Source organism: Sceloporus undulatus, chromosome 2, assembly GCF_019175285.1.
Source record: "Sceloporus undulatus isolate JIND9_A2432 ecotype Alabama chromosome 2, SceUnd_v1.1, whole genome shotgun sequence".
In the NCBI taxonomy this organism is placed as follows: Eukaryota; Metazoa; Chordata; class Lepidosauria; order Squamata; family Phrynosomatidae; genus Sceloporus; species Sceloporus undulatus.
Window position 1 is genome coordinate 83,280,335 of NC_056523.1, and position 67,453 is coordinate 83,347,787.

At 42.3% G+C, this 67,453-nt stretch overlaps 3 protein-coding genes across 3 annotated transcripts; all 3 read left to right on the plus strand.

The window, feature by feature from the left end:
* Window positions 1-18,085: 18,085 nt before the first annotated feature.
* On the plus strand, window positions 18,086-30,387 carry LOC121920210 (ovomucoid-like). Its single transcript, XM_042447279.1, has 4 exons — window positions 18,086-18,191; window positions 20,503-20,527; window positions 22,774-22,883; window positions 30,200-30,387. The coding sequence occupies exons 1-4, from the start codon at window positions 18,139-18,141 to the stop codon at window positions 30,267-30,269; spliced, it is 258 nt and encodes an 85-aa protein (XP_042303213.1). The 5' UTR covers window positions 18,086-18,138; the 3' UTR covers window positions 30,270-30,387.
* A 7,366-nt stretch (window positions 30,388-37,753) lies between these two features.
* Window positions 37,754-40,755, plus strand: LOC121920208 (ovomucoid-like). Its single transcript, XM_042447277.1, has 4 exons — window positions 37,754-37,944; window positions 39,022-39,050; window positions 39,666-39,775; window positions 40,517-40,755. Exons 1-4 carry the CDS (start codon window positions 37,887-37,889, stop codon window positions 40,584-40,586), a joined length of 267 nt encoding a protein of 88 aa, XP_042303211.1. The 5' UTR covers window positions 37,754-37,886; the 3' UTR covers window positions 40,587-40,755.
* Window positions 40,756-49,319: 8,564 nt separating this feature from the next.
* LOC121920209 (ovomucoid-like) lies at window positions 49,320-53,718 on the plus strand. The gene is made up of 4 exons (XM_042447278.1): window positions 49,320-49,424; window positions 51,155-51,183; window positions 52,511-52,620; window positions 53,523-53,718. The coding sequence occupies exons 1-4, from the start codon at window positions 49,370-49,372 to the stop codon at window positions 53,566-53,568; spliced, it is 240 nt and encodes a 79-aa protein (XP_042303212.1). The 5' UTR covers window positions 49,320-49,369; the 3' UTR covers window positions 53,569-53,718.
* Window positions 53,719-67,453: the final 13,735 nt, after the last annotated feature.

Consider the following 67,453-nt stretch of genomic DNA (forward strand, 5'->3'; position numbering starts at 1 on the left):
ACCTTTATTTATGAAGCGCTGTAAATTCAAACTATTCAAACTATTGCATCAGCCAATTCTTGCCACAATCTTGGAGGCTGAAATGGGGCCTAAATACTCTAATGTCACCACAGATCCCCTCAAATCTTGGAAGCTAAGCAAGGTCAGTGCTAGTTACTACTTGATAGGACACTACCAACCAATACCAGGTGCTATAGGCTATATTTCAGATTAAGGAAATGACAAAACCATCTCTGAGTATTCCTTACCCAACAAAACCCTTTGAAATCCATGGGGCTGCCATAAGTTGACAGGCAACTTGAAGGCACAGTAAGCAGAAACAACTGTGCAGTTTCATCTCTTTAAAAGGATGAAAATATGATCTCACAAACAGGCAACTGATGGACTATATAAAATTATTTCACACAGACACACACAAACAGATGGAAACTAAAAATGGGATGAACATTGCTATAGTGAAATGGATGAATGTTTATAACAAACTACTGAACACACACTAAAAATACACTACTCCTCTGCTTATTTTGTGACTGGGGACTGAAGCTGAATTTAACAGAAAAATTGAGACAGAACTGTCTGATTCTATGTGTGCAGGATTTCTGCAAGGAATTCTCCCCAAATATCCCAATGTGCACCATGAATTATATCCCTCATTGTGGTTCTGATGGCAATACATATGACAACAAGTGTTTCTTCTGCATTGAGGCCCTGTAAGTATATAGTGATGTGTAACTTGTTCTAAGTAACTCAAGTAATATTAACATGATACAAAGAAAAGATGAACTCAGTACCTATGGGAATATCCTCGTCCATTTCCATTGTATATTGATATATTTCTGTTAAGATAAGAAATGAGAACTGAAATCCAAGTACAGATCCAAACAGGTTGATGCAGTTTCATATGTTTAAAAGGATGAAAATGTGGTTTCACAAAAAGACTACTGATGGACTATATAAAATTATTTCTTTATTTATGATGTTTCACAAAACATGGACTACATGTAAATCAGGGGTGGGAAGCTGTAGAGGGTCCAGGGGCTATACTCAGTTACATTTATGAAAGTGATGCTTTAATGACTACCAATACAAGAGACAAAATAGTGATTAACTGGAGAATCATACCTGCTACAAATATGATGCTCCTTTTTAACAAAGAAAGCTAGCCAATGAGGAAATTTTGAGGTGGGTTAAAATGCTCTCAAGATTAAATGCAGACTGCAATTCACACAGTTTCCATTGTGTGTGTGACTTCAAGTTTCTTGTTGATTTAAGGCAATCCCATGAATTTCATAGGGTTTTCTTAGGCAAGAAATCCTCAGATGTAAATAATGTATAGATGTACTAAGCCCCTCATCGCCTCATATAAACGAGGGACTAGAATTGTCCAGCCTTGCACATGTTGTTGAACTGCAGCTCCCACCATTCCTCCCCACTGACTCTGCTGCCTAAGGCTGATGGGAGTTACAATCTGACAGCATCTGGAGGACCGCATGATATAACTATGAAGTCAATTTCTACTCTGTTCTATGCTAATTAAACTCAAGTGTTTTCAGTAACCTGAAACCCTTCACATTACACTATTACAGCACTGAAATTACACTTCATTGCCATGGCTCTATCCTTTGGGATTCTGGTACTTGCTGCTAAGGGAGGAGTACTTATATTTCTCCACATGAGAGCTTTAGTGCATCTGACCAAAGTACAAACCCTAGGGTTCCATAGGATGCAACCATGGCAATTTAAGTGCTATAATTGTGCAGTATGAAAAACAAGCAAACAGCTCTTTCCAGTAAATTTATGTTGTGAAAGTAGTCTGGCAAAATAGCTACCAAATTCATTTCTTACAAAGAGGAAATAAGTTCTAGGGCCCATTATAGCACTATTTTACAAAATAAGTAATGCACATTTTTAAAAACAGGATATCTAAGGCCTGGTACATGCTTGACTTGATGTTCAGAGTGGCAGTGGCTTTTTTTCTTTTGGAGAGAAGCCGTAGCCACCAAACCACGCGGCTTCCCTGAGGAGGAAAAAGAACTTGAGAAAAGTGGGTTCTTTTAAAGCCACAGGGATGGCGTAACGAGTGCGCCAGTGGCGCACTCTTTATGTAAGTGCCATGTGGCAACATGTGGATAACGTGTGACGCTTACATAACAATGGTGGCGCCCGTGTACACAGGGAGCCGCCATTGTTACGGTACCATGCCGTACCAGGGTTACGGACCATCTGGTTGCTGTGCGGTCCCCTAACCCTAGTACAGCACCAGCATGGCACTTTTGCACCATCTGTACTGTGCCTATATTTCATGACTCCAGATACATGTGATCATACTTTTGTTATGTTTTATTTTTCTAGGAACAGTGCTGAGCCTTTGTTGCTCAGTCATATGGGCAAATGTGAGAAACCTGAATGATCAAGACTTCTTTACTTTATTTGCTAACTGTAGTACTGGAGTTGTAATTTGGTATTAAAACATTTTAGCTCACAACTGTGTTGTGTGTTGCGTTTTGATTTTTTTCCTGTTAGATTTCATTTCATACCGTAGCATATATTGCTGTTTTTCTTTTTCTGTTACAATGTGTTCTGTCTAGAATGGGTTTTTTAACCTTAAGTAAACGGCACTATGGTTGTCTGCTTTCTCCATTGTCATATAAATGCTCCACCACATGGCCCACCGGTTAGTCACAATCACAGAATCTCCTCTGTCAGTTGTTCCTAGCACATGCATTAACAAATGTGAGCAAGAGTTAAAAAAAAAAAAGGAAGAAAGAAAGAAAAGACCAATCACCAGAGAGAACAGATCAAGGCGAAGGAATGCTTGGAGAAATCCATTATTGAATCACAGATATGGAAGGGAACCTGAAGAAACAACTAGGAAACCACATGTTAAAACACCCTTTACTTAAAAAACAACACAAACTCTAATGAAGCAGTGTTTACCATCTTTTGAGATGTTCTTTTCCACAGCTGAACAGTTCTTATCAGAGTGTGTTAATCATGCTTAGAATCTCCTTTCTTGTCATTTTAATCACTTATTGGGTACTGTCCTCTTTCTTGTTGTTAATAATAAAATAATAATAAAAATTTTATTTATATACCACTATTCCATAGATCACAGCGGTGCACAACATATTAAAAACAGTTAAAAACAACAATATACAACAGCAGTCAATAAAAACATAATGTCAACACTCATACAAAGGCTGAAATGATGAAATACATCACATTTAGGGGAGAAGAATGACAACAAGGTTCATGGGGGGAAAGCTTGGCTGAAAAAATAAGTCTTCAAGTTTTTCTTGAACACAGCAAGGGAACTGGCCATATGGAGCTCATTGGGGAGAAGTTCCAGAGTTGGGGGGCTGAAACAGAATAAGCCCTCCTAGCAGCAGCATAATGAACAGCTGGAACTGCTAAAAGATGTTTCTCTCCCGACCTAAGAGTGTGGGGCGGATTATATGGGGAGAGGCGGTCCTCCAAGTACCCTGGGCCCAAGCCATTTAGGACTTTATAGGTAATAACCAACACCTTGTATTCGGCCCGGAAGCGAATAGGCAGCCAATGAAGATCTTTCAAAACTGGTGTTATATGGCTGGCCCTGGAACATCCAGTAACCAGCCTAGCCGCCATATTCTGCACTAATTGTAGCTTCCGAGTTTGGTACAAGGGTTGCCCCATGTAAAGCGCATTACAGAAATCTAATCAAGAGGTTACCAGAGCATGTACAACGGTTTAAAGGTCCCCCTGGTCCAGGGTCGCAGTTGGCGTATCAGCCGAAGCTGATAACAGGTGCTCCTAACTGTCGCATCCACCTGAGATGTAAGGTGAAGCGACAAGTCAAGAAGCACCCCCAAACTGCAAACCGAGTCCTTCACAGGGAGCGTGACCCCATTCAGGACAGGTGGAAAAATTTCCTTACCTGGGCCAGGAGAGCCTATCACCAGTACTTCCGTTTTCTCTGGATTCAGGCTGAGTCTGTTTTCCCTCATCCAGCCCATTACCGACTCCAAGCAGGCATTAAGAGAAGAGATGCCATCCCTAGTTACTGCATCAGTCGGAGACATAGAGAAGATTATTTGGGTGTCATCAGCATACTGATAACACCGCGCCCCGTGTCTCCGGATAATCTCTCCCAGCACCTTCATGTAAATGTTAAACAGCATGGGGAACAAAATCGCTCCCTGAGGGACCCCAGATGTGAGGGCCCTCTTATCAGAATGACAGTCCCCCAGTTCCACCATCTGGAATCTGCCCGAGAGGTAGGAACGGAACCACTGCAAAGCAGAGCCCGCGATACCTAACTCCCTCAGGTGATCCAGAAGGATACCATGGTCGATGGTATCGAAGGCTGCTGAGATGTCCAAAAGCACTAACAGCGACACGCTTCCCCTGTCCATGCCCAGACGGAGATCATCAACTAAGGCGACCATGGCAGTCTCAACTCCATAACCCGCCCGGAACCCGGTTTGAAATGGGTCCAGATAATCCACTTCATCCAAGACTCCCTGAAGCTGAGAGGCGACTGCCCTTTCGATCACCTTCCCTAAAAATGGCAGCAGCGAGACAGGCCGATAGTTGTTCCGAATTAGGGGGTCAAGGGAGGGCTTTTTCAATAAAGGTTTTACTATGGCCATCTTCAATGTAGATGGAAACTGCCCATCCCTGAAGGATGTATTGATAATAGGGTGTAACATATTAGTTACAACCGTTCCCCCTTGAGCTGTCAGCCATGAAGGACAGGGATCAAGGGAACAAGTCATCCTCCTAACACTTCGAAGAATCTTGTCCACATCCTTGGTACTTACAGACTCAAACTGATCCAGTCTAACCAAGTCCACGGAAGCTCTGGATACCTCTACTCTAGACTCTGAACTAACACTGGCGTCAAGATCAGCCCTTATCCGAGAGATTTTATTCGCAAAGAAGTTGTCAAATGCGTAACAGTAGGCTTTTGATGGTTCCAAGATAGGGTTCAGGGGGGGAGACAATTTAGTGAGCTCCCTCACCACTCTGAACAGCTCTGCTGGATGGGACTCTGTGGACGCAATACGTGCAGAGAAGAAAGAGTGCTTCACTAGAGCGCGACTGGCCAGTCTTATTGCCATTCCATAGGCCTTCTACTGAGACTCTAGGAGTGTCTTGTCGGATAAGCGCTGATGTCTCCGCCAGTCGCGCTCTAGTCGTTGCAAAGCCCGCTTCAGCAGGCCTGAAATGACACTTGGGAGTGATACTGTGTATAGCCCTGGAGAGATCAGAGTCCCAGATGTTGGTCAGGGCATCAACAGCATCACCGTCAGTTCCAACCATAAATCCCTCTAGGGCAGGGGTAGGCAATCTTTTTGAGCTGGGGGCTGGGTTGCTGTCCCTCAGACAACTGGGGGGCCAAAGCCAAAAAATAAATAATTAAATAATTTTTTAAAAAAATTAAATATATAAATAAACCAGGACAAATGTAGGACAAAATTTTCAAATGGAAGACACTTTTTTTAAAAAAATGGAAGACACGCGAAAAAATTTGCTGATTTTTTTTTTAACATGTTAATATAAATGCATGTTTCTGAAGCTTCTATAGACAATTGCCCCCCAAAGGCCCCGGCAGCAATCGGCGGCAGGACTGGGCTGGGGCCAGTCCCAAGGCCTCGCTGGGCCGCATCCGGCCCGTGGGCCGCAGGTTGCCTACCCCTGCTCTAGGGCTTCTTGGAACCTTTTGGGTTCCATCAGCCTGCGAGGGTGGACCATCCGAATAGGTCCGCCACCCCCGGGAAGGATCCAGGTAGAAGCCTTGATACTTGCCTCGACCAGAAAATGATCCGTCCATGACAAGGGAGAGATTTTTGTAACCTCCGCCCATGGAGTCTCCAAATCCATACAGAAGAGAAGATCAAATGTGTTACCAGCCAAATGTGTGGACCCTGAGACTAATTGGGACAGGCCCATGGCTGTCATGGTAGTCATGAACTCCCGAGCCGCACCAGTTAAAACACTACTGGACTCGAAAGGGATGTTGAGGTCCCCCAGGACCAAAAGCCTAGGGGATTCCAACACCAGTTCCGAGACCAGCTGTGTCAGCTCAGCCAGAGAGTCTGCTAGTGCACGGGGTGGCTGGTAGATTTACAGAATCCCCAAACTGTCCTTGTCCTTCAGGGTCAGGTAAATACACTCGATATAATCTGTCTGATGTAAATGGTTCCTGGTCAAGATGATGGTATTCTTATGGATCAAGGCCACACACACACACCCGCCCACCTAACCTGCACTGGTCCTTTACTGAGTACCCAGCTGGAAGGGCCTGAGCCCACACCGCTTCGCTTCCAGGCCCAAGCCAGGTCTCAATGATGCAAGCCAGGTCACAACACTTCTCCTCCAACAGATCGTGTATAATGTGGGTCTTATTCTTTATAGACTTGGCATTGCATAGGAGCAGAGATAGGGTTTGTGGTACAGTTGGACTGACCCACAGATCTCTTTGGCTAGGAGAGTGGATGGAAGGCGAGATAGATATTACGCATCGATCCCGCCTTCCCTTCCAATGTGATTCCACTCTCTTACCGCTATATCTCCCCCTGTCCCACACTACATTAATAGGAGAACCACATGAAACGGAACAATCCACAACCCCATAATCCAGAAAAAAATCCCCAACAATGTGACAAGGCTACAGCAGAGGAAGAAAACCCTAAAGGACATTCCCCTGCTGCGCACACAGCCACAAAGGACCTGCCCCTGCCCTACGACCATGCGCAATTGCGCATGTGCAACAGTCCGTTGAGCGGCAAGTCCTGGGTGGATGCACAGCTGCGCAGATGTGGCTTCACCCAGGGGTCCGCTCCAGCAGCAGCGGCAGTCACACACAGTCCCTCGGGGCCTTGGGGGGAAACTCTAAAGTTGATCTTGACTCACAGCAACCCTGTGGACAAGACATCTCTAAGACTTCCTGTCCTCCACTGCTCTGCTTAGATCCTTTAAACTCATGCCCATAACCTCCTCAATAGAGTCCATTGATGTAGCATGCAGCCTTCCTCTTTCTACTTCCCTCCACATTTCCTAGCATTATTGTAGTCAGATTGGAATATCATCTGTTCCTGGCAATTTGAAAAAAAGCAAAAAAAAAAAAAGGGGGGGGGGGAGATAGGAACAAACTAAGAACCATGAATGCAACAGTACAACACCTAGTGTGAACATTACCACAACAACCAGTGAAGAGAAATAGAAGGCAACAAAAGGGAAGAACAAGAGAGATTTATTCCACAAGATCTGGGAAATCAAAGGAAAATTAAAACCAAGGGCCAGGACGCTCTATGAGAATAAAAATAACACAATTCAAGACCAGGAAGGAATTTAAAAAAAATATTGGATGCAATACACAAAGAGTTATTCTCTTATTGTCACTTCCACCTCACTTTAGAATTTGGGGTTCATCTTCATATGGTTCTTTGTTCCATGTGTCCTTCATTTTGTCATCTCTTTTATATAACTCTAACTGAGGATGCACAAGATAGCAGCACCCCATCTACATGGGGGCCACCATGATGGCGTCACAAACGCACCGCCTCCAAGCGAGGTGGTGCGGACGTGATGCTGTCGCGCCACACGAGGGTGTTTAGTGTGCCCTTTTGTCGGCGGAGGAAGGAGCTCCGAAATGGAGCTCCTTCCTGGTCTTGCATCGCTGGGCGCAGCCTTTAGATGGCTGCGCCCAGCGACGCAAGAGAGAAAGGGGTCAAGCGGCCCCTTTCGCCTCCTCCCCGCTGCCGCGGGATGTCCTTGGGGCTTGAAGCCCCAAGGACACCCCTTTCCAGGCCTTGGGGAAGTGGCCTTTTGCCGCTTCCCCGCAGCCTGGAAAGTGGCGGATTGGGGCCTCAGCGGCTGCCGCTCTAGCCACTGAGGCCCTGATCCGGCGGGGAAAGGGGCAGGGGCAGGCCGCTGCTTTTTGGTGGTCTGTAACACGCCAAAGTTGCATGAACCAGTGGATCCAGGACAGTATAACCAGGGACCCTTATCTTCCTGGAATCATACACATATATACAGGCACAATTCATGTGACAACTGGATACTGACTACTGCATAGCTGCCCTTTTCTGATTTGACAATCATACCACTGTATGGGTTATCAGTGTCTTACATTAAAAAAACATCATAGGTGTAAAGCTAGTTGGGATTTTCACATGGAACATTGCTTTCAACACACTACTTGCTGACTTAGCTCCAATGGTGGCCTGTGGCTTCCATGTCACAGTCAGTGAATCTGTTCCATGTTCTTATGTGAACTTTAAAGGAGTTGTTCATATTTTTGAACCAGTTCAGTGTCATGGATGACTAACATATGGATTGAAACCCATGGCAGATTTCTTGGCCCACTGACCTGGGAGCTATCAGCTCAATTCAGCACCATTTCAGTCTAGAGCTTTCAAGTGAGAATCTAACAAGTTGAAGCCTGCCCTTGTCTCCTAATAAATGTGAGCCTTCCATACCTGGATTTATCAACCATCAATGCAGATTTCATATATGCTGTATCTCCATCTGTCTTACAGTCAGTCTGATGACCAAACTTCCTTCCAATAAAAAGAAACCCAGCCTGCAGCTATATATGAGGTTATATAGGGCCAGATTCAACCTGGTTAGATTGTTTTAATTGATGTTGTATTTTAACTTTGATGTTGTATTTTAATTTTAATTGTATGTGCCTTGTTATTGTATGAATGTTTTATAATGTTGTACACCGCCCTGATTATACAGAAGGGCAATATAGAAATAAAATTTTTATTATTATTTATTTATTACTTCTCTTGATCAATGTGTGCCTTAAAACTCTAATACGACTCTCTAAACCTTAAGGGAGGGGGAATGGGCTGAAATCTACAAAAAAAAAATTGTAATGCAGTTAACAGTTAAATGACGTAATTTTCATGAGAACTGAGGCAACATTTACAGAATGTTTTTGCAAAACCAACGATTCAGTTTCACCACAAAAATAAGGGCTAACAAAACAAGGCCAGCCCATATATAGCTGTGGGCTGGATTGGCACAAGCGTCCATGGAATGCATTTTTAGCCACATATCAAGTAAAAAAATTATTATAAGTAAACCAAAGGGGAAGGGTACCTAAAATAAGTGGGCAGGAAGGAAGGAAGGCAGACTAGTACATTATGACTAATTCTGTTTATCAATAGAAGACAGTACATTTAACAATTTTACCCCTGTAGCTGGCAGGTGGGAATATAAAAGAAACATATGGGCAGCTCAGATATATTCTGTATGGTCAGTTATTAAACATCATCATCATAATCATCTAGCAGTTCATCATTCTACTACCACAGTGGCCATCCTTTTGGCTATTGGATGCCCAAAGAGAAGACATGAAAGCAACAGCCTTGAAACCACTGCTTGAGTTCCCTAGTGACTGATTTGTTGATTTAAATAGAGAGGCATACTGCCTTTGCTGTGGAGAGAGAAAATAGCTTTCAGGTAGTCAACCTCCAAGAGTTGTCTAAACCACTTTTAGTTCATTCTAACTGAATTTTGATCCAATGAGTGGCCATCACTACAGTTTGCAATGAATACCACAGTTCAGTTATGTATTCTATAAAGAAGTGATTCCTTTTATTTACTCTCCTGAATCTTACACCATTTGGTTAGTCACCAGGTTCTAATATTTTGAGAAGAAAAGCTTCTCCCAATTCATTTTCTTCACATCTTGTACACCATTTTACAAATCTAAGGCCTGTTACAGATGGCCAAAATAAAGCTGCTTCAGGTCTCTTTGGAGGTATGCTGTTTAAATGATGCATGCATCCTAAGAATCCGGAAGCTGCACCAAAGCTGCCCTCCAGTGCTTAGGAATGGAGTGTGGCTTTGGCGTGACCCCCGGACTCTTAGGACCCATGCATCATTTAAACAGCATACCTCCAAAGAGACCCGAAGCAGCTTTACTTTGGCAGTCTGTAACAGGCCTAAGTGAGTGAGATATGAATCTCATAAATAAATAAGTAAATTCTGCCAAACTATGCATGCATAAATAACTATTGACATTGTGAAAACCATTCAGAGTATTCTGCAATAGCAGATTTCTACTCCTCAACGTTATCTGAGGAGAGAACTTTCATGACCTATCATGAAATAATGGCGTTTCACAGACCACCCAAAAGGGCGGTCTGCTGCCGCCCTTGTTTGCTGCACGAGGGAGCCGCAGTGGAGAAAGCACTCGGCTCCCCTGCACAACAAAAACAACCTGAAAAAAGCAGTTCTTCTTGCGGCGCAGTTGTGACGCCGCAAGGCGGCAATGGTGCCCTTGCGGTGTCACAAACGTGCTGTGACGTACAGACGCTAAGCATCCGTCACGTCAAAATGGCAGTGTCCATCTGTATAGGGTGCCACCATTTTGACGCCCTCATTACATGTGAAGGGCAAGGCGCGTCAGGAAGTGCCGCCCCTCGCGCGTAACGACGGCACCCAATAGGGCCTATCTATAAGTCACCAAACACAATACAGAGTTAAATAAGAGCCTCTACAGATTGGTGTTATACATCGGTGTGGGGGCGTTGTGTATGCATGCTAGCCGCCCCCATGCCACCCCCACACTGGCATCATGCAGCACACTGAACTGCATGGTGGAAGGCATGTTGGTGCAGCATTTAAACACAAAGGAGTGCCAAAAAGCCACCACTATAGTGACTAGGGTGCCTTTTCCAAGGCACGAAAAGGAGTAGCTTTTAGCTTTATTTTTGCACCATGGAAAGGCCAAATCAGGACCGTGGCATGCAGTTGCTGCAGCCCCAATCCAGTGAGGAAAGGGCAGCACAAGAGCTGCCCCTTAGGGGCCATCTGATGAGCTCCTTAGGCCCACTTATAAGAACCTAGAATCTATTGATATCAGGATGATCCTGGAAAAAAGAGGGGGGAATAAGCTGATGTAGATATCATCTCCTCAGTCTTCCCTTGAGTGAAACACCTGAGCATCAGGGCAATCCAATGGCTAACAAGCTAACAAGAGGCAACCAAAATTGCCTTCTAGAAAATGGGGCTTTGGAGTCTGGTTTAAAAAAAAAATGCATTGTCACTTACTACTCCTTTTCAGTTTCCTCTAAATGTTAAATAATTAAACATTTTAATATATTTTACATACTGACCAACTCAATACATGATCCCTTTGCAACATTTAATCAAGGGCTAGATAACATGTTCAAGATTTCTGTGGTGAAGAGAAGGTTCTCCAATAAACTGTAATATGAATAAAATGACTGTTACTGTTTATGTTTTTCTACACTAGATGTTGCCATTGGAGCAAAACAGGTGAGTCACAGATATGTCTTCTCTCATTACAAAGTTCTTCTCCTGTGGTTAAGAATTCGAACGAGAGGAAGGGAGTGCATGCTTACCTCCTGCTGGCGTGGTCTTCGTAGACTGCAAAGAATGCAAATTTTGAAAAGAAATTAATATTTGCAGATCAGTGTATGAGTTTTAAAAGAGTTCTGTGGTAAATCTGAGGTTTGGCCATGTTTCATGAGTGCTGCTTATTTCTGTGAAGAGAGGAAACTGAATTTAAAAATCAAAATAATATTGAGTGGTTTGAAAGTTTTCCTGTGAATAATGGCCATCAAGAAAATGCAACAATCGTCTCCAATTTCAACAAAGCCCTCTTTTTTACTTGATCCTTGTTGTTGTTGTTGTTGTTAGCCCTTAAATGATTTCTAAATTATGCCAGACCTAAGGCAAATTTATCATGGTGTTTTCTTGCCAAGTTTGTTCAAAGCCTTCCTCTGAGGCTGAGAGAGTATGACTTGCCCAAGGCCACCAAGTAGGTTTTTTTCCATGGCCTAACAGGATGACTGTACCGTCATCAACTACCCTGGATACATCATCTGGGAGAAATACCTATCTTTACAGTTTTTAAATATACATTTTATTTTGAAACACATTCCCCTTCTTTGTCCAAACACAAAACAAATTTAATGTATGTGTGGGATCTCTGTAGAGACTTCCCCTCCAGTGAACTCTGCCCATGATGATTTTTATTTAGCTTAGCCGGTTTTAATATGTAATTTTTAATCTTACATTGTTTAATCTTGTTTTAAGGGGGGCATTATGTATATATGGATGTATTTTAACCTCTTGTACGCCACTTTGATTGCTTGGCAAAAAGCGAGATAGAAATAAAAAAAATATTTCATTTATTATTATTAGAGGTGATAATGCTGCAAAAGCTATAAGTTTGGGCAGTGTCATAGGAGTATATCACACAGAGCTTTTTGGAGATTTTGCAGCTCAGATCTGGGGTGACTGTGAGTCCAATGATGCCAATTCACATTACAACATGAATGTGTTATCAGACGAGATTCCTTTCTATGGGCGCTCCTTCCGTGGCACTTCCGCAATGATTCCAAAGTGACCCCTCATTTTGGTGAAATTGGAAAAAAAGTGAATTCACAGAATTTGCTTTCAAGCTCACTTCGATTTCACTTCGAATTGGTCTGGTGTGGAAGATCACTCCGATGTCACCCCCCTTGGCCCCCTGCATCCTGCTCCTTCATCCCCCTCCTCCTCCTTCATGCCATCTCATCCTCTCTGACACCCTGCCACCCATCCCATCATCCCCTGCCTGCTACTTCAGTCTGATCCTGGCCCCAGTGACCCCCTGCGACCTATCCCATCATCCCTTCAGGGGCGTAGCCAAGGGGGGGTTCTTGGGGTCCAGACCCCCCCTTCCATTAGAAAAATGAATTGTGTGTGCTGCTGCGCTGCCTCAGCCAAGCCCAATTATAATGGTGGCACTTAGTCTGGACCCCCCCTTCCTAACATCCTAGCTACGTCCCTGATCCCTTGTCTGCTCCTTCAGTCTGATCCTGGCCCCAGTGACCCCTGTGACCTATCCTATCATCCCCTAGCTGTTCCTTCAGTCCGATCCTGGCCCTAGTGACCCCCGCCACCTATCCCATCTTCCTCTGACTGCTCCTTCACCCCGGTGAAGAATGACAGCTAAGGAGGAGGCAGGGAAAGAGGACAGCATCCAGAGTCCCACTGAGCATGCGCAAGGGTGCCGATTCGAATCGCTGAGCCCTCAAAGTATGTTCCGGTGTGGTAATACAATGTGCACTCACCACACTTTGCTTGAATCTGCATCACATGACTTGTCTGGAATTGAACTGACTCCGCTTCCCCCTTGATTCGGAAGGGCAACAGAAAGGCAACCAAGTGTGGTAAAGCATCATGTTTTAATGTGAATTCACATTGCTAGACAGGAGTGACTCCAGATCTGGTGTGAAAAAACATCACATTTCGCATTGCTAGAACAGGAGTGACTGCGGCTCTGAGCTGCAAACCCTCTACGTGTGATAAGGCTCACAAAGTGTGTGGAATTGTGCATGTGTGCACAGACACAGAAAACAGGTAACTCTTGCTCCTCTCCTCTCCTTTCCCTGCCCAGTCCTGATCCAGATCATTGGGAGGATGGATAGGACTGAACTATGATCTGTTCTCAGACATTTTGCTGCCTCAGGCCAAGCAGCAAATTATATCCTCCTCCAAATAAGTTAAGATGCAACATCTCCAAAGCATGTAAGGTTATTGTGGCAAATGAGAAGACAATTCTATAAGCACCTCTTCCTCTGTTGCTGTTGTGTGTTTTCAAGTTGTTTCTGACTTGTGGTGACCCTAAGGTCAAAACAATTTATAACAACTGATATTGAAAGCAATAAGTAATTTAAACAATCTGAAAACTTATTAAATCTTTTGACAATTAAAACATTTCAAAACCTGCACAAATCTAAGCAAAATCATTATATAAAATTATTTGATAAAAAATTCTAAAAATGGTATCAAAATAAAGCCAGTATCAATACAAATCAGGCCTCCAAGGGGAGGACATTTCTTTACCAATATGCCACAGCACCAAAGGCAGTGTCCTCGCACAGAGTTAAATTGATACTACAGTACTTGTGAATCCCTCTTACAACCAAGTGAGCCATCTTTTTGTTCTGTATCTCACTGCTGTAACATCTATGTAAACTTTGTACACTTCTGCCCATGCATCCTCAATGCACATTCCACATACATGTTATCCCTGTCCTTCTTGCAGGCATTTCTCTATCCAGCCTCAATTTTAACCAGCAAAAGTTTTACCCAGAGAATTGAGATGTAGCCACATTGCACAATTATAGCAGTTTGATAACATTTTCATTGCCTTGGTTCCATCTGATGAAATCCCGGGATTTTTAGTTTTGTGAGGTACTGTATTTTCTGGTGTATAAGACTACTTTTTAACCCAGGAAAATCTTCTCAAAAATCAGGGGTCGTCTTATATGCCAGATGTCATCTTATAGGGCAGGTGCTGAAACTTCCGAGCTGGACTGGAGAATCTGCGGTCGCCGCATGTGGTGGTGGGGAGCTCAAAAATGGCTGCGGCTGCATTCCCACCATATGTGGCGACTGTATGGTGGTGCTGTACAAGTATGGTAGAAGAAAATCCACTCACCAGGATTCATATAAAGAAGTGACTTAATGCGGCTCTGATGACGAAGTGAGGTGGCGCCTCACCGGGAAGGTGTAAGTGAAGAGTGGAGCAAGCTGCAGGCGTCTGGGACGCCCGGGGTATGGAAAAAAGGGCCATGTTTGCGCTACCGCTCTGATAGTCTTGGAGACACGGAGGGCTGGGCAGGCAGCGAGAGCTGACCCATCTAAGAAGGCTTTGTATACAACAAGTTTTCCTGCATGTCATAAGCATTTGAATTAAAATTACCATACTGAAATTAAATCTAATGTTTTTTAAATTTTTATTTGGTGTGCATTGGAAGAGGGGTAATCTTATACGGTGAGTATATCCCAAACTCTATATTTTAACTGGAAAGGTTGGGGGTCGTCTTATACTCCCAGTCATCTTATATGCTGGAAAATACGGTATGTAGAATTTTCCAGCACTCTCCTGTTTTCTGGCAAAGAAACCTCTCATCAAAATATTAGTCCAAGGATTCCATAGGAAACAGCCATGACAGTTAAAGTGGTATCAAACTGCTATAAGTGAGTAGTACAGATTCATCCTTGATTTACTGTTGACAAGAACCATTTCAGAGAGGAGCACTCCATGTCATCACACAGCACTTGCTGTGCAACTTACTGTTTTTAATGCTGTGTTTCATATTTTCATTTCTTTTTTAAGGCAAAAAAGCCAGCCTGTTTTAAGACCTGTTATGAGTTTGGAAAAGTTGTTTTAGAAATTCTATCTTTCAAATGTGATTGCAGTACTGAGATGGTGTACTTTAGGATTCACTGAGAATGCTGTTATAAGAAGTGAAGAAACAACCTCAGAAGTTTTGCAAAACTAAGCATACAGTTTAACCACAGTACTCTTGAGTAACAGGAGCTGGATCTCTGAAATAGTCCAGCTTTCCAAACACAAAGTAAGAACAGTTGGAATGGATCAGACTAGTGACAGTGGTTGACTTGAAGGACATGTGAACTAATGGGTAGCATTTGGCACCCCACAACTTAGAGAAAGCCTTTTCATTAACCCTTATTATGGAGAATGGGCAGAGGCAGATGCATGCACACAACACAGTATTGCACAAAGCTACTGTCCTGCAAATTTCTGCAGTAGAGAAACTGCTTTGGTGTTATAGAATGCTTTATAAGTTTGCCAATAGGAGAGAAGTTTGTAAAATCTATCAAAACACAGGAACTCAGGTTTGTAGATTAGGAGAGAAGAAAAGAAGGAAGAAGGCAGCATTACCTGTCCACAACTGTTAGAGTCATATCAGGCAAGCCTTTTATGATGGCATACTTGCCTGGCATATTTAATTTTAAGGAGGCTTTTAATAACATCTTTGTCTACCATACCCTCCAATTAATCCCAATTAATCCTCCCCCCCCACACACACACACACTTTTTCAGATGCTTTTTAAATGCCCCAATTTCTCCTCTTCCCATTTTCCCTCTTTGTCCCCAGCTTATTTCAGTTGATACGAACTGAGTTCAAAAACACTAAAGTATTTGCTCAACCCAGCAGTGAAGAGAGGAGAGTAGGGAATGGATTCTTGCCCTTCCCTGTAAACTCAGGAAAAAGCAAACTGCTGCAGAATCTCCTGACTTATCTGGCCTTCTTTGTTCATATCTTTTGCCATCTTCTCCACACACCAATGTTGCATGTTCCAGTTTTCATCTGTGAAATGTTGCAGGGTACATTCTATTTGAAATCCTCTCTTGCTTCCCAGATGCTTATTCTTATTTTTCCTGGGTCCCAGGATGCAACCAGAGGCTTTAGGAGCAAAATCTTTGCAGTAGGACCCAGCTGCCTCCCAATTTAGACTTCAATTCGGATGAGGTAAGCCAGGTTATTTAGGCTGAGTGATAAGATCCCAAGAGTGAACTGAAAAATGGGCACAATGACACTATGGCCTGTTCCTGCTAATTTTCTTGGGTCTCATATAAATATACCGTATTTTCCAGTGTATAAGACGACTGGCTATATAAGGAGACCCCCAACTTTTCCAGCTAAAATATAGAGTTTGCGATATACTCACCATATAAGACTACCCTTCTTCCAACGCACACCAAATAAAAATTTTAAAAACATCAGATTTGATTTCAATATGGTAATTTTAATTCAAATGCTTATGACATGCAGGTACTTAGCACGAAACCTTGTTGTATACAAAGCCTGCTTGGATTGATCAGTTCTCCCTGCCTGCCCAGCCCTCCCTGTCTCCAAGACTATCAGAGTGGTAGCTGCTTTCATACGATCGTCGCATATGGTAAGGATGCGGCCGCAGCCATTTTTTAGCTCCCCCCACCATATGCAGTGACCTCAGATTCTCTAGTCCGGCTCAGAAGTTTCAACACCTGTCCTATAAGACGACCCCTGGCGCATAAGACGACCCCCAACTTTTGAAAAGCTTTTCCTGGGTTAAAAAGTAGTCTTATACGCCAGAAAATACAGTATATAGCATTATGATTACATTACATTTTTGCAGGGTCAGATGTACAGGGCCATAGGTCATTTTCAGGCTGTTTAGAACTGCTGGTTTTGAACTTTAAAATCCTTCACAGCTTGGAACTGGAGTCACTTTCACACTGGACAATTAGATTTGGTTTCATCACTATGATTCCATTTTAGCTGCCATGACAACATCTTATGATTTCCGGTGATTTGCAGTTTACAGAGCAGTGTTTAGAATTCTCTGACAGAGCACTTCTCTAGCACCTCCTTCAACAGCAAATCCCAGGATTCCTTAGGACTCAGCTACAGCAGTTAAATTGGAACCTTAGCACTATAACTGCATTGTGTGAAAGCATCCTGGGAAAGCTGAATGACCCCTTCTCTCCACTAATATGCCCAGTGAATCCCCTATTGTGGAGGAGGTGAATCCACTCTTGAGTTTACTGTCATTCTTCTCAGGGTGGATCCAAGCTAAACAGGAGCTCTGTCAGTGCCAAACCTCTGTCCAATGTCCAGCACCAAGAGAGTACCCATATAACCCAGAGCAAATCAGAGCATATCAGAAGGAACAGTGGTTAAATTAACAGTGGATCTGCCAGCCTCTGGCAGGAGAGCCACCACTCACCCCAGCTCTGCACATAGGTCTGTCTGTGTGCTAGATCTTTAATAGATGCACTTTTTTTGGAGTTTCCTGGGCATTGGAGATACACTGCAGAGGTCCTAGGCAGTGGTTGGCACCCAAAGACAGAGACCAAATTCCAAGGTGCTATTTTTTAAATATAATGTTGAAACAGGCAATCCCTATTTTTTAGTTTCTTCAGTTTTTTGGTTCTGCAAATGGCTTTTATTTCTGTTAACGTCTTTGCTACATTCATTTATAATGTGGTATTTGAGAGCCTTCTGCATTTCTTCTATTAAAATTTAAACATACTCTAAATGGACTTAAATGAAAATTAAATAAATAAATGTATGACTTAACAAGAAAATGGCTTGCATTGTGCTGGGCATTGAAATTGCCACAGCTTGCCACAATACTCTGTAATATTAGATTTCCACATCAAAATATCATTCAGAAGGAGAAATTTCACAATCTAGGTTTCAGGCAGATGCATATATATGTGTGTGTGTGTGTGTGAAGGTAGAGATGTAAAACCTCATTTCAGAGCCAGTGGAGTATTAACAGAGACCCAGACGGGATCCTCCTCTCTCAGAAACCATCATGAAGGTGGCGTGTCTCCTGCTTCTCACTCTGACTCTCTTCTTCATATATTCAGCTGAGTATTGTAAAGGATCAATTTTGTAAAAGATTGATCCCTGAGTTACAAATCTATTATGTCCTCCACACCCCTAAAAGGGGAGGCAAAATAACCCATTTTATTTTATTGCATGTTATATATGTGCTGTAGGCTTCACTTCAGAGGAAGGAACTTGTGAAACCTCCACTGAGTATTCCTTGCCTAAGAAAACCCTATAAAATTAAAGGGGTTGCCGTAAGTTGACTGGTGACTTGAAGGCACATACATATGCACACATACCTATTTTATTTTCATTCCACCTTTCTGCTCATATGGGATCTAAGATGACTCACTTCTATTTGCGCTATAAACATTTAAAAAAACAATTAAATAAACCATCTCATTAAAATCACTGTACACTAAAAAAACTGTATAGTTTGACAATACAGTCGGCCGTTCTCTTATGCGGGGGATCTGTTCCAGACTCACACACACACACACACACACACACACACACAAAAGAAAAAACGCATAAGCTTGAGCCCCATTAGCCAGTTTGCCGGTTCTTTTAATACCCTTGGATGTAGTTCATCTGGTCCTGGAGACTTAAATTCATTTAGGTTAAACGGGTATTCCTGTACTATCTCTTTACTTATTTTGTGCTGAAATTCCCCTATTCTGTCCTCTGCTCCATTATCCTCAGGTTGAGCACCCTTTGCCTTTTCTGAGAAGACTGAGGCAAAGAAGGTGTTGAGTAATTCTGCCTTTCTCTGTCTTCTGTTAGCATTTTGCCATCTTCACACAGTGGCCCTACTGATTCTTTCTTCTTCCTTTTGCTGCAGACATGTCCATAAAAGCCCTTTTTGTTGTTCTTAACCTCTCTAGCAAGCCTGAGTTCATTCTGTGCTTTATCTTTTCTGACCTTATCTCTACACATGCTAGCTATTTGTTTGAATTCCGCTTTGGTAATTTCCCCATTTTTCCATTTCTTATACATGTTCCGTTTAAAATTGAGCTGAGTTGAAAGTTCCTTGGTCATCCATCCTGGGTTCTTGCGACACCTCCCGTTTTTCTTTCTCACTGGAACTGTTTTAATTTGTGCCTTCAGTATCTCCCTTTTGAGAAACTCCCTTCTCTTTTAGTATTCCTGACCATGGGATCACCCCCAGTATTTCTCTAAGTTTACTGAAATCAGCTTTCCTAAAGTCTAGGATGTGTGTCTGACTATGCCTGGCTTCTCCTTACCGCTGTATAACAAACTCCAGGAGAACATGGTCACTTCCACCTAAGGATCCCACCACTTGCACTTCATTAACCAAGTCTTCCTTGTTGGTTAGGATCAGATCTAAAATAGCTGACCCCCTTGTTGCCTCTTCCACTTTTTGGACAATGAAATTGTCTTCGAGGCAAGTGAGGAATTTACTAGACCTTGAGGATTTGGCTGAGTTTGACTTTCAACAAATATCAGGGTAGTTGAAGTCACCCATCACTACTACATCTCTCCTTTCTGAGTGTGTGGTCATCTGTTCTAGAAAGGCGTCATCCAATTCCTCCATCTGACTGGGGGGGGGGTCTGTAGTAGACTTCCACCATAACATCCTTGTTGTTTCCCTGCCCTTTAATTTTTATCCAGATGCTCTCCACCTGGCTTCCAGGATTGATGTCCTGGATCTCTTCACTGGTGTAAATGTCCCTTACATATAGGGCCATTCCTCCTCCTTTCCTGTTTGGCCTGTTTCTCTTAAAAAGGTTATATCCTTCTATTTCTACCTTCCAATTATGAGATTCATCCCACCAGGTTTCAGTGAGGCCAATTATATCATATTTGCTTTGTTGCACTAGGATTTCGAGTTAATCTTGCTTATTTCCCATGCTCTGTGCATTAGTGTAGAGACATTTAAGACCATGTGTTCCCTTTACTTGCTGCCTGTGCAAACATTTTTGCCTCCAACTGTTGGGTCCTTGCACTCTATGACAGTTTGACTATTTTCTCCAGCCTTTTTGCCTTCCAGAATACTGTCTCCCTCCCCTACATATCTCAGTTTAAAGCCCTCCTGATCAAATTTTTGAGACTATTGGCAAAGACGTTTTTGCCAATTGGTGTGAGATGCAACCCATCCCTTGCCAGAAGTCCCTCCTCATGGAACCGCAACCCATGATCCAAGAATCCAAATCGTTAATCAATAAGATTTAGGCAAAATGTTCTCCTTTGAGATATTAAATGAGGAATCAATAAAATGCATATCGCTAAAAGAAAGAGAATGGTCACCAGGGGACTTCCAGATTGGTTATATTATTGAACAGAACAGTTTACTTTAAAGCTTTCATCTATTTCTTGCTTTCATTCTAGATGCTACCATTGAAGCAGGACGGGTAAGTGCCAGTTATATCCTCTTACTATTTATTTACCTGTGCTTGGGGAGGATCGGGGAATGTAATATTTTTTTTTAGAAAGTAAAGAATAATGAAAATCCATGTTTGGAATTAAACTAAGAGCCTTATTACTTAACAAAAGAAAGCCAAGATGCAGTGAGAGAAAATTACTTTCTACTTGCCTCTGTCCATGCTGTTGTACCACTTCTGTTCTTTATCCAGAAGGAGATGGACATAAAATCATGTTTTTTGTTAATCAGGTATTTCCAGTGTGGCAAAAGACACTTTTATGACTGCCTCCCTCAGGAAAAGGATGGATGTGCTTTAATGGCATGTGGAGTGGCAAAGAGAAAGATGCCTTTCTCTCATTGCACCTTGGCTTTCTTTTGCCCTGTGATAAGGGTCTAACACTTGCATTGTACTTTTTGACTCTGAGAGATCTGCATTGAACAAACGTGAAGTTATGGTTCTGCTACACTGGCTTTAACCATGAGAAGTTGGCTTCAAACATGAGGAGTGGGACCCAACCTGAGATATGTTAGCCACAGATGCTGGTGAAACATCAGGAATAAACTCTTCTAGAACATGGCCACATAGCCCGAAAACCTACCAAAAACTATGGATGCCAGCCATGAAAGCCTTCAACTTTCGAACAGTTAGCAAACTGTTTGTGCAATTAAGTTAATGATACTTGCAAAGGCTTATGATTCTGTACTATAAGACATGTGAAATCCATTTAAAGTGTTGTGTGACCAAAGTGCAATTAATTTATAGAGCTATAAAATGCACCACAAGCAGATTTTAGTCTTCCAGATATATGCCTTAGAAGTCACATTCAAAAGCAGATGTTTCAAGAGGGAAGAACATCATGGTGGAGTAACCGAAAGACCCTGCATGGAGGAGAGGGATACATATGATGTGAAAATGACTGCCAGGGAATATAGCCCACATAAGCTCCTAAGGAGACCTCAGAGAGTCCCATTTCTTGCAAAGAGTTGCCCTTAGATCTCTAGTTTGTGCCCTAAAATGTCAGGATCTGGTGAAGTCCTCACAGGGCAACACCAGCATGGCTAGCTGCAGAAATATAAAGATACTGGCTGGAATCCTGCACCAGCTTATACTTAATGATGGGGGGATACAGATGGGGAGAAAGGAGCACTGAGACGCCACCCCTTTCTGCCCCACACAGAGGCCACAGCAACCAAACAGCACAGCCTCCAGGAGACCTAAAAAGAACCCACTCCTGGTGGGTTCTTTTTAGGGCATGTGCCGGGCGCCATTGGCACCATCGCACACAGCATCTTTGTATCTTTTTAACTACAATCATTCCAGACACTGATAATAAAATAGATATGACTTTTATGATGCAAGTATTCATTGCTGTTTGTAAAAACAGATAGTGACAGAAGTGTTAAATCATTGTTAATACTCTGGCATGTGATTTTATCTATTATATTCAATCCATATTCCCAAAAATCTCATATTTGGAGATAACCACATATGAATTAAAATTCCTCCCCATTCACATCCTCTCCAACAACAAGAAGATACATTTTAAAAAAAACTAATGACAATTGTCAGGGAGTAAAATATCTATACAGTATACTATTTTATGTACATTTTCTTTCTGAAAGATTGAAATGACTTTGAAGGAAGCACAGGAGCAATTTTATTCCAATCTCAATCTTTGATGGAAGTATCTAGGCCTTTTTCCCAAGGAGTTCACATTCCTTGTAGGGTGTTGTAACTTGTACTGATAATGAATTATATATTTTGGATTTGAAACTTCTCATCATATTTCTCTGTTCAATGCATTAATCCTTAAAAAGGTGATAGTCCTTGGGTGGGAGGTCTTCAATATGTACTATTCTTTTTACAAAAGCATTATCTTGAAGTATTCTTAACTGTGATTTTTCAGTGTGAGGCAGAACAAAATATATCTGTTTCCTACTTAATGAATACTATTTCTTTAAAAATGTTGTACTTTACATAAATAAATATGTCAGCGTCTTTAAACAAGAGGTGTGGCCAGAAAGGACATACTCATCTCCATTTCTTCCATATGGTATTAAGTTCACAAATGATCACTTTACTGTGTGGCTCAATTTATTCCATGGACAAATATGCATCTGCATCCATTCATTTTGTTTATCTCTGCTAGCTTGTCTGATAATCAAAAAGTTCATTGCTGTATTCTCAAGATAAACAGGAGAGAGATTAAAACCTGTCCCTTACTCTCTTTGCAGATTACCTGTCCTCCCTATCCCAAATCAATATGCACTTTACAGTACAGCCCACTTTGTAGTTCTGATGGCAGAACATATAGCAACAGCTGTTTTTTCTGCAAAGCATATATGTATGTATGATGGAAATCTTATTACTTAAATAGTAGAGATGGATACTTTGCAGACATCATGAGAAGATATGACTCACTTGAAAAAGAACAATAATGCTAGGAAAGGTGGAAGGAAGTAGAAAGAGAGGAAGGCCACATGCTAGATGGATGGAGTCCATTAAAGGGATCACAAGTATGAATTTGCAGGAGTTCAGCAGAGCAATAGAGGATAGGGGGTCCTGGCAATGGCTCATAAGGGTCACCATGGGTTGAGATCGACGTGAAGGCAGTTAATAACAACAGCAAGAGATGGGCTGCAGGCTGCTCTTGGGGCAAAATAGATGACTGTATTTTGGGTGAAGGGTGTTTTCCACTTTCCTTCAAAACATGCTTCAGGATTGTTAGTATAGTATTTGGGGAAGGAATTGCATGTGTAGAGAATGGAGCAACATGTGTCACATTTTCAGTTTTTTAAATTTTATTTTATTAAAATATTTCTGACCTCTTCTGTAGCAGAAGTTCTCAGGGTAGTGTACAAACAATCAAAGAAATCTAAACAATTTAATAGCTCAAACAAAGTGAAGAGGAAAGCTGGTTTTCTCTCTCCATGTGCTTTGGTGAGATCTGACCTTTTAAACTTGGGATATTGTTGTGGCTCTTGGGGGGAGTGGACAGAAGCCTAATTCTCTTTAAGTGCTGGGGAAGGCATTCTAGCTCACCTTTTCCAAGAGGAAAGCTGGTTTTCTCTCTCCATGTGCTTTGGTGAGATCTGACCTTTTAAACTTGGGATATTGTTGTGGCTCTTGGGGGGAGTGGACAGAAGCCTAATTCTCTTTAAGTGCTGGGGAAGGTGCGCGCCTAACGGCGCGCGAATTGTTTATTTTTATTTTTAAAAAATTGTTATATAGTCAAGGACGATTTGGAGAAGCTGGCCTGGGAACATTGTTAGAGGGGGGCCCTTTAATTTTCCACATTTTCTTTTCCCTTTTCCTTAAGGGGTTTGTGGGTACTTCTGCTCAGAGGAAGTGAGTCAGAGACTTGCTCTGCAAGGAGCTAGTCTACATAACTATAAGTCCAGTGAATCGAACTCAAGGACAGAGTTTGGGGACAAAGGCCAAGCCATCAGGGGGTCTTTACACTTGTGTTTAGCAGAGGAAACCCACAGTTTTGCTCAGAGTTTCCTTAAGACTTCTCAATATGGACACTGAAGGCCCTGCTGCAGTCACCTGCAACACCTGTGGGATGTTTGTCTTCTTGCCTAGGGATATGGGGAACTTTACCTGCCCCAAGTGCAAGTTGGTAGCCCTCTTAGAAGAGAAAGTACAGCAACTGGAGGCCCAGGTATCTACACTTCAGCATCATAGGGAGGAAGAAGTTGTCCTGACCAGAACGGACCAGATGGTCCTGGACAGGAAACACACAAAGGAAGTTGCTGGGGAAGAGGAGGTCACTTCACACACAACAGAAGTAGATCGTTGGAAGAAGGTCACACACAGAAGTAGGGAAACCAGGGAACATTCTGTAAGCTTACAGCTACAGAATCGATTTCAATCTCTCTCTACTATCAAGGATGATGAGGAACAACAGCAGGGACAGACTTCAGGGACAGAGCAGGGGACCCAGAGAGCTCCACCAAAGGGAACGGCCGCTGCTAAGCCTCGGAGGAGGCATGTAGTGGTCATCGGGGACTCTTTGCTGAGAGGCACTGAACCAGTGGTTTGTGGGCCTGACAAGATGTCTCAGGAGGTGTGCTGTCTCCCTGGGGCAAAGATCCGTGATGTGACAGAGAGGCTGACAAGACTGGTCAAGTTTACTGACCATTACCCCTTTCTTTTGGTTCATGTGGGAACCAATGATACTGCAAGGCATAGCCTTCAGAATATCATAAGGGATTATGAGGCTTTGGGTAGGAAGTTGAAAAAAGTAGATGCACATGCTGTCATCTCCTCTCTTCTGCCAGTCGAAGGGCATGGTCCAGGAAGGGAGAAGAAAATAGCGGATGTAAATAACTGGCTCCGTAGATGGTGCCGCCAAGAACGATTTGGATTCTTGGACCATGGGTTGCGGTTCCATGAGGAGGGACTTCTGGCAAGGGATGGGTTGCATCTCACGCCAGTTGGCAAAAACATTTTTGCCAATAGCCTCAAGAATTTGATCAGGAGGGCTTTAAACTGAGTTATGTGGGGGAGGGAGACAGTATTCTGGAAGGCAAAAAGACTGGAGAAGATAGTCAAACTGACAGAGAGGGAACAAGACAAACAGTGCAAGGACCCAACAGTGGGAGGCAAAAGAACTTGCACAAGCAGCAAGTAAAGGGAACACATGGTCTTAGATGCCTCTACACTAATGCACAGAGCATGGGAAATAAGCACGATGAACTTCAACTCCTAGTACAACAAAGCAAATATGATATAATAGGCATCACTGAAACCTGGTGGGATGAGTCTCATGATTGGAATGTGGAAATAGAGGGGTATAACCTTTTCAAGAGAAACAGGCCAAACAGGAAAGGAGGAGGAATAGCACTATATGTCAGAGATATTTACACCAGTGAAGAGATCCAGGACATCAATCATGGAAGCCAGGTGGAGAGCATCTGGGTAAAAATTAAAGGGCAGGGAAACAACAAGGATGTTATGGTGGGAGTCTACTACAGACCCCCAAGTCAGACTGAGGAATTGGATGATGCCTTTCTAGAACAGATGACCACACACTCAGAAAGGAGAGATGTAGTAGTGATGGGTGACTTCAACTACCCTGATATTTGTTGGAAGTCAAACTCAGCCAGATCCTCAAGGTCCAGTAAATTCCTCACTTGCCTTGGAGACAATTTCATGGTCCAAAAAGTGGAAGAGGCAACAAGGGGATCAGCTATTTTAGATCTGATCCTAACCAACAAGGTTGACTTGGTTAATGAAGTGCAAGTGGTGGGATCCTTAGGTGGAAGTGACCATGTTCTCCTGGAGTTTGTTATACAATGGAAAGGAGAAGCCAGGCATAGTCAGACACGCATTCTAGATTTCAGGAGAGCAGATTTCAGTAAACTTAGAGAAATACTGGGGGCGATCCCATGGTCAGGAATACTAAAAGAGAAGGGAGTTCAAGATGGATGGGAGTTTCTCAAAAGGGAGATACTGAAGGCACAAATTAAAACAGTTCCAGTGAGAAAGAAAAACGGGAGGTGTCGCAAGAACCCAGGATGGATGACAAAGGAACTTTCAGCTCAGCTAAATTTTAAACGGAACATGTATAAGAAATGGAAAAATGGGGAAATTACCAAAGCGGAATTCAAACAAATAGCTAGCAAGTGTAGAGATATGGTCAGAAAAGCCAAAGCACAGAATGAACTCAGGCTTGCTAGAGAGGTTAAGAACAATAAAAAGGGCTTTTTTGGATATGTCCGCAGCAAAAGGAAGAAGAAGGAAATGGTAGGGCCACTGCGTGGAGAAGATGGCAAAATGCTAACAGAAGAAAGAGAAAAGGCAGAATTACTCAACACTTTCTTTGCCTCAGTATTCTCAGAAAAGGCAAAGGGTGCTCAACCTGAGGATAATGGAGCAGAGGACAGAATAGGGGAATTTCAGCACAGAATAAGTAAAGAGATAGTAGAGGAACACCTTATTAATCTAAATGAATTTAAGTCTCCGGGACCAGATGAACTCCATCCAAGGGTATTAAAAGAACTGGCAAATGTAATATCGGAGCCATTAGCAATAATCTTTGAAAACTCCTGGAGAACAGGAGAAGTCCCAGCAGACTGGAGGAGTGCAAACGTTGTCCCCATCTTCAAAAAGGGGAAGAAAGAGGATCCCAACAACTATCGTCCAGTTAGTCTGACATCAATCCCAGGAAAGATCCTGGAGCAGATCATTAAACAGAGAGTCTGTGAACATCTAGAAGGCAATGCCATAATCACAAAAAGTCAACATGGGTTTCAGAGAAACAAGTCATGCCAGACAAATCTAATCTCTTTCTTTGATAAAATTACCAGCTTGGTAGATGAAGGGAATGCTGTGGATATAGTATATCTTGATTTCAGTAAGGCCTTTGACAGGGTTCCCCATGACATTCTCACAAACAAGCTTGTAAAATGTGGGCTGGACAAGGCAACTGTTAAGTGGATTTGTAATTGGTTGACCGGCCGAACCCAAAGGGTGCTCAACAATGGCACCTTTTCATCCTGGAGAGAAGTAACCAGTGGAGTCCCACAGGGCTCTGTCCTTGGCCCAGTACTGTTCAACATCTTTATCAATGACTTGGAGGAAAAAATTGGGGGAATACTTATCAAATTTGCAGATGACACTAAATTAGGAGGAATAGCTAATACTCCAGAGGACAGGATCAAAATTCAAAATGACCTGAATAGACTAGAAAGCTGGGCCAGAGCTAACAGAATGAACTTCAACAGGGAGAAATGTAAGGTACTGCACTTAGGGCGAAAAAATGAAATGCACAGATATAGGATGGGAGACACCTGGCTTAAGGAGACAACATGTGAAAGGGATCTAGGAGTCCAAGTAGACCACAAGCTGAACATGAGTCAACAGTGCGATGCGGCAGCTAACAAGGCCAATGCGATTTTAGGCTGCATCAATAGAAGTATCGTATCTAGATCCAGTGAAGTAATAGTGCCACTATATTCTGCTCTGGTCAGGCCCCACCTGGAATATTGTGTCCAGTTCTGGGCGCCACAATTCAAAAAGGACATTGAGAAACTGGAGCGTGTCCAAAGGAGGGCAACTAAAATGGTGAAAGGTCTGGAAACCTTGCCCTATGAGGAACGACTCAGGGAGCTGGGGATGTTTAGCTTGGAGAAGAGAAGGTTAAGAGGTGATATGATAGCTCTATTTAAATACTTGAAGGGATGTCATATTGAGGAGGGAGCGAGCTTGTTTTCTGCTGCTCCAGAGACTAGGACCCGGAGCAATGGATGCAAGCTGCAGGAAAAGAGATTCCACCTCAACATTAGGAGGAATTTCCTGACAGTAAGGGCTGTTCGACAGTGGAACACACTTCCTCGGAGTGTAGTGGAGTCTCCCTCCTTGGAGGTCTTCAAACAGAGGCTGGATGGCCATCTATCGGTGATGCTTTGATCTGGATTTCCTGCATGGCAGGGGGTTGGACTGGATGGCCCTTGCGGTCTCTTCCAACTCTATGATTCTATGAAGCCCACACTCTGGTACATCTGAAATCAAACCACAGTTAGGGATATAAAATAACTGTATAATCCTTCTTGTCCCTGAAGAAGGCCTGGAAATATATTTACTGTGCTCCCCACATGAGAAGTGAAAGATAAATAAAATGTCTCATCCCTCATCTGTCACCCATTCCAATCAGGGCAGGAAACGTCTATTTGAAATCGGATGCTCTGGAAGTTTTGTTTCATTGCTTTATTGCTTCCATGGAGTTAAGCAGGGGTACAATAAAGTCTGTGCATCTTCACATTGGACAGATTTAACAAGCAACGAAGCTGTTCTTGTCAATGAGATGTTGAAATTTGTGCTTTTTTGTTGTTTTGCAAGTGACCAGGTTTAAATTTGTCGAATCTAAAACAGAAAATGTTACACAGGAGAGGGGGAAGTTAGCTTGGTATAGTTTATAAGGAGTATATAGTTAAGAAGACAAGCTGGGATCAGTTTGGACTACAGCTCCTTTAGCTGAGAGAGGGATTATGGGAGCTGTAGTCCAAAACTTTTCCAAGCTTTAATTCTCTCTCTTTCTCTCCCACTCTCTTTCCTCACTTCTTTAGTGCTTACTATAATGCAATAAGCTCAGTGGAGGATACAAATGTGATGCCTATTAGTGTCCCTTTAAATATGCAGCTTTTTCTTTTTTAAGGCCAAATGGGACTCATTATGAGCAACTTTTGGACCACTGTATTACTTTATCATAACATATGGCCCTCTAGTTATCATTGGACAACAAGTTCCAGCAGCCCCTAGCTGGTGTAGCCAATGCTGAGGAATGCTGGGAGTTGCATGCAGATCTTGAAAGCTATGCAGAATCAGACAGCTCTGGTTACTACGTGGATGGGATACTGCCAGGGAATACCAAGTACTATACTTCAGAGGAAGAAACTAGCAAAACCACCTTTGAGGATTCCTTGTTTAAGTAAACCCTATGAAATCTATGGGCGCTAGGCAACCTGTGTGTCACAAACACATAAAATGTGCCACACAGATACATTTTGTAATCTCTGCAACCCTTGGATCCAGGTGAGCCATGCATGGCCCTAGGGAATATCTGGCCCAAAGCAGCAAAGGAGTAGGAAAGAGATATGTCCTAGAGAGCACTGCTTGCATTCTACGCATTCCTATTCATCTACCCTACCACCCTGACCCCCACCATTAATATTTTACTAGCATAGGGAGTGGACTTCATGCGATCCACTGCCAAACTACTTGGGGGCACATGTGTCCCACTAAATCTGTCTTTATGGCCCCTGACCTCTCCAGTCTTTTCTGGCTGCACTTTTGTGGGCACAAGAATGAGTGAGCTGCCTCTCTAGGAAGGCTCCAGGAGCAGCACTTTGTTTTTTAAATAGTCTACATCTTCCCCTGCACTGTTTAATATTCTTTTGAAAAATCCAGAGTGGATTTTTATGCTCCTGGACCAAAAGACTTGTCTTCTAAAATAAACTATACCAATCTACCTTCCCCCTTCCCTGTGTGACATTTTCTGTTTTAGGTTTGACAAATTTGAATCCAGTCATTTGCAAGAACAAAAGCACACAATATCAACATCTCATTGGCAAAAACAGCATCCTATGTGGCAAATTTCTCTGCTTATAAATGAAAATGTAAAGGGCAAAGAAATAAAAATTAATATGTTTAGTGAACTGCAATTAGAGTTGCCATATCCCACCTGGGGGCAGGACTTTCCTGGTTTGGGGCAGGTCTGCACAGTCCCGCCCCGGTTTGCCTTTTGTCCCGGGTCCCCCGTCCCCCCCCCCCCGCGCCCGGGGCCCGGCCAGAAAACGGTGATGGAAGTGGCCAGGCAGGGACAAGGAGTCTCGCCTCAGCGAGGCCCCATTCCCCTACCTGGTCTCCTCCACCGGCGACGGAGATCCTGACTTATGGCAACCCTAACTGCAATGAATGATTGTCACATCTCTAGTCAAAAACTCACTAGGCCCAATATGCTTAAGTCAACAGCCAGGTTTTGATTTGGTGGCACAATAAGGGCAAAACTGGCACCAGTCAGGCCTCCAAAAGGAGGGCATTCTGCAACCAGGGTGCCTCAGTTGTGCCTATTTGGCACTACATTATTGTTTTTTTTCTGATGAAACTTTCTGTCTTCTGTTTTCTAAGCTTATATGTGTTCTTTCCATCTCTTAGTAAAAGTAGTAGAAGGCTTAGACTGAAGCACTATGGACGATGCCGGCGATATGGAGATGCACAAGACTAAAGGATATTGTTTAAACATCAAGGCATTACCACAAATAAATCCACAGCTGTTTCTGCTTTTGCTCTATTTGCTTGGGAACATCCTAATATCATTTATCAATAAAGTAAGCTAAGCATCACCATCTGCCTTGGATTCCATCCTTTTATCTTATTTTGTTTTATTTTATTATATTTTACATTTTAAAACTTATTCCCTCATCCTGTTTAAATGTACAGCAAATGTTGTGTGCTTTTGTGATGTGTGCAAAATAATATAATCCAAAATTTGATTTGGTAAATCAAGGCATAGCTACACTGATGAAAAAATCAGCCTCAACTTACAGTACAGTGATCTTGTTCAGGCCACACATTGACAGACCCGGCAAGAAGACATCAGCACAACCAGACACACATTTTCCACAGCAAACACCCTATTTTCCCTTTCCCAGCATGCATCAACCTATCAGCAAATGTCCCTTATCGTTTGCCTGTCAATCTATTTTACTTCATCTAACTGGATACCTCTCCATCCAATTCCCTTTCTCCTTTTGCTGATCCAGTGACTGAGTGAGGGGTTTTTGAATGTACACACACACACACACACGACCAAGAAAGAAAAAGTAAAATTGTATCTCTTTAAAAAAATATATACTGTATATGAAAATGTCCAGTCATGAGATCAGTGGTGAGGGGTTAGATCAGATCTTCATCCCCTCGCACCCAAGTGTCACATTTATTTTTACTGTTTTACCCCTCCCCGTCCCTTTCATTCTACCCTCAATCATTCACTCATTTGCTCATGTAGAGAGCTGCAATGTGTGTATGGGAAACTGAGGAGAAGGGAGAGTGTGAAATCTCTGGATGAGGAAATGAGTGAATGGTCAGGAGGACTGTGAGAGAATAAAAACAGTAAATATAAGTGTGACACTCAGGCAGGAAGATGGGAAGAGGGATGGGTCAGCCTAGTCTAAGTCCTCACCATTGATCTCATGGCTAGGCATACATTATAGTAGAAAAACATGGTAATGCACACCAGGCTTGCTAGACCCAATCCATCAAAAATGCCCCATGCTGACATCACTATGAAACACAGTCCACATACATGAGCAAGTATCCAGATTTTCCATTCAAATTTAGAGTAAATCCCCACTTTTTCCCCTCCAGATTACAGTCCCAAGGCAATAGAAAGTCCTAGGTTTGGTCTGAATTCAATTCTCCATCTATCGCATCTGCAAAATCTCATCCAGCTGAGCTGTTCAGGGTAGTGAGGAACTTAACCCAAATACCTCCTACCCTGAACCCATTATTAGATTCTTCTGAAGCCTGCTGTGACGCTTTTAATGATCATTTTGCAGATAAAATCTCTCGGATAAGAGCTGATTTGGATGCCAATTTGAGGACAGAGACAACTAAAGAGGCATCCAGTGCCTCCGCCATTACTGTTAGACTGGATCAATTTGAGTCGGTAAGTACTGAGGATGTGGACAAACTTCTCTGTAGTTTGAAAAAGATGACTTGCCCTCTCAACCCTTGCCCAACCTGGCTGGCTATCCAGGTGGGAGAAAAAAATCATGGAGATGCTGAAAAATATAATTAATGCATCCCTCAGGTAAGGCTCCCTAGCTCCCTGTCTCAAAGAGGCAGTAGTTAGACCATTCTTTAAAAAGCCCTCTCTGGACTCCCTGGATAGAAATAACTACAGACCAGTCTCACTACTACCATTTTTGAGCAAGGTGATCGAGAGAGCAATCAACTACAAGCAGTCTTGGATGAAATGAATTTTCTGGATCCATTTCAAACCAGATTCAGGACGGGATACGGAGTTGAGACTGCCATGGTCGCCTTAGGCAACGATCTCCGTCTGGGCATCAACAGGGGAAGTGTGATCCTGCTGGTGCTCTTGGACATCTCAGTGGCCTTCGATACCATTGACCACGGTATCCTTCTGGAACGCCTGAGAGAGTTGGATATTGGAGGCACTGCATTGCAGTGGTTCCGATCCTATCTTTCGGGCAGGTTCCAGATGGTGTCGCTTGGGGACAGCTGTTCGGCCAAGAGGGAGCTCAAATCGGAGGTCCCTCAAGGTGCGATTCTGTCCCCAATGCTATTCAACATTTACATGAAGCCGCTGGGAGTGATCATCCGGAGACATGGGGCAGGGTGTTATCAGTACGCTGATGACACCCAAATATACTTCTCTATTTTCGGGCTGAAGCAGTGACTAAAGATGGCATCTCTCCTCTGAATGCCTGTCTTGGGGCGGTAATGGACTGGATGAGGGAAAACCGACTCAAGCTGAATCCAGGTAAGACGGAGGTACTTGCTATAGGAACCCCGAATCCAGGAATGGAGTTGTGTCAGCCAGTTCTGGATGGGGTCACACTTCCCCTGAAGGATTCTGTTCGCAGCTTGGGGGTGCTTCTTGACTTGTCGCTCCAACTGACAGCTCAGGTGGATGCGACAGTCAAGAGCACCTGCTATCAGCTCCATCTGATACGCCAACTGCGCCCCTTCCTGGAGCCGAGGGACCTGGAAACAGTAGTACATGCACTGGTAACCTCTTGACTGGACTTCTGTAATACGCTCTACTTGGAGCTACCCTTGTGCCAAGTTCGGAAACTTCAGTTGGTACAAAATATGGCAGCCAGATTGATCACGGGAGCTTCTAGGAATGACCATATAACACCGGTCTTGAAGTCCCTGCACTGACTGCCTATTAGTTTCCGGGCAAAGTACAAGGTGTTGGTGATTACCTTTAAAGCTCTACATGGCTTGGGCCCAGAGTACTTGAGGGAACGCCATCTTCCCTATTGTCCGTCCTGCACACTAAGGTCCTCTGGAAGAAATCTATTACAGCCAAAAAAAATCTAGGCTAACATCTGTCTCCCAGAGGGCCTTTTCTACTACTGCTCCTAAACTTTGGAACGACCTGCCGGAGGAGATCCGTCACATTTCCACTCTGGCAGCTTTTAAGAAAGCACTCAAGACGGATCTCTTCCGGCAGGCCTTTCCAACTTAGTTACCCTCCCCAGATATAGAGATATCTGTCCCCTCATCTGTCTATTTCCCACCACCAATGTTTCTGCCTATTTTTGTTTGTTCTATGTTTTTAATGTTTATAATGTTTTTAATGTTTTAATATTATTACTGTTTAATTCTGTTTTAGTACTGGGAATGGGGGGGTAGGTGTAGGGTTTGGTTTTTTAACTCTATTGTAATTTGTTGTATTTTATTGTTGTAACCCGCCCTGATTCTTTGTGATTCGGCGGGCTAGAAATAAATCTATTATTATTATTATTATTATTATTATTATTAGCCTTAAAGCTGAACACAGAAAGCTATGATCAAATGTCATCTACCATACGCCCCAGTTCATCAGGGACAGTCCTGATTAATCTGCTTTCACCAGCTAATTTTCACCTGCTTTTAAAATGTCCCACTTTCTCTTTCCTTACCCCTTTGTTCTCAGTTTACCTCAACTGCTGCAAATGGAGTTCAAAGTACAAAAGTAATTTACACTCAGTTAACTCAACAGGGGGAAGAAGGCAGGGGTGGTGGTAAATTCTTGCCCTTCCCAATAGGCTAAGGCAAAAGCAAAGAATGCAGCCTCTTCTAGCTTGTGTATTCTTCCTTATTAATAACTTTTGCCATCTTGACCAGACTCTGACCTTGTTTGCTCACTTGCGTTCCATTTTTCAAATGTGAAACATTGGAAGGTATGCACCAGACCTGCCTTTGAAGGTCAAATGCTGAAGCAGCATATTGTTCTGATAACCACGAGAAAGAAAAGGCCTGGTTACATAAAACACCAGCTGCTCTGCAAGATGGTTTTATACAATATGGAAGAGAATAACAGCTACTCAACTGACAATGGGACCTTGTCATGTTCCAGACCTTGAAAGAAACAGCTACCCCACTTGCAAATATCATGCAGTGTTGCCACATACAAAAGGGGAAGCTATTGCTATTTGTTCACTTCCTTGTGATCATCAAGCAACACAATGTTTTTGGGTTTCCTAAAGTAGAACTTCTGTTTGGACTGAAGGCAAGCCAAATAGAACCACCGTCCAAATTTGTCATCCATAACAAGCTATGAACTGAGGGCCTTATTGCATGAGAAAAGAAAGCTAAAACACATCCAAAGAGTAGCAGCCTTCTCGATGCCTCTCCACATGCCGTCATAGCACTTCCATTCTTTTCCTGAGGGAGACAGTAATAAAAGCATGCCTTTTGCCGTGCTGGAAAAATCCATTTGACAAAATGCACATTTCTATCACTGTCTCTCTCAGGAAGAGAACGGAAATGCTGAGACAACATGCAGAAAGGCATGGAGAAAACAGTTATTCTCTCACTCCATTTTTATTTTATTTTCTCATGTGATAAGACTCTAAGATTATCACACAGGGTTTTCCTACCAGGCTGGGCATGGGATATAACCTGAACAGAAAGAATCTTATCACACAGCCCCATTCTCATTAAATACTCATCCTGTACCCATTCCAGCAACCTCCTGTTTCTGGTCAAAAACAGGAAAATTCCATTCATAGTTGACATGATCGCTATGTGATGTGTATGTGATAATCCTACTGGTCTCAATCCGTCCTTGTGTTCTGATTGGTCAGGACTACCTCCTGCCCGCCTGCCCTAGAACATCCATCCCCAAACTCTACTCTTCTTCCAGTGGTGACATGAGGAGGGTGACACAAGTAATTTCCCCCCTATATATATAGCCATTATTGAGTTATGTTAATGAGGAAAAAAACAATGCATGATCGTGACCAAAACATTTTGTTGGCGTCTCTTCAGATGCCAACACTGAGGGGGAAGGTGTTGTTTTTTGCTGTACTAGAAACCTCACAGCAACAGTACACATGCACAAAAAAGAAACATGTTACAAATTGACCTGAGCGCCATTACCACTAGAACAGCAAAGGGTGTGATAGTATTCATTGTCTTCATGTTAACATCATGCTATTACAAGTCAAATGCAGTAACACTCATTCCTATATCATTAGTTTACAGAACGTTTCTGGGACGCAATTGGAAGTTATGGACACCAGTGCAATAATCTCCTAAATCTTGACTTCTGTTCACAGTCCTAATAAATACAACTCAGTATCAAGAATATCATTGTGGAACAACACATTCAAGCATGAAGCAGCATCTCAGCAATAGGTATTCTTGTGCTGATCCTATAAATACTCTCACATATCTGGGCTCTTTGGGTTACATTATTAGATATGGAATGCTGGCAAGCTACAATTGTTGGCACTGCAAGAAAAAGGAAACAGGGGGCATGGCTGAATGGCTGAATAGCAGGAACATTCTGTCTGTATTCTGTACCGCAACATTATGTTGCAAATCCCACTTGTCTTTACATATTTTAGTATATACATACCATGAAAACACTAGGCTTCTTGTAATCCTTGTCCAAAAAATATATATCACAAAATCACAAAAATTGTAAGATCATGTTGGGTTATATGGCAATTTACAGCAAGAAGTGGTTGTCACAAGAGATGAAGCAAACATTGCAAAAATGAGATGCTTTTGCATAACTGAGGATACAGTGTGGCCATAATATCAACTTAAGGAAAAAATAAATTAATTCCTGAAAGTAACTACTTAAGATAAGCTTCTTGCTTGTGCAGGAGATCACACCTGCTGTGACAACTATGGGACTGCCCTTGCCGCAGTTGGTATCTGGCACCAAATATACAACAGGCCTGATCTGGTCTTTGAAAAGCACGAGAGTTATCTGGGAATGGCTGATTTGCTGTAAACTTATAATGGCTACATTCACTGCCCACTTTTCTCCCCTGTTCAGTTCACTGGTTGTGGACAGGATTTTTCTGAGACACAGGCAGCAAATGACATTGATGAATGCCATCTACTCTATAAGAGACCATAGTTGAACTTCATAGGAAAAAGAGACTACCTCTGCGCCATCATAGCTTTTTAATGCATTCAGTAAAAAGACAGAATCCTAGCAAGAGGTTTTCCTAGCTGATGCTGATTGTTTAGGTTCTGCCCAATCACATTTTCCAACAGACAAATTCACAGGATCATTGACTGGGGACTATGAACTTCTAATTTTCATGAATGGCTCAGTGTAAGCCAGAACCACAGTAGGCTCTTTCTTGGAGGACTGAATTGGAGGGCACTCTTTTAATGTGCTTTTACTGGTTCTTAGCAGATATGTCCCAGAGGTTAGTACTCTTTTAGTATGCAAAAAATCTAAAGCAGCAATGTCTGTTCAGTTTTTAAAAAGCTTTCCTGGACTTGGAAGTGACATAATTAAATTAAATAATTAAATTACAATTTTATTTTATATTATTATGTTGTGACTTTGAAGCTTTGACAGTACTACTACTAGTAGTAGTAGTAGTAGTAGTATCAGCAGCAGCAGTTAGGGATGCTGGGTTAGGACTATGCATTTAAAAAAATCCTCTACACAAGAAGGCTTCTATATTTGTGGATATGCACTTGAAGAATTTAAAACTATTCCAAACTATTTGTGATGGTTGCATTTGTAAAGAACCTATGATGGCATAGGTGTTTCCTGCACTATCCACAATATGCCTAATATGTGTTTTTTCCCCAGAGTCATAGAATTATAGAGTTGGAAGATACTCCCAAGGGCCATCCAATCCAACCCCCTGCCATGCAGGAATGCACAATGAAAACATTTCCAACCGATGGCTTTACAGCCTCTGTTTAAAAACCTCCAAAGAAGGAGATGCCACCACACTCCAAGGCAACATATTCCACTGTCCAATGGCTCTTACCATCCAGAAATTCTTCCTAATGTTTAGATGGAATCTCTAGTTCCAATATGTGAATCACATTTTTAATTGGATGATGGCACTGACCCAGTCAAGAAAGAAAAAGGCTTGTATTTGCCATAAACAGCAGGATAGAAATAAGAGCAAACAGGGCTCTATTTTCCTCTCTAGCTGGTTAGGCACATTAGTCCTATTACCTGGCAGTCCACCAAAGTAGCTATGGCAGCTGGTGGCTACAATTTTAGAAGGACAGTACATCCACTCTGGGGTTCAAGGTTTAAAGGAGCTACCCAAAGTGCTGAAGCTGACTAAGGTTTCACACCTTAGTTCATTTAAAGTTTGGATGAAAAACCAGAGTGGCAAGCCACTTTACCAAGCCACTATCATGGAAGCCATGAGCTGCCACTCATTGTAGTCGGTAGTGATAAGTGAGGGGAGGTCTTCCTGTTTTATCTCCCCATTTCTTTTTATGTTCTCTAAACAGTAATGTATATAATTTGTCCATGAAGCTTTTTTATATATACATTTGCTATTACTTGGTGGTTAAGAGCAATAAGCTACTGTACTCATTGTTTGCCAATAAGCTCATTACATCATATTGATCGTATTTCATACCAAAATGAGGAAGCTTTGAAATTGGTACAGCTGACCACAGTACTTTGTAATTTCACATGCAATGATTATTTAGGAGAAGAATATTTCCTCATCAAGGCTCCAGGGGCATTATATATATATATATATATGTGGGGAAAACATGGGAGAACTATAGACTTCACTTGAGCCTTTGGGATCTGAGAAACATCTACAACTGAGCAGACTGTCATTACACTGGACTAGCCCTTATCAACAGAAACATGAGGCATCTAGGCGGTTTTCTGCTCCTTGCTGTGATGGTGTTCTTCTTGTATGCAGGTGAGCCAGATTTTGAATCACAAAGCTTTCCTATTTGGAGAGCTTTGTCTTTGGGGATTCATAGTACATGATATGCTCCATATCTGAAATAAACAAAGTGATCCATGAGCATTATCAAAGTGGCTTCCATAGAAAATGATTGCATGTGTCTACAAGAAGGGAAGAAGAGTTTCATTCAAGAATCACAATGAATGTAAGGGGGTCATCCTGGAGGAATGAGTCTATACATTCTGTACAGTGAACAGGCTTCAAACATTAATATGGCCACTGCACACAGTCATTTCTTATTAGTTGTGCATGGCTCCCATTACTTACAAAGTGGCCCTGCAGTGTATTTCTAAGCCCATATAGCATAGGTGGAAGTTTAACAAGACTGGCTTGTTGTTTAGTTTGTATTTCCAATCGGTTGTATGAAAACATAACTATGCTTAATTAGTATTACTTAAAGAGGGTTTCATAGTTTTCATCGTCTTCCTATCTACCAAACTATCAATTACACCAAATGGACAAATAAATCTAGTGACAGCAGGGAAGAAACCTGGTTAGTCAAATCACTGCTCTGATTTGCGTCTTGGAAGGAAAGAAGTGAGGAGGAACTGCACTTTTCCTTCATGTTTAGTCCTTCTCAGCTAACTTTACTTACTTACTTACTTACTTACTTACTTCTTAAACTTTCCTTCCTATACAAGCACACATTTACATGCTCACACATTATAGTTACACCTAAGGAGAGGAAACATTATCAGATAAAGAATAAAAAGTTCATTGCAATCTATACAATAGTTTTTGTAAGTTTATATATGAAACTCATATTTCAGTGTTCCATTGCCCTACTAAAATGTTATATATTAAAGTTAGCTGTTAACGCACTAGATCATTCCATAAATGTACTTGAGACGTTGGTATACTAAATTCATCTATAATGCTATCAGCACAAGAAATAAATTAAATCCAAGTTGTGTAAAATAATGTACCCTTTGTACCTTTCTTTCCTATTGCCTCCAAAACAAGAGAAATTTATCCAATAGACTTAGATGGGTTGTTTTATAACATTTAACACAGTATTTTTGGTTCTAGATGTGGCCACTGAAGCAAAAAACCTCCCTGTGAGTATATCAGTTATTTACCTTTATTAAAAATCTCTTCCCCTGTAATTGCTTGAACTTAGTATATTTGGGTTTTTGTTTTTGTTTTGTCAGATATGGCACACTGTTTTGTTTTTTTAAAAAGGAGTAGGATAAAGATGTTTATATGTTTATCTATTGCAAGTATATTTTAATTTGTTTGTTTGTTTTGGCAAATTTCACAAAATATATAATTGAAAGACAGCATAAAAATGTGCTAAATGCAAAAAATACCTAAGATCCTTCCTGTAGTAGAGCTTTTGTTGGCAGATGGCCAATGATATGCAATTTCAATATGTAATCTTAAACATGTTTGAGGCCAGAAAAGGGCTTTTCTTTTCTTTCTTTTTTTAAAAAAACCCAAACCATCCTGAAATTACCAATGGGGGGTGTATAAAAATCTATTAAAAATAGCAAATTGTACGTCTCAGAGGTTTCTGGAAATGTGAGATGCCGTTTAGGGGACATAATTTTGAAAGTGTCAAGTGAACTAAGGGACCAAGAGACACCACTGTGTATCCCAGAGGTATGCTTGTTGCTTTGAGGCTGCATTTTACCCACCCAGGCTTTTAAATATGCCATTTACTTTGTCCGCAGAATTACTGTCGTGGGTATCCAAAAGATGTATGTACCATGCTGTACCAGCCCCATTGTGGTTCTAATGGGAAAACCTATAGTAACCAGTGCTCTTTCTGCAATGCATATATGTGAGTATAAATTTCCCTTAAGATGTAGGCTGCTATTCTTGCTATCCTTCCATTATCAAGTGATTTTTTTTTTAATTCCAATGGGCTTTTAGGAACTCACTACAACAACTTTTAATAGTGTGATCTTTTATCTGTTGAACTGACTTATTTTCTATGGATTGTTGAATTATATTTTAATAACTTCTTGTATTTCTTTTTAATCTGAATTTGTTTTAATTTTCATAAATCATTTTGATATCCAGGCTGCTGCCACACTGCAGAATTAATGCAGCTTGACACCACTTTATCCTATGAAATACTGAGATTTGTCGCTCTCCAACAGAGAGATCTAAATATGTCATAAAACTGCAAATCCTAGAATTACATAGCAATAATAATAATTATAATAATAATAAGATTTATTTGTATTTCCTGCCTCTCTCAGTGGATTGTTGAACCATGAAAAGTTAAAGTGGCATCAAACTGCATTACGTATTCTGCAGTTTAGATGCAGCATTACTTTGGAGGGAAATGTGGGGCAAATAAAACAACCATACTTAGAGTTTTCTGGCACAGATGAATGAGAAGGATGATGTTCTCCCAAATGTTAGTGCTAGTATAAAATATAGCAAGTCACCTGTTCCTCCAAAGCTCAAGTTACCCTACTTAGTAATATGTCATTCCTACTTGTCAAGTAATAAAAGAGATTGGATCTTCTGAAATTCTCACACCATGTTCTTGGCTTTGTCTTTCTCTCATTAGCAAAAGCGGTAGAAGGCTTAGACTGAGGTACCTGGGAAAATGCCGGAAATATGAAGATTCACAAGACTAAGGCACACGCATGCTCAAGATTCCCCATCTGATTTCATGTCTATGTAACAGCATCAAGCTCTTCTTCCCTTTGCTAGTACTGTACTCTGTTAGCTGATGAAAATCTTGCAATAGCTTTATCTATTTTATCAATAAATAAGCAAAGCACCTTTACCAACCTTGGACCTTAACACCTGAATCACATTACAATGACAGAAATTATAAATCCTATTTCACTTTGACATATGCAAAACTTCATAAACAGATGGCATTTGTGGGGAGGGGGGATGACTGGGTACAGGTTGAGCCTCCCTTATCTGAAATGTTTGTGACCAAAGGTATTTTGGATATTGCAATACCTGTATCTGCATATATATAAATGATGAGATAAATTCAATTCATTTTGGTTTCATATACACATTATACACATAGCCTGAAGATAATTTTATAATAGTATTTTTTTAAATAATTTTGTGCATGCATCAAATTTGGGTACACTGAACCATCAGAAAGCAAAGGTGTCAATCTCAGCCATGGAAAATGTTTTAGTTTTTGGAATTTTTCAGAATTCCAGATAAGGGAGATTTAACATCTATTTATTACTAATAGAACACATACAGAGCCACATTATCTCCATAATTCTTCATTTTAGGAAGTAGACCTAAATCTTCAAAAGCTTATGCTACAACTTCTTTTGCACAGTTCATCTCAAAGATGCTACAAGATCCCTTTGCATACTGATAACCTGCAAAATCTATTCATGGTGGATTATAACACTTAAGACTGCAAACAGTATACAATACATTGGGGTTTCACTGCAGATCAAAAATATACTCCCCTGAAAGCAGAAACACAGGAGCTTTAGGAAACTCTGGGGAAGGCTAGAGGCTTTATCCTTGATATGTTGTCGCTATGTGCCTTCAAGCTGTTTCTGACGTATGTAGGCTTGCCATAACCCGGCTGCAACTGGGAATTTCCCGATTTTGGGGGCCCCGAGCCCCTCCCGGTACGGGTGCAGCCCCAGGCAGGCCTCGCTGCCCTCCTCCTCTTCCTCGGGGAGGTGGGGAGGAAGAGGAGGGCAGAGAGGTCTGCCTGGGGCGCAGTAGGCAAAGCTGGAGGTGGCGCCTCCCCGCGCACCCGCGCCACCCTCCTCCTCTGCCCCCTCTCCCCCAGGCCGCACGGAGGAGGTGAAGGTGGACGGAGGCAGCACCTCCTCCACGCGGGGAGGGGGAGAGGAGGTGGGGGAAGGTGGCACAGGTGCGCGGGAAGGCGGGGGATTCCCCCGGGATTCCCCCCCCCAGTGAGGCCCTGGATGGGGCTCCACGATCGCGGAGTCCTCCGAGGCCTGGCATGGGCTTGGGGGACGCTGCCTCCCAAGCCCTTGTCAGGCCCTGGATGGGGCTCCGCAATCGCAGAGTCCTCCGAGGCCTGGCATGGGCTTGGGGGACGTTGTCACCCAGGCCCCAGTGAGGCCTTGGACAAGGTTTAAAAATGTAAGACCTTTTTTTTTTAATTTCCTGGCCAGGGAATTTTTAAAAAATGCCCTACATTTTTAAACCTTGTCCTACATTTTTCCCGGTTTGGAGGTCCCCAGGGATGGCAACCCTAGACATATGGCAACCCTAAGGGTAACTAATAATAATAATAATAATAATAATGATAAATTTTATTTATATACCGCTTTTCCAAAAGATCAAAGTGGTTTACACAGAATTAAAACCAGTTACAAACACATCATAAAAATAGATAAAAACCAGTAACACAATATACACTATACAAATCTAAAACAGTCATTGAATAGGGTGAGGCAGAGAGCTGATGGGATCAAAATACACAACTTCATTTTCCAGAGGGGAAGGCTTGACAGAAGAGGAAAGTTTTAAGCCTCTTTTTAAATGTTTCCAGGGGGGTGATAAGGCGGATCTCCTCGGGAAGACTGTTCTAGATTTGTGGGGCCGCTACTGAGAAGGCCATCTAGGATGTAGTAACATATTTAGAAGGTGGGATTTCCAGCAGGTTCTTCCCGGTTGGGGTTCACGTGGCAAGACTTGGTCAGAGGAGGTTTGCCATTGTCTTCCTTTGAGGCTGAGAGAGCATGACAACTCCAGACATATGCTAGATTTCTATACATTTTTTTTTCTGTTAGGAAGTACTCCATTACATGATGTACATAATGTCTTTATTGCAGATACCTCTGGTTTTCTGAACTCTTTTCTTAAATATATACACATAAAATGAATAAATAGATCCTTGAAAAAACTGTATGAATCATTTTGCATTCATAAGGAAAAAGCAAATAGAAAGGGATAAGGTTCTAGGCAAGAGCAGAACACACAAAATACTAAACCCCAAGAATTTGTTGAAATGTCATTCACGAACATTTTTATTTTTAATTTAATTTTTTGCACTTCTGACTCAGGCAGGAAACCCCTAGGCACATGTTTTGGTTTCAGATAAGAATTTATGAAGCACACATGTTCTATTTCAATAGCTCTATTGATTGGACCTTTGCTATTCCAGACTGCTCTAGTTAAACATTCATCAATCCAAGGGAGGGGAAATACTGTAAGCACCTTTGAGCAGTTTATTTTGTATCTGTTAAAGTGTTTAAGTAGTCCAGTGGGGGCATCTAGTGCATGCTATTGGTATTGCATGTTCCCTTGACTTCACTATTGTGGCCTTCCCTCCATCATTCTTTTATATCAGAGTTTTCCAATTATTGGGCCCCATTATATTGTTATTTTTCTTATACTGTTGTATGCACACACACATATATATTGTGTGGGTGTCTATATATTGTTATATTTACAATTGTGGGACTGGAAATATAACAATATATTGGCTCCTTTATGTAGGGTTGCCATAAGTCAGGACCTCCAAACCAGAACAAATGTAGGACAAATGTAGGACAATTTTTTAAAAATGGAGGACACGTGAAAAAAATTGATAGTTTTTTTTTAAAATGTTAATATAAATGCCTGTTTCTTAGGCATGATCAAAATGGAGGACATTTGGGTATTATTCCTAGACAGATGGCAGAAATGGACTTTCCTTTCTGGCAAAACACTCCCGACCTCCATTCCAAAACACACACAACAGCATATTTGGGCATTTCACATGGCTTTACTGAACATGGCCTCTTGCATCAGAGGCTTATTCCATAACCAAACCTCTTGGTTTAACATGGCTATGCATATTGAACATGTCAAGGTGGTTTTACCGTTCTTGCACCAAGTGTGTGTCAAGGGACTTTGGTTTTTCTTCACTGTGCATCAGTTTGTAAAAATCACAGCAATTTACCTTGCCTCAGAACCAAAACCACACAGAAAAGGCACTTTGGAAAGTCACACTCTCTCAGCTTCTGAAACAGTGCATGCATGCCTCTCAAGCTGACCCACTCATATCATCTTCATCATCATCATCACCACCACACTATCACTGTCAAAGTAAGGGAGACTTGTTAGCATTAAAAGCACCCCCAAAAAACTCACCTTGAGGCCTCTCTGGCCACTCACTCACCACCTCCTTTCCCTCCTCCTTTTCCTCCCACTCCTCCTCCACCTCCTCCTTCTCCCCCTCCTTCATTTGCCTGGGGGCTGGGGCAGACAGGGCGGAGGAGGAGGGTGGCAAGCGGTTGCGTGCAAGGTGGGGAGGGTGGTGTGCGGCTGCGCGCAAGAGGCGAACCGCCTCCAGCTTCGCCTCCTCCACGCGGCCGCGCAGCCTGGGGAAGAGGGGGCAGAGGAGGAGGAGGTGAGTGGCGTGGCCGCGCGGGGAGGCAAAGGCGGATGAAGCCAGTGCCTCTTGCGCCCTGGCACGCCACCCTCCCCGCCTCTCCGCGCCGCTGCGCCACCTTCCCCCGCCTCCTCTGCCCCCTCTTCTTCTCCTCCCCGTGTGCCCGCATGCAAGAGGTGCAGGCTCCGTCCGTCTTCGCTTCCTCCATGTGGGCGGGCGCGAAGCCTGGGGGCGAGGAGGAGGAGGGTGGTGCAGGCGTGGGGGGAGACACCTCCTCCGCCCCAGGCAGGCCTCGCTGCCCTCCTCTTCCTCCCCGCCTCCCCAAGGAGGAGGAGGAGGGCAGCGAGGCCCTGCAGGCCGCAGCAACTCGGCTGCAACTGGGGGGGGTCCCAGTTTTTGGGCTGTACCCGTGCCGGGAAGGGCCCAGGGACCCCAAAATCGGGAAATTCCCGGGTGCAGCCGGGTTATGGCAACCCTACCTTTATGTGCTCCTTTATGTTGTTATTCAACAACTCCAAAGCACAAGGCAATCTGTCTGGAGCTTCTGGGAGTCAAAATCCAACAACATTTGGGGACCCAAGCCTGGGCAACCCTATTGTAAATAACAGATCTAGGAGTGTTACTTTTGAAAAGTAATTTGTTCCCCTTATTCAGTGCACTGTTTGAGAAGCAACTAGTTCCCATTGCTCTTCACAATGTTGAATATAACTTGTTATGTTGCTTGTTGCACAGCCAAGGAAGAAGAAGAAGCCATTTCATATCCCCACAGTCTACCCCTACTGAGTGCAATGAAGGTAGGCTGGCAAAGAGTTGAAGCTTGACTTAAAAGCACTCTCTACTGCTCATTGCATCCACTAGTTTAAATAATAATTGTTTTTTGAAAGTGTTCTTTTAAAGTAAGTCTTTTTGGTTAAACCTATATTAATTGAATGTTTCTGAATAACATTTCTTATACTATAAAATGAAGTGATTAAAAAGAAGCAACTGACACTGGATACTGGTCTAACAATATTTATATTTAAACAGACATTGTTGTTCCAGTAAGAGGGATGGAAAATAGTCTGTGTGTGTGTGTGTGCGTGTGTGTGTGAATAATCAATATGAAAAACCAGGATTACCCTTTTTAAAGTAATTTGGTTTAAACCAAATTACCTTTATGTTATAGCTTCTTTGTAAATTTAAATGACATTACGACGTTTGCTATTTATTTAAAATATATACTGGAATATACATCGAAATAGCAAATTAAGGGTAAGCAAAATTTAAGAAAAACCAAATATGCATAGAGATTGTTTCTTTTCTTTATTTTAGCAAACTGTTTAACTATATAGATATGAAAACACTTGTGAAACAATGCAAGAAAGGTCCTAAGTAGAAACTGTTTGATAATGAAACAAATGAGGAACATTAATAATTACATTAGAACGAAAGATATCTGGAAAATTACAAACATTAGGAAGTTAATTTTAGTGTGTGAGAAAGAATGTATGATTGAAAAGATTAGGAAAGGTTGTTATATGTGTAAGGTGGATAAGTTGTACTGTCCTATGTTTTTAAAAACACTTGTAATAAAACATTAATAAAGAAAAATAAAATTAAAAAAACCAAGGGGAAGGTGAGGAAATGGCTCCCTCTATTCTTCCATGAATATAGAGGAAAGGAGAGAAGGGAACATGACTATAAAGACTGTAATGAACCTCCCTAACTATATCATACAATGACTCAGCTGGATCATCTGTAGTACCCCTGGTAGCCCCTCAAAATGTAGGACAAAATGCAGGACAACTTGTAGGATGTTCAAGAAAAATGGAGGACACGACCAACGAAAAGCCAAAAACATTAATAAAAAACAATATAAATTCATGTTTCTCAGTCATGCTCAAAATGGAGGACATTTTGACATTCTCCCTGGATAAAAGGTTGGGATGTAGCTTTGTGTGGTTTGTGTATTGGACTAGGACTCTGGAGACCAGGATTCGATTCCCTGCCTATTGGGTGACCTCAAGCAAGTCACACTCTCTCAGTTTCCTCAGCAGAAAGCTATGGCAAACCTCCTCTGAACAAATCTTGCCAAGCAAACCCCAGGATAGGTTTGCTTTAGTTTCTCCATAAGTTGGAAACAAGTTGAAGGTACACAACTGAGAGGGACATAATAATGCTTTCTGCTTCTGTACATGGCTTTGCAAAAGAATCAGTGGTTACAGTAGACTCATAGACTGAGCTACAGAGTAAAGTGTACATGGGCTATGATGGCCCCCTACCTTTTGCTCCTGTGTGTGTACACCGTACACACTCACATCACACGCACGCACTCACCCTCCCTTCGCCAGAGCTTTGAGAATACAATGCTCTCCCTTTGCTGTGGCCTTGAAGGGAACAAGATCATCCTAGCTAGTATCTCTTTGCATTCCAGACTCCAAGCAAATGTAATAGCAAGTGTAGAGCCAATAAGAAAATGTGTGACCATTGCGTGGACAGTGAACGCAACAAATCATTTGTTGTTTAGACAGTAGCCAATTAACTGCCTTTTGTATAATCATGTGTGTGCTAAATAACCAATTAATCTAATGCTATGTAAACAATGAACTGTGTTTTACTATAAAAATTTTGGAAATGGCTATTGGGCGCGGCAGCCATTTTATCACCATCTGCTGGTGTGCTGTCGTCTTGGCCAATCAATAAAGTGCGTATTGCCTATGGAGATTTCGGTTTCTCGTATCTTCACTCAAGGACACTCCTTTCAAATGAACATATTGGGAATGTTTCCCTAACACAACAACAAATAATAACTGAGTACTGTACCTTTAAGTGCAGTGGAGGGTTCAGCATGGTGTAGTGGCCTGAGTATTGGACTAGGACAATGTGACACCAGGGTTCAGATCCCAGCTCAGCCATGCAAACCCACTGGGTTACTTTGGGCAAATCACACTCTCTCAGCTTCTCAGGACACCCCCCCCCCCAAAGAAACTTTCCAAGGAAATTGATGAGGCTGTTGCTCACATTCCTGAGGTGGTTAATGAGCAGATGTGGAAGGAAGGCAAGTTTGTGCTGGTAGCTTCAAGGTAGCTCACATGAAAATGGATGGTAAGGGGTGAAAGAAGAGACAGTCATTGGGAAATGGGGAAAAGGCTTGTTTGATTTAATGAGCATGTCACCCTGCTCAAAATTTGAATTACTGTATGATTTAATTTAATTTAATTAACTGTGTTAATGATGGTTTCTCAGCCCTAACAACATACAACTGCTGGAAACATCTTTGGTTTATGAATAAAGCTTTTTGATTTACTACTGAAGCTCAGCTTTTTGAACTAAAGTAAGCCTGTGTGCATGACAATCTGACGAGTAAAAACAACCATTTAAAAATGTAAAGCCATTTAAAATAGTGCATATCTGTAGATTTGGATGTAATCAACTGGACCCAAAGGAGCTAGCAAAAAGCCATGGTTTCACTTGACAACAGAAAGACACTACTGCTGGCTATGGCCCTCACCACAATATAAAGACAATAACAATGGTCCGGCAAAAGTTGTGCTAAAAAAAGTTGTCTTTCCAATTTCTGCCATTATTTTACTCCCTTCCACCTGGTGCGCAGACTTCTCACACTGTAAGACAGCATTTGGAGCTTGATTTTTAATCATGTGTATATATGCCTTCAAGTCACCTGTTGACATATGGCAACCCCATAAATTTCACAGGGTTGTTCTTAGGCAAGGAATACTCTAAGATGGTTTTGACAGTTTCTTCTTCTGAAATACTGCCTATACCACCTGGTATTCATTGATGGTCTCCCATCCAAGTACTAACCAAGGCTGAGATGGCTTAGCTTCCAGGATTAGACAGAATCTGGTGCCTCTAGGGTACAAGGAGTTATTTCAGGAAAAGGGAACTGCAGGTAGTTGTGGGTACGGACAGAAGAGTGGACTGACTGAAGTGGAAACACTACAAGCCAAAATAATTACTGTATATACTCATTTACAGTTGGCTCTCTGCATCTACTGATTTTTTTCATCCATGGATTCAACCATCCACAGCTTGAAAATATTCAAAAATAATAAAAATTCCAAAAGCAAATTTTGGTTTTGCTATTTTATGGCAAAACAGACAGGAACCTCTGAGGAGAAACAGAAGGATAATGTGAGGATTTTATATAAAGGACACAATTTCACTGTGTTATTGTATTTAATGGGACTCAAGCATCCATGGATTTTGGTATCCACATGAGTTCCTGGAACCAAATCCTAGTGGATACTAGGGGCCCTCTGTATAAGTCTAGAAAACTGAGCAAAAAAATTGACCGAAAAACCTGAGTCGACTTATCCATGGGTCAATGTAAGCACTGTACTTTAATTCTTATAAAAGAAGGACCCATCCCCTGGTGAAAGGCAAGAGTGTAGTCTGTTGTGAAAGCTCTGACCGCTCCACTGCCTATTCTCTCATCCAGCCAGCCTATAGGAACACAGTAATGCCTGCTGGGATTTTATAAGTTCTTTAGCATTGTTTTCTTTTGTTTTATCCTTGCTCCATAATTAAGTGGAATCAAGATCCATATACCTGGCAGACTTTTCAGTTTGATGAGACCACTAGCTGAGTTGACAAAATGCCAACACCAATAGGATAGTAACAAGAAAAAGCATGTTTGCTTTGGGAGTGGTGTGATTACATTAGTTTTATCGAGAAAATTTTATCAGTACCAGAATTTGTGTACTATCCTTAATTACTATTGCTTTTAAATGAAGTTCTAGGGTACACTGTATACACCTTCATCATATCCTTTTTATTATGTGTTGTGGTTTATAACAAACAGAAGTGCTTTTTATAATGTTTGCTAACCAGCCAGACACCACCTGTTCAATACACAGATAAGGAATCGTTAAGGTGTTACAACTCACCTCGAGGGCTTATCAAATTTCCAATACAATATTTAATTTGAGAAGAGTGATGTCATCAAGGTCACAAAGTCACACCTATATACATGGGGAAAGGATCAGGTGTTAGACCATATCTTTGCCAGCAGAGTCTGAGGATCTGGACAAGTGCTAGTAAAGAATCAGGCAGCACAACGACAGCAGAATCATGAAGACCATAGGCTTTCTTCTCCTCAGTCTGACACTATTCTTCCTCTACTCAGGTAAGCTACATGTATTGTTAGAAAGTTTTCTTTTGTTGGAGACCTGTCAAATCTTGTTCTCACACGATACTTTCCATATTGGAAAGGAAAATAATCATCAACAGATATTCTGTAGTTCTATTAATCAGAAACAGTTCTATAGGTCAGGGATTGTGTGCAAGAAAATGAACATACAGAAAACATGTGGCCCTCCATAGTCTGTTGGTTTGCACCTTCCAGCCATAGCCAACAGGAACAGAACTGTGGGAGCTACAGTGCAAAAATATCTGCTGCCACTCTTGCATGGGAAAGAGTGGCATTATCCTCTGGCAGGAAGCAAAGCAGAATTTTCTTCCTAGGAGCTCCATTCCATCTCACTCACAAGAGTCTTCCTGCCTCCTCTTCCTGCCTCCTCTCAACACAGCTGTGTCAGGGATAGAGTAGGGCAGGGGATGGCCAAGAAGCATCTGACTGTTTCTTCATAGTTGAATATGACCCAGTAGGGTCTTCCAAAAATCCCAGAGGATTGTGTCACCATTATGCATCTGGCTATAGGGACATGGCCAGTCATTTCTCACTTGTCCCCAGACTCCACCAACCACTATATGGCCTTACCATAGGGCTCACACAGTAGAAAAGTGGGTCTAGAGGGGTTAAGGGCATGCCATGAGGGAGTCAGTGTATTTCCCCTTCTACAACAACTGTAAGAACACAGATGTTGTTGTATTGCTGATGTATATCACTAACAAGATGCCAGCCACATTCTTTTGGTTTTCATATGGCTGTCACAGCATAAAAGCTAGACATTATGGGGCATTGGAAAACACAGAGCTCCCTCCCTCCCTCCCTCCCTCCCTCCCTCCCTCTCTCTCTGTGTATTCAGGATCCAGGATACCCCCAGATGTTATCATACCTAAATTGCCACTGATCTAGGCAAGATGCCACCACCCGGATGCATCCTGGGTCAAAGCCTCGCTCAGCCAACGTTTTTTCGAAGTCAAGAAGCTTCCGACTTCAAAAATTGGCTGGCTGAGTGAGGCTTCTACCCGGGATGCATCCAGGCAGCAGCATCCTGTCTAGATTGGTGGCGATTTAGGTATGATAACATCTGGGGCATCCTGGATCCTGAATTCAAGCCGAAAGAAGTAAGCCATCTTATTTGTTAATGTGATAAGATCTTAAGTGTTCCTTATCCAGAATTCCAAAATACTTCAACATAAAATCCAAACATGAGTGGCTGAGATAGTTCAGTGTTTGCAATGGTTCAATGTTCACAAACTTTGTTCCATGCACAAAATTGTTTAAAATATTAGGTATAAAATTACCTTCAGGCTATGTGTATAAGGTGTATACAAAACATAAGTGATTTTCATCTTTAGGCTTGAATCCCATCTCCAAGATAACTCATTATGTATATGCAAATATTTCAAAATCTGAAAGAATCCAAAATCCAAAACACATCTGGGTCCAAAGAATTTTGGATAAGGGAGACTCAACCTATAGTGTGAATGCTTGTGAACTTTCCACAAGGCAACTGTGATCATTCTGTGAATAGCCAGTCATTTTTCAGCTGCCCCCAAACTCCACCAACCACTACATGGCCTTGCTGTGGGAACCGCAACAGAAGCAAAGTGATGGACCTGTAGGGTTTTTCTTATGTTCTTCAAGTGAATTCAGCTTTTTTGCAGTAAAAACAGTGACCTCCCACGGAATTCAATATTGCTTTAACATATTTGTTGTTTTGGTCCTAGATATTGCCATTGAAGCAAAGGAAACACAGGTAAATGACAGCTACATTTTCTCACTGCCTAATGTATGCCATGTAGCCATTACTGAAAATTAAAATGTAATATTTTTTCAAAGCAGGCAAGAAGTAATAAATAAAAAAACTATTCTGTAGAAAATCAGACAGCCTCTCTCACACACACACAACTATGTTTAGAAAACCTTAATGCAGGAGTGGGAAAAGAATGGCCATGAGATGCATTGTCCCAAAGAGCATCCAACCCCAATTATGAGGGAAATTGATCTTTAAAAAACAAAAAACAAACAAAATGCTATGCTTGAACCCTATGGGGTGGGAGGCTGTCTCAGGGAAGGCTTTATTCAAAACCAGAACTGATGTCCAGTTTACTCCCTGGTTTCTAAAATGACTCTTCAAGGTTTAAAAGAGGTCTTTCCTGGGACTGAAATGGTGCAGGAATGGTCAAGAACATAGGAAAATTGTTTTCCTCTCCCTCCTTCCCCTAGTAGGTACAGGTGGACAGTTTGCTTCAAAAATAGTTAAAATTGAGAAACTCTGATGTGGGAACACAGCAGAAGATGTAGTGCTATGCAGTCCAGTGAGGGGCACATGCAGCCCTCAGACCTCAAGTATTGAAGACCATCCTTGCTTTAGTGAAACAATTTAAATAATAATAATTTAAAACTACATACAATGCAGAATAGCAAGATATAAGATGGTGTGGGGGGAGAGACCAGGAACAGGAAGTTAGAAGGAAAGATCAGAGAAAGAAGAAAAAAGAAAAAAAATAGCCAGCTCTTGTTTGAATTAAACAAATAGATTACTTGCAGCACTGTGTCCTGTCTGAGCAAGGCAATCACTGGCTTAGAATATATTCATTTATTTGCAAGCCCTACTAGAGTACCCTCCCACCCCGATGCAGGACTCTGAATGCAATCTACCATCACACAATCTTTCCCAATCCAGATTCAGCTACTGTAATGTGTTCCACATAGGCTTGCCTTTGAAAGACTTTAAGAAACTACAGCTTGTACAGAACACTACTGCCAGATTATTCAATGATGGGTTGCAGTTCTTGAGTTTCAGAGTATTTGATACACAGCATTATTATTTCTCCCATATGAACCCATTGTTCAGGCTTTTCCCTGATATGGAGGAGATATCTATACAGTTTACAGGTTGCCAGGGACACTGGGGGATCAAAGTGATCCCGACACTGGACCTTACAAAGGGCCACATATAGCTCATAGGTCATCCAGTTCCCAACCCTAGTCTATATTGTTTACTTTGCTGAATGGGCAAAGAAATCTAGTCTAAAGCAAAGGGGAAAATACTTATTAAATTGTGGCTTCTCTCACTACAGATTGACTGTAAAGGCTACCCCCGAGACATGTGCACTTTGGAGTTAAAACCACACTGTGGTTCTGATGGCCATACTTATGGCAACCAATGTTTGTTCTGTAATGCAGTTGTGTAAGTATCATTTTTTTATACATTGATCAACTGAAAAAGAGGACCAGAGCTACTCTGCAGGCATAGTTGACCCTGCATATCTGGGCCGGGGGGTGGGGGTGTCTTTTACAGAGAACATACACCCTGTGGATGCTATATATGATAATGGGGCAGGGCCATCCGCAGGTGCTCCAATCCATAGATGCTCCAATCCGCAGATGGCAAGGCTGCTGATACAGAGGGCCAACTGTAGTTTTAGAATTTGTAGCCCATTTAAGAAAAGTCCTGCAGGTGATATTTGCTCCAACTAGGATCTTTCTTAATAAAAGAAAGAAAAAGAAAATTTAACATAAATGAATAATGAAACTTGTGAAAGGAGCTCTGCACTCTCAGAACATCAGGGAAGGACTTATTAGAACATTATAATACTAGGTTAACGATAACTTCCGATCGGGTGTTTACAACTGCGGTTCCAAAATTATGGAATAGCCTACCAGAAGAGATCCATCTCATCAATACCTTAGAGGCCTTTAAAAAGGCACTCAAAACGGATCTCTTCCGGTGGGTGTATCCATCGGACTCCATATAAAAGCTTATGATGATGTTCCACTCTTGACTATGATTATTAGCTACAGATGAACTGTTTTTAGACAACTAATAGTAATGTGGTAAATTCAGAATTAGTGTTTTATCAATTGTATTTGTATTATTGTATTATTTTATTGATCCTTGGGAGAGGCGGGAAATATAAATAAACTTCATTTTTATTATTATTATTATTATTTTATCAAGTGCTGGTGTGACCAATAAGAAATGCAACAATGGGCAAATTTCAACTGTCTTCACAGTCTGTGCTGATCTTTTTCATAAGAAATTCTTCATCTTTTGGATTCTCACCCTTCATTTTGCCTTTCTTTTACCAGCCAAAGCCGTGGAAAACTTAGACTGAGTCATTATGGAATGTGCTAACAAAATGAAGAATGAAGAACATCTGCTAAACTAAGAAACAGATGCCTTGCTCATTGCACCACCACAAAGGCATCCATCATTTCCTTGTTTTTGGTCCAGTAGTTGATCAAAATCTTGTGATGCCTTAATCTGTTTTATCAATAAATAAGATCAAGAGTATTATAACTGCTGGCATTTTTCTCCTTCTCTGATAATATTAGAACTTGAGGTAATCCCATAAAGCTGAGTGACAGGGGGGGGAAAAGCTTCCAAGCTCTATTTCCTCTTCTCTCTCTGCCTCTTCCCCCCACTTTCCCTCTTCATCTTGACTTACTTGTCTTGGTGAAAACTGGGTGCAAAATTTATTTGTTAATTTATTTTATTTTATTTATATACCACCTTTCTTCTCGATTGAGAGCCAGGGCAGTTTACAGATAAGATAAAAAGTAACTGGCACTCAACTCAGCAAGGAGGAGATGAGAGGAAGAGATAGAATCTTGTCCTTCCAAGTATGCTCTGTGTGGTATGTTCCTGTTCTTTCTGATTAATAATTTTTGCCATCTTGACTACACCCTGATGTTGGTTGGCCAAACATGTCCCAGTTTCCATCTGTGAAATATCGTAGGCATGTCACTGTTGGAACACAGAGGAGGGTCCTTTCAAGAGACCTTTGTCCTCAAATAGGCAAATATTGTACAGGAAAAGGTATTCCTTCAGGTATTAAGGTCTCAAGCCATTTAGGCAGATGATATTGGCCCTTATCAGACAACAGGTTTTGCAGCTCCAATCCAGAGTCACTCCTGGTCCAACCATGCGAATTCACATTAAAATGTGCTTTATTATCACACATGATTGCTTTCTATAGGGAGTACTTCCAAGCCAGATCCAAACTCAATCCAAAGTGACTCCTGATTTTTGTGAATTCGGTAACAAGCAAATTCACAAAGATTGTTTACAAGCCCACTTCAATTTCAATTTAAATTGATCTGGTGTGGAATGCAACTTTGCTTCCATCCTGGTACACCACCACCCCAAACCTCCAAGGTGGCAAATTTCCCCTGATGCTACTGCGCAGCATTTTGCTCTTATTGTGCTTGCCAGTACTCCCTTCAAGAATGGAGGCTGCATTACTATTACTTTATAATGATATAATTTTCTTCCTGATCTCCTCAAGGCTGGAGCAGGATACCCAAAGGAGAACCAAGGCACCCTGCCTCCAGCCTTGAGGAGAGGCAGGAAAGAAATTATATTGATTATATTCTCTATTATTTATTATTATATTCTTTAATAATAAAAACAATTTATTTCTGCCTCTCCTCAAGGCTGGAGGCAGTGGTACCAAAGGAGAACAAAGCACTGCAACTAATAATCATATAATGTAATAATTTATTTAGTTTGCAAGGCCACCAGTGTCTCTGGCAAGAGAAGCTCATGTCTCAAAACACTACAGTTCCCAGAATTCCATAGCACTGAGCCAGGCGCGACCGTTACAGTGGAGTCAAACCAGATTATTCCCCCAGTGCGTGGCTGCAACCTAGAGAAGGCCAATGTTACAAAGAGAAGAAGGTGGGTTGGTTCTCGGGGTTGGTACTTTAGGGAGCATGGGAGATAAGGAAACGGATTATTTCTGCACTCCTCCAAATGGGTCTCCTACCGATCCAAAGGTTTACATCCAGTAAAGCTGCAGCTCTACACTGATTATTTGCATTGAAGAAATTATTAGTTTATTATTCATTATTATATTGTATGAATAATTCAATAATAATAATATATAATACATAATAATAGAATAATAATATATAATACTAATATAATATGTAGATGTGGCTAAAATGGATGTGGCTCTGACACAGGGCATAGTAGATTAGCTGAAGGATGGGGCTCTGACATGAGGATAATGTGATGTTGGGTGAAATGATGTGGGCTCTCTGACACGAAGACAGATGTAGATGTGGCTTAAATGGATGTGGGGCTCTGACACGAGGACAGATGTAGATGTTGGCTGAATTGAATGGATGTGGGCTTGACACGGAGGACCGTTAGGATTTGGCTGCCAGGGATGGAGGAAAATAGAAGGGAGGAAGACGAAGAAATGTGAAGCCATCATTCACGTGAGGCTCATCATTCACATGAACCTGAACCAGGGAAGTGGCCCCCTTCTCACCCCGGAAGTGCAAAGGTCACGATGCGTTCAGAGCCCCTCTGAGCACTGCGCAAGGATCCCAATTGAATTGGTGACTCGTAATGGTGTACTGGGTGGTAATTTATGTGCATTCACTCCACTTGACCAGAATGACCACCATTTTGTTCTTCATATGTGAATTCACCACTCAATTGCCTTGTATTTTGAATTGGACTCTGCTTCCCCTTCACTTTGGATTGGCTCTTGAATTTAGTTCAAATTTCACATGTGTAAGGGCCACCCATTGTGTGATAAGGGAAAATGGTATCAAATCCCAGATCACACGGGTCATCCATGGATAGAAACAAAGATGTAAAAGGAAAAAATACAAAGCACAAGGTGCTTCTGAAGGGATTTGGCCCTTTCTCGCAAACAGGAGTATGTTCGAAGTGGAATTACCTTTGTTATATGACCCCTTAAAGGAGCAAAGACAAATTAGAAACCCAACATACAATTCTTGACTTGCTCCAAAGTGTCTTTACACAACAGAAGCTTCCAGTCCTAGCAACAAATCTATGGTGTGTCTATTTGTTAGTTCAAATAATTGCAAACATTGACATTCACCATTTAATTGTTCCTGGAGGTTGTACTAGCTGATATATAACTTGTGTAACTTCACCAGCAGTGATCAGTGACCACATTTTCTTATAAAATATGTGTTCAGGGACAGCTATTCGTGTTTTTATAACTGCCTTCATGTTCCAAAACTATGAAGAAAGACCAAAAACAGTTTTGGAACCCTTATGATCTCCATCATGTATCATTTTAATTATTTTTTTCATTGTATTCAATGACAAATTGTTATGCTTTCAGTCAGCATTGCAAGAAGTCAGTAAACTTCTCTGTGCTTACAGCAATTGCTGTTTTTCTCTAGGGGTGACGTTGTAAAGTTCATAGTGGTGACAACCCTATGATTATATGAGAAATGGGAAGCAGCCATTGCCAGTATATTCCAAGGAGTGTCTGACATAATTAGTTGTAGTCTGAGTTTAATGTGGATAAAACAGCATTCCAAACATTGCGTGTTACTTGGCCAATGACAGTCTTGAAGGGGTGGGAGAGACTGTTTCTATCATTGAGGTGTGGTTTGCTGCACTGGTGTATAAAATAACCAATCTGGAACGGGTCCAGAGAGATGCACTTGCTTTTAACACGATGACAAACGTATATTTGTGTTACTGAACACAGTCTCTAGAAACCAGAATGAAAACTGCAGGTTTGTCTTGTACTTCTGACTTCCTTTCTGTCTTCTGCCTCTTCTCAGGTAGGTAACATTTGGCTGAATTATGATCTCAACAATTATCTCAGCATCCAAAAAGTTGGATCACCGCTGAGATAGATATCAAGAAATTACTCTAAATACTTTATAATTTCCAAAGCGGCCCATTTATATGTGCACAATTAGAGCATGATGATCCACTTGAACTGCTGATGGCCATGTCTTATGGAATCCTGGGGTCTTAGTCTGAGGAGGCATGAGAGGAGCACTTTGTCTGAGAATTCTAGATGATCCTTCCCAAAATGCAAACAATCCTAGCTATTCCACAGGATGGACAATAGCAGTTAAAGTGGAATCATAATGCTTATAGTGTGTCATTGAAAGGGCTGTCATGAAAAGAATCCTTTTATCTGATTCATGAAATGTTACCCGAATGTAAAGGGTGACAGACAGAAATAGCAGAGAGGGATGTAGACATACCGAGGGTTGTGGGCTTGATAGACCTCTGTTCTTTCTTGCATTTCATTACCCTTATATCTCATGTTTACCAACTCTACATGACCCAGCGTGCATTTTTAATTAGTCTATCCATAAATATAAAATAGAGAGTGATGGCCTTGATGACTGGACCTTACCATTAAAGACCAGCCATGATAATTATTTGGAATACGATGCCACAAGATTCTTTTTTTGTTGGTTTTGATTAGACAGGCCATCTCTCTATATCTTTATTTTATAAACAAACTAATGGTTTCATAATCCTTTGGATGAGATCTGCATGGGGAAATGTGCTAATGTGAAGTTTCCAACCAGGAGGCGGCTCCACTCAGACTCCCTTCTCCCCACTTGTTGGACAAATGTGTTGCCTGAAGCTCTTTGTTTGGTGTTTGGATTTTTTGTCTGCGTGTTCTTGGCCTGTAGAGCGAAAAGGATAGGGCCAGACATCTGACTGGTCCCTATAGCCAGAGTACAATAGCAACAAAGGCATCTCGGCCTCCACCAGCCATGCCCCTACTCCCTTATTGGGGGAGGGTAGCTTCAGCACCAGTGCTGAGGGGGTTGGGGCTCATTGCCAAGGCAGATAGTAAATTTCCTTCCTCTGTAAGCCCCCAATAAGGACCATACAACAAGTGTTATATCAGTGTCGTCAGCAACAAGTGCCCCATCCTTTTGAGAACCTGCTGTAAAAAAAGAGGAACAGAGATTTTCACCCTAACATTAGGAAGAACTTCCTGCATTAGGGCTGTTCGACAATGGAATGCACTCCTCGGAGGGTTGATAGCGTCTCTTCCTTGGAGGTCTTTAAACAGATGGCTGGATGCCATCTGTCATGGAAATGCTTTTTTATTTTGTATTTCCTGCATGGCGGGGGTTGACTGGATGGCCCTAGTGGTCTCTTCCAACTCTATGATTTATGCTTCTATGATTCTATGAAAGAGAAAAGAAACACCATAAACAGGATAATAAAATAATTGGGTTTTTGTTTGTTTGTTTTTTGTCTTTTAAGCAAGAGGCCTAGTGCAATTCAGCACTGAAATATTTTATGGCTTCTTCAAGGGACCACAGGATTTCTAAAAAAAAAAAACAATTAAAAATATGGGCAGTCTCTCCAAATCTTTGCAGATGGCAAAAGTAAAGAGGCCATGCAATATTTCTTGGCCACAAATGTGTTGAATTATTTTTTAAATAAAAAAACTGCTTTTTATACGCCCTGAGAACATTGTCTCTCTTCCACCAAGTAGTTCCAGTTTTTATTGTATAATACTTTAAATTTATTTTATATGTGAACTCATGCAGTGCTCACAATCTACAATCCACTTCAACGTCAACCACACTCATTACTATTGATATCAAGCATGGTTCTCCATACTCTCCAAGTATGGTTCTCTAAATGTCCCAATTTGAAAGGTGGCAGTGCTCAATTAAGCTATCATCCCATTAGTCAGCAGGCTTTAAAAGTCAGCTTCATCCTCCTCCTACACTTTCCACCTTTGTCCTCAGGCTTATTCAATCATTTGCAAATCCGTTCCCACTCCAAAAAGTCGTTTGCCACTCAATTTGATTCTGCCAAGGCGAAGGGGAAGGCGAAGAGAGAAGGCGGCAGAATCTGACTTCCAGCAGGCCTCAGCAAAAGTCAAGCTCTGTAGCAGTGTATTCTTCCTTATTATAATAACTTTCTCCCTCTTCATATAACTGAACTTCCTTAGGCATGCATTTTTGTGCCAAACTTTCATCCATGAATGCTGGAAAGTGTAGCTCTCATCTACTAATAATAATAATAAATAATTCTTATTATATTATTATTATTTGTATAACGCCCTCGGCAAACCAATCCGGGCGTGTTAAACAACAGTTAAAATAACAAATATGACAATTAAAAACACTTTATCCTCACCCCTTAAGGACCAGTATTAAACAGTATAACATATTAAAAAACACAAAATACCAACGCATAAAACCAGCAGTTTAAACCTAACAACCCTGGATATCCCTTGTTGATCTAACCATCACTAAGATGGTGGCCACGGGCGGAATGATGGATCAGGGACCTGGGGAACCTGTGGCCGGAATGGTTAATCTGGAAAGGCCTGCCGGAAGGATCCGTTCTTGACGCTTTTAAAGCTGTTTAATGGATGTTATCTGACGGATTCTCTTTTCCGTGCAGGGGCCTCTTCCAGAGTTTGGGCGACAGCAGAGACCGCCCTCTGGGCGGTTGCGCAAGCCTAAGATTTTCAGGAGGCTTGCAGTAAGTCTCCTCCCCGAGACCGGAGAGCGCGGGGGATGACGGGAGGGGAGGCGGGTTCTCTACGATCGTTTGGACCCAAGCCACTTAGGGCTTAAAGGTGATAACAAACACCTTGTACTGGGCCCGGAAGAGCTGGTAGTCAGCAGTGGGGGACCTCAAAATGAGTGAGTAATGTGTCCCTCCTAGATGTTACTTGACACAAGCCTGGCTGCCATGTTTGAACCAGACTGTAATTTCGAGTCAAAGCCCAGGGGTAGCCCCAGTAGAGTGCATTCCCAGAAGTCAAGGTGGAGGTTAAACCAGGGCACGTGCACAACCATCTCGCGACTCCCTTACTTCCAGGAAAAAGGGCCGCCAGGCTGGCGTTATCAGCCAAAGCTGATATACAGGCACTCCTGACCGTCGCATTACCTGATTTGTCCTCAGGAGCGCACGAGTCAAGGAGACCCCAGACTGCGAACCACCAGTCGCTGGAGGAGAGTGGACCCCATCCAGGACTGGAGGTTGACCAATTCTTGTTTCGGGGCCGCTACCATGCACTCCGTCTGTATGGATTCACGTGTCCGTCTGTTTTTCCTACCAGCCCATACTGCCTGAAACATCATGAGAGAAGCATGCCATCGGGGAATTCGCGTGCGCGAACCGAGGATACGGAGAAATAGATTTGGGTGTCATCAGTATGATAACACCCATCACCAAACTCCGTATTTATCTCACCAGCGGCTTCATTATAGATGTTAATAACATCGGGGACAAAATAGCCCCCTGAGGAAACCCCACAAGTTATGGGTACCTCTTACGGAGCTACAGTCCCCGAGTAGACCCTCTGAGACCTGCCCGAGAGGAGGCCGGAACCCCTGCAAAAGCAGTGCCACCCAATATCCTAACCCCTCAGGCGGTCCAGAGGATGCCGTGATCTATAGTCTCAAAGCCGCGATGAGAGGTCTAAGAGCCCCAACAGGTCACACTCCCCCTGTCAATGCTCAGGACGCCACGATCGTCGGTCACGGCAAACCATGGCAGTTCAACCCAAAGCCTGTCCTCAAGCCGGTTTTGATTTGAAATGGGTCTAGATATCTGCTTAATCCAAGTACAGCTTGGAGCTGAAGGGCAACCGCCCCTCTCGACACCTTGCTCAAAAAATGGCGCGACTGGACCACCGGCATACTTCCTCATATCCAGGGGGTCCGGACGGTTTTTTTCAGGGCGCCGAACTGCCCGCTTCCTTTAACAACAAGATGGAACTGTTCCTTCCCTGAAGGATGCCACCGATTATATCCGTGAGGAATCTCATTCAAATGCACTCCCCCCCCGGACGCCAGCCCTGATGGGCCCAGGTGTAAGAGGGCAAGTTTGTCTTCTCCCCTACCAAGCAGTGTTCCACGTAATCAGTACCACAGATGGCCAGCTGATCCAGTATGATACATCGGCAGGTCACTGGACGCCTCGCCTGTCGACTCTGTTTCACTGGTGGCAATTCTAAGTCGGCTTTATCTGAGAGATTTGTCTGCAAAAGAAGTTGTTAACGCGTCAAAGCAGGCCGTCGTCGGGTTGGTTAGTAAGGGATTTGGCGCAGGGGTCACCTGCGTCATTCCCTCATCACTTAACAGCTCTGCTGGACGGGCCTCTTGCGACGCAATTACGTGCAGAGGAGCGGGCTCTCTTCGCTGCACGTATTGCCTCCCGATCGTCACGAAGAAAGTTCTATGGCGAGTCCTGTCGGAATAAAGAGTGAGCTTCCGCCCCCTCGCTCTCGCGTCGTCCAACGCTTCATCTTCCTAGCTCTTGTGCTGAAACCAGGGCCCCGATTTGGGGCTGTATGGCAGGGGCGTTGGGACGCGACATGTTGTCGATTAGCCCTGGTAAGACGTGTCCAGGTATTGACCAGAGCATCGACGGTCCCGGCATTCCCAACCATAAACTCTCTAAGGCTGTTTGGAATCCAATGGGCTCCATCAGCCTATCGAGGGCGGACCATTCTAATGGGTCCCGACCCCGGTGGGGCAGATATTGGCTCTAAGTTTCATCTTGACCAGGAAATTGATCTCGTCCATGACAATCGTGATGGTACTTACCACCTCCGCCCACGGATCTCCTGTTTCCGTTACTGACGACCGCATCGAGTGTATTGCCCGCAAAGTTGGGCCATTTGCCCCAATTGGATAGGCCCATGTTTGTCATGGGTCTCCATGAACTCCGAGCTGAACCTGTTAAACTGGTCGAGCGGGAGGTTGAAGTCCCCAAAACTAAATCTGGGGGTCTCCAACAACAGCTCAGAGGACCAGCCTCAGCTTGTTTCAGCTATGGGTCAGGGAGTCTGCCCAACGCACCCAACCAGTGTGGAGGCCGCCGTATACAGCAAAATTCCCACAAATATCCCTGGTCCTCAGGCTAAGGGGTACTACACTCGAAATGGACTGTGTTCGGACAGGTTTATCATGCCAAGGTCGATGGTTTCTTCTAGACTAGAGCCACTCCGCCCCCCCCCCGCCCACTCCCTCCTCACATGCTCACGACGAGTAACCAGCTGGGAGGGCCTTGCATGCCGCCCATATGGCATTGCATTCCTCGCCCAGCCAGGTGTCTCTGTGTGAAGCAAGCCAGGTCAGCATTCTTCATCCAGGAGGTGGTCCTGGATGATATGGGTTTGGTTTTTTTACCGACTGGCATGCAAAAGGGCAGAGTGATGTTCGTTGTAATGGTTGTCGATCTCCAAGCATCCTGAGAAACAGAGGGACTGAAGCGGGCTCGCTTTCAGATAGCGATCCCGTCTTCTTTTGTAAATCTGTTACCTCTTATCCCAACCATCCTCCCATTTCCCAGCACAACCCATATGGCTTGCCCTGCCACATTCCCGGCCATCATGTGAGATTGGTTGAGTTTGAGAGGTCAAAACCCCACTGAATTGGGAGGGTGGTGGTGTCACTAGGCCCTCAAGGGAACCCAATTGCGTCCACACCTCTCCCTTCAGCCAACAACGCCGAGCTCTGCTTGAGGTCTGTCGTCCCAATGGTGTGTGGAAGCTAGCTGCTGCTGTGTTGCTTGTGCTGCTGCTGCTGCTGAGCTGCTGCTGCTGCTGCTGGATCTGGCTTTGGCTTCAGGGCTGGAGTGGGTTCCTGAAGAGTTTTGGGCGGGTATAAAATCTCACCCAAGCCACGCCACCTTTCCTCAGCTGGCTGTTGCCTCTGCCTTTGCTTGCCTCTGCTTTAAGTTCCCAATGGCTGTGTGGAAAAGCTTGATGCTGCTGCTCTGGCTTCGGCTTCTGGCTTCAGGGTGGAGTGGTTTTCCTGACGGAGTGTTTGGGGAGGGTTTAAAATATCTCAACCCAAGCCCCTTTCCTCAGCTGCTGTTGCCTCTGCCTTTGCCTTGCCTCTGCAAGACTATTTGGGAGAAGAAAAGGTTTGCACCCTGAATAGCACCTTTAATGTTCAAACAACAACCCAGAGCAGATAAAATTCCCCTCCCACATTGAAATCAGAGCCACTAGCCGCCAATACTCTCAGCCAAATTTAATTCAGTGACCATGCTGACATCTTGGCCCACAATGTATAAAGAGACTGGCAAGGACTTATAAATGAGGAAACAGCCTTTTCCATAGTCAAGCTACACTGTGCATGCACGGCTGCTTTTTCAGTCACAATGAATACATGATTTATAGGATGCATTTTAATGATGTGTCCTGTATGACAGGGACTGAATTAGATGGCGTTTGTGGCCCCTTACAACTTATGATTCTATGATATTACTGTATACCAGTATGCAAAAGAATCTTGTAGCACCTTGGAAATGGTGTGAAAGAAGTTGTACCAGGAGCTTATGTAGACTTGCATCTACTTCCTCAGATGCCAAACAGACCAAGTTTACAAAAGCTGAATATACAATGGACAGTCAAAAAGACAAAAAATAGGTCCTAGAACAGATCAAGCCCTAACTCTCCCTGGAAGCTAAGGCCCGGTACAGACGAGCCACAAGTGCTGTATTGGCGCCAAAATTAGAGTTGAAAAGCACACAGCAATTGCACACTCTGCAACCCTAATACGCATGGATGGTGTCATCTTTATGTGACGCCATCCATATGTGACACATGTGCACAATGCAAGTGCAGCACCGCATCCATACCTCTGGGTGCTGCGCTTGCGTTGTGAGCACTAATTATTTCCTCCCCGCGTGCTGAAAAGAACCCGCTTTTAGTAGGTTCTTTTCGGAACAGAGGGAGCTCATGGGGTTTGGTTGCTGCCGGAGGGAGAATGGGCAGCTCCAGATTGTTCCTTTGGGGTGGTCTGTACCGTGCCCAAGATGACTAAATTGAGGCTGTCATACTTTGGCCACATCATGAAAAGGCACGACTCATTGGAAAAGACAATAATGCTAGGAAAGGTAGAAGGCAGTAGAAAAAGAAAGACTGTATGCCATATGGTTAGACTCAATCAGAGAGGTCACAGGCATGAAGCTGCAGGAACTGATCAGAATAGTGCAAGACAGGGGGTCTTGGAGATGTCTCATTCACAGGGTGGCCATGAATCGAGGTTGAGTAGAGAACAGTTAACAACAAACATTCCAGATTAACATGGCTGTGTCTGAATGCCATTGTTGTTGTGTGCCTCCTAATCATTTTTTTTTATGGTGATCCTAAGGCAGACCTACCATAAGGTTTTCTTCAGATGGAGTGTTCCATTGCCATTTTCTGAGAGTGTGACTTGCCAAAGCTCGGACAGTGGGTTTTCATGGCCAAGCCAGGATTCAAACCCTGGTCTCCAATAGTCCAACACTCAAACTAAGCCATGGTGCCTCTCTGAATTACTTGTATACATGAGCAATGATGAGATACTGAATAGTTTCCAAACAAATACCTAAACCATGGACTCATCCAAATTGGCAACTAGTTCTGATTCAATGAGCTGCATTTAATGTCACTTTGGACTGCTTCTTTTTATTTCCATATACATACACTTTTGAATAAAATAAAATAAAGATGAATATAATGCATGGTCTACTCTTACTTATTAATTATTTATTAATTATTGAATGAGATCATCCCATCCCCATTCCCCCATACAAGGAGAGTCTTCTGGCATCTTGTTGAACAGGGAATCCTGATGACCTCTTTCTCCCATTCCCTTTTCTTCTTTTTGCCACCCTTGCCCTCCCACCCCACTCAGAAGGGTTTTGCAAAACAATGGGGAGAAATGGGTACCACCTCTTCCCCCATCTTCTTTTCCTCTCTCCTCTGCTTGTGTGGGCATGTATGCACACACAGTATTACAGATCCAACTTAAAATGTGCAGGACAGGAGAAAGGGAAAGAAAAGGAGAAGGCTGGCAGATTAGAAAGTGTCAGGATTGTTTTTTTGTTTTTAAAGTACCCTGCTGGTAGGAAGAAAAAGACTCAGGAAAGGAGGGGAGAAAGCAAAAGGTCCTAGAATTACCAGTGCATCATCTGGATCTTGGAAACAAAAGCTATAATTACAGGATTAAAAATCATGATATCTTGATATATTTCACCAGTCTGGATAAGCTCCAAGACTGCTAAACTAACGAAACAGTGGTGCCACCTTATTCCCAGAAGAGTATCACTGTTGCATGTTCTTTTAAAAATGTATGCAAGATATTTATTTATTTTAGATCAATGTTAGATAATAATACAACAATAAATCTACTTTCAAAATTAACTATTAATAAAATGTAGCTGAAAGGACTACAACTCTGGTGACTAGGGTTCGAATATCTACACAGCCATGGAATCACACTCTCTCAAGAGAAGTAAAGCAAATCCCCTCTGAACAAATCTTGCCAAGAAAACCCTGTAATAGGTTTGCCTTAGGTTGTCATAAATCAGATTGTCAAACAAATCTTCAGATGTAGCAAAAAAAAACAGGGAGACAAAATGGAACTTTGTAGCACACAATGTAGGCAGTGGTCAGGAAAACCCACTCATTTACCACCACAACAGTCTGAGATCACTCCTCCTGGAACCACTACAACCACATGCATTCTAGTTGAGGGGGCCTCCTCTGTGTTCCAAAAGGAGGGGAAATGCAAAGTAGGAGGACATGGCAGAGAACCTGCTCTGCAGAGACATCTGCAATTGTGGAATTCTCTCCCAACTTTAGGATCATTTCAGCACCATCAAATCCAAGCTTTTTAGTAAACCTTGACCATAACTTATTTTACCCATGCTATGCATGTCCTATGGATTAATATTGTTTTAACCAGTTTTAAAGTGGCTGTTTTTAATCGATAAACAATATATTTTTAATCTTTAAACAATGTTAGCACTTATTGTTTTAAATCTGCTCTGAGATCTTCAGATATAGGGCAGGATATAAATATCTGAATTAATAATTAAATGACTAGAGATATTTATTTATTTATTTATTTATTTATTTATATACCACCTTTCTCTCAATATGAGACCCAAAGGAGTTTACAATACAATTTAAAACAAAATGACTAAAATACTATGTGGTACAAAGTATAAAAAGCAGTAAACAGTTGGTCTAATTAAAACATCGTTTTAAAACAATTAAAAGAACATTATGCACATATTACATTAAAAGAAAAACTAATACTCATAGCATATCCTTCTATTGCAATGCCAGACAGGTATGGATCAGGGATGGGATGCCAAGACTGGATATACAATGCCTCCAGACTGGACATGGAGGTATGCAAAAACACCCATTTAAAACAAAAAAATCAAAAGTTTCAGCCCCCACTGAGGCTGGAAGGAATAGAAGTGCAATAATCTCCTAAAACTCCAGCAGACCTCCCATGATCCATTCCACAAAAATGATACCAGATGATATTATGGTTGATGGTACTGAATGAAAGCCCCTGAGAGATCCAGAAGTACTAACTGCCCACATATTATCATTCATTTCCCAGCATATACCTTTAACTAGGGCATCCAAGACTGTTTTCTTGCCCTATCCAGAGCTACAGCCCATTTTTGTTTGTTGTGTGCCTTCAAATCATTTCCGACTTATGGTAACCCTAAAGTGAACCTATCCTGGGGTTTACTTGGCAAGATTTGTTCAGAGGAGGTTTACTATTGCCTTTCTCTGAGGCTGAGAGAGTATGACTTGCTCAAGGTCACCCAATGGGTTTACATGACTGAGCTGGGAATTGAATCTTAGGCCTGTTACACACAGCCAAAATAAAGCTGCTTCGAGTCACAGTGGACGTATGGTGTTTCAATGATGCATGTGTCCTAAGAGTCTAGAAGCCATACCAAAGCCACGCTCCAGTCCTTAGGGCTGGAGCGTGGCTTTGGTGTGACTTCTGGACTCTTAGGACACATGCATCATTGAAACACCATACCTCCACTGTGACTCGAAGCAGCTTTATTTTGGCTGTCTGTAACAGGCCAATGTCTCCAGAGTCATTGTCCACTAAAACCACTAGGCCACACTGGATCTCACAAACAACCAATTTAGAATGGGTCAAAGTAATCAGTATAATCTGCCCTGGCTTGAAGACACCTCCCCCTTGTTGAAAAATAGCAAATTAGACATTGGATGATAATTAACCAAAACTAAGTGGTCAAAATTATCCATTTTAGGATCAAGAATGGCTTTTAAATAAACACGTGATACTGCAGCAGGGACCATACCATCCCTTAAGGAGACAATGAAACGTCTAAGGTCTAAATCAAAGAAAGACCATTTTGGCCAGGTTTTTCACCACCACTGACTACATCCAGTCTGAAAGTGGAAAAGAAATAACAAAACAAAGTTGCTAGTCATCCATGTCTTTTCTTT

Bases quoted from the DNA above. Each gene is read 5' to 3' on its own strand.
- LOC121920210 (XM_042447279.1), top strand. From the start codon at position 18,139: ATGAAGGTGGCGTGTCTCCTGCTTCTCACTCTGACTCTCTTCTTCATA. The intron at 20,528-22,773 runs GTAAGTGCCAGT...CTCTCTTTGCAG, and splicing joins CTACCATTGAAGCAGGACGG to ATTACCTGTCCTCCCTATCC. The intron at 22,884-30,199 runs GTATGTATGATG...TCCATCTCTTAG, and splicing joins TTTTTCTGCAAAGCATATAT to TAAAAGTAGTAGAAGGCTTA.
- LOC121920208 (XM_042447277.1), top strand. From the start codon at position 37,887: ATGAGGCATCTAGGCGGTTTTCTGCTCCTTGCTGTGATGGTGTTCTTC. The intron at 39,051-39,665 runs GTGAGTATATCA...CTTTGTCCGCAG, and splicing joins CTGAAGCAAAAAACCTCCCT to AATTACTGTCGTGGGTATCC. The intron at 39,776-40,516 runs GTGAGTATAAAT...TTCTCTCATTAG, and splicing joins TCTTTCTGCAATGCATATAT to CAAAAGCGGTAGAAGGCTTA.
- LOC121920209 (XM_042447278.1), top strand. From the start codon at position 49,370: ATGAAGACCATAGGCTTTCTTCTCCTCAGTCTGACACTATTCTTCCTC. The intron at 49,425-51,154 runs GTAAGCTACATG...TTTTGGTCCTAG, and splicing joins ACTATTCTTCCTCTACTCAG to ATATTGCCATTGAAGCAAAG. The intron at 52,621-53,522 runs GTAAGTATCATT...TTCTTTTACCAG, and splicing joins TTGTTCTGTAATGCAGTTGT to CCAAAGCCGTGGAAAACTTA.